A 63,968-nucleotide genomic window follows, 5' to 3' on the forward strand; every position below is an offset into this window, starting at 1 on the left:
TGTACAATTTCTAAACTAAGATTAAACTCATAGATTGATACATAAAACTTAGCTATTAATACTTCATTCTTAGACATCTACAAATTGTACACAATTAACTGTTGATATACATACGGAGTTATTATACAGGATGTATTTATTAATCATAAAGTACAACAAATAATTCACATATACATATATATATAAACATTAACAAAATCATTTAGCAAAAACTTTGGTAAATTAGCTTATTTCTGTTTTATTTCTTCAGTTTATATACAAAATGAGCAAGATATTTACTAAATATACTTGCAACTGTATAACCTCGTTTTAAAAAAAACATAGAAGATCAAGTATTTGTATTTTACATGTCTACTTAGTATATACGCCAACCACGCTCACAACCAAACCAGATGCACTCAAACAGACGCACACTCTCATACAACGAACTAGCTGCCACTAAATTTATGCTCAATGAAAATTATGCTTCCAAATCCTTTATTGAATTCACCTCCTCCTCATGCTGCACAACAGTCATTTCGAAATCTTTCACCTCTTCGTCGAAGATTTTTAGATCTTTTACATAATACCAAACACCCCAATCGAACAGGGCGCCAATAGCAACAAATACCGAAGCGGTTATATTGAGCGTGTATCTGGGAGAAACAAAAAGTTTTATGATTAAAAAATTACCTCAAATAACTTAATTAATTAATAATCAAAAAAGATGAGTACCTTAGCGATTCAGGATCATAAAGCCAGCAATTGCCTTTGTTCGTACACGTTTTACCCCACACCAAACAAAGACGATCGAGCACCCAACCGAAGAAGATTGGGCTGGGTATAAACGCCAACATCGACATCATCATCATGCCGAAACCCATGGCAGCCGTTTTATCCTTTTCAGATACACAGCGTACTGACACCAAGAAGTTCGAAGCGCGCCCCGTAGCGCCGACAAACTTCAGACAACACATCACCGATAGGAAGGTGACGAATTGAGCGAAACAGTTTACCGGACAGGCGCCGGTTATTGCTTGACCGCCGAGTTGAACCTAAGAGTATAATAAAGGATGTAAGCGTCAGTTTTTTAAGTCGATAGTGTTTTAGAAACGTCGAGTCTACTCACATCAGGATATGTCGTGCTCAACGTTGGGGCTAGAGTTGACGCTTCTGTTGTGGTGGGCCACTCTTCTGGCATTATCGTTGTAGTTAAATTCTCATCATCTACTAATTCCTCTGATTTTAAATCCATAACGGTGAGACGTTGAAATAGAGGCTTCGATGTCTTATTGCGGCTGTCATTAGGTATGCAAGAGCAGTCATGGTAAATCTGAAAATGGAAGAGAGAGTGAAAATGAGGTGCGATTATCCTTTGTAATTAATAATAGTTGAGAAACTATTAATGACTCTAAAAACAGAGAACAATTAATAAATTAACTCGTTTATTACCTTCCTTCCACTGGCAGTTTTGTATTGTTTCTTACAACCCGCATGGCATGGTGAGATATAAGTCATATTGTTCTCTCCACATACTGGTGAGTAGCGCACATAATCACAATGACATTCCGAATTGCAGGTGGGTGTGCTATTCAGAGCGCTTTGTTTTTAATAAAAAAAAATGTATAGCTTCACACATCAGTTATATATCTTATATAGCAGTTACCTGTCATGTATATTAACAATAACCGATTGTTCATTACCAGGGCAACCGATAAATGCATATGCCAGGATACCTGCTACTGTCAAGAAACCGACAATCACATTCCAGGCGGCCATATAGCGTGCTCGGGGCTTATAGTGCGATATCACAAAGCCCGATAGTAAAATACCTGCGGCGGAGAAAGCGAGCGCAACTGTACCAGTCACCAAACTGTGGAGAAATTGGAGGAATATAGAAGAAGAAGAATACAGAAGTAGTGTATAGTGTGTTGAGAAGATTTGCTTAATAATATTTTCATTGCGGAGATTTCAAAACTGGTTAAAAACACTTCCTTTGTTTGGTTAACCATTGAAACCAAACCATAAGTACAAAAACAATTTTTTACTTAATGTAAATGAGAGGTTTGAATGGAACTATTCTCTGTGGAGCAGTTGAATATCTATCTGAAGGGAAGTTAGGAAACAGTTTCCAAAATTGTTGATAGCGGCATCAGTTTTTATGAATAGTTTTTGAAGATGTGGCGTCTTTTTATACAGAAGACCTCTAAATAGTTAATTAGGTTTTTGTTTTCCTGACTTTCGAGGAAAATCTAAGAAATCTACTTTAGGGAAGATTATTTGGCCGATCAAAATAAAAGTTCTAAGTGGACAACTGAGGAAGAATAAAGCAAACTAGTAAATTCAAATTCCTCCAAAAATGTTTAAGACGTAAACTCTTTCAGAATAAAATTTAAGTTTAATTAAACCTAATGCAAATTCTTTCGCGGGGTTCAGACTTATTTCAACAACAACCACAATCTCACTTGCTCGTACTCACCTTGAAGTCGCTGCCGATTGCCGATATTGTATTTCAATATATTTCGGTGTGAATATCCAATACGGTGTATAACCGAAAAGGTAGAAAACCGATGAGAAATTATTACACATCAAGGTTTTATTTTTTAAAAGTCGTTTGAAAGTTGTCAACATATCCCAAAATGAAGCTTTGACATCCTCACTCGGTTTCTCCTCCATTTCTGCGGTCAATTTATGATTCTCCGTTTGTTCTTTGATGCCGTTCTCTTCATTTTCCTTCAATGCATTACGTTTACGACGCTCCTCTTCGACCATACGTCTTGCCATAGCGCGTGGCAGTTGTTTCGGAAACATTGTGAGAAAGATGCCCGAAACAAATATCATGCCACCAATCACCAGCCAACCCAACCACCAAGCGCCCAGCCAGCGTGGATCTTTGTTATTAATGACCGGACGCAAATTTGGCGCGATATAGAGACGCAGGCAGAAAGACGCGAGCGCATAACCGAATGCCGGTCCTAACATGCGTAGAAAGTAGGATAAGCCTGAAAGTTGGGGAAATCATAAGGAAGTTCATTAATATATATTTCTTTATGGAAAAGTATGCTTTAGTAACAATTATATTAATTTGTTCTACATTCTGACATTAGCTGTCAGAAATTTATCTTATTTGCTTAAATCTAATGCACTTCAATAGAAATGCAGACAGGCTAACCGTTGCAGTTTCAATATTTACATATTCTGTTTATCGTTTATAATAAAGTTGATATATTTTGATACATAGTCTCGTTATAAAAGGTGTTAGTGCAAATTTTACATTTTACACCTTTGCTCTAAATTTAGTTAAATAAACAACCGAGCAATAAAGATTAGAAGTCAAGCTACTTATTCCATAAATTTACGTTTGCAGAGTGCTTTTGTTTATCAAAAAATGTTTTTGTGATAATTCGTTATCAGCTTCTATATCTCAAATGTTATTTAACGCTAAACTGACTTGGGTTTTACTTGCAGCATCCAATTTAGCTGAGCAGAATACAAACCCCGCGATAAGGATTTCTAGAAGATAACACTTTCATGTTTACAGAACCAAACACTATAGTTTCTAATATATTAATTTAAGGCAGAAAACTTGAATTTCTACCACATACTTACTGAGCAAAACTGGTGTACGCGACTTCTTCGTATTATCGTCCATATATGAAACACCCAAGGTATAGTATAGAGAACCACCAATGCCTGAGATGAATTGTGCAACGAATAGCACCAGTTGTGGCGCTAAATTACCTTCACCTATCTCACATTCGGCACCACCGCCATTTAGGCGACATAATGTCTTTCGGCCTTGTTTTTCAATCGCTTCCAGTGTGGCATTCTCAGCGGGATGTGCCCCGAACTCTGCAGTTAACGCCAGCGCATCATCACCAGGTCCATAAAGTAGATGCGGCAAGGCAGTCATTAAACAGAAGACCACAATTGTTAAGAGACCTGAGAGAGAATGGTGTAAATAAAAAAATGTAACTGTTCAGCTAGATTCACTTACCAAATCCTATCCAACGCGGTCGATGTCCTTTACCCGCATAATAACTGAGCACCGCTGAGACCATCATTTGACTAATATCATTTCCCACCGATATGATGCCGGTATTTTTAGATGGTATTTTAAAGCGTTTCTCAATAGTTGTGATCGTGCCATTGAAGTATGCATATGTCATTGAGAAAACACAACCCACAATGCCATAGAGTAACACATAGGCGGTTTGATTCGCAAATCTATGAAAGAGTTTCAAAATTTTAACGATAATGAATATGCTTTTTGCTTAGTGGTGGTTTCGAAAAAGTAAAATTATGCCTATGAGTATATATTATGGACTTTTGGAAGGTCTAGTTGTTGTCTAAACAATTCAGACCTATGAAAATGCTTATTAAACTATGTTTTATCAATATTTAGTAATACATTTCGTACTGAATGTTAAAAAAAAAAGAAATTCTCTTACTGGGTATGGGTAACAGAAATTTTTTTCCAGAAATATTTTTGTAGAACATTTTTACTTGTCTCTTATCGTACCAAAAGGAAAATTTTTTTTATTTAAGTTAAATAATACGAAGAGGTTAAGTTAAAGTCTGCTAGAGAATTATTTGTTCTAGATTTGTATATTTCAGAAAAAAGTATTTGTATTTTTTTAAGTTGGTGGAGTATCAAGCATGAGCTATATTATTAGTGATGAGTATGATATCAGCATGGTGAACTGAGTCGATAAGCGATGCCTGTCTCCCCTTCCGTCTGTATGTTCACCACTCAACCCCTCAGTTTTTGAGATATCGGCCTGAAATTTTGGACATGTTCATTACTTCCGAAGGAGCTACTTGTTTTGGGTAACCGTCACTATACGATATAATTGTCATATAAACTGGTCGATCAAATCAAATTCTTGTATGGAAAACTGTTTTATCTGATAAGATATCTTCACGAAATTTGTCAGGAATTATTGCCCAAGAATAAGCACAATATCTTAATAAATTATTCACATGAGACAACTGGAGCATACATTGGCCATATAAACTGACTGATCAAATTCAAATCCATTTATGAAAACATTTTTTACTTGACATTCTTCAAAAAATTTGGCAAAAATTATTGTTATATCGAGTTTGTAGATAGGCGTAATCGGATCACTACGACGACCACAAAACCGAAAACGTATGACGTACAATGACTTAGCATTAAATTAAGATACAGAACTCTAACTTGGTACTGGGGGTAACAGTGGAAAGGGGCGTCTGAGAGGAAAAAAATTTTAAAAAGTTAGCATGGCACCGCCATCCAATATGTTCAATGTACATATCTTCCAAGCCACTAAAGCTGCAACAACCGAATTCGCTTAGCACAAATTATATGCGATGTTATATGATACCTACAGTGTGAAAATCAGATGATAACTCCGCTCACTTCCCATATAACGGTACTGGTCAATGTGTGAGATATACAATTAAAAGTCAGAGAGAATCCTTCTTTAGTAGTATGTCTGTGTGTTACAAACAGATTGAATGGGTTTAATTGTTCCCTGAGACCCCATATACCTAATATAAAGATTTTCGACCTTCTAGGTGACTTTATACTGCCTATATCGACCAATATTTTAGTTATTTCAATACAATTTTCTGTGTGCCTAAAATAGACAAAATTGGGCAAAAATTGACGTAGCCCTCATACAACCAATGTTAGGATTGAACCCGGCTGACTATATTCCATATACTTGGTGATTGTATGTGAGGAACCTTGATCAAATCTTGAGATCATTTTGTTAGCCTATGACCTTTACTCTACTTACGTTACTACTATCTCCTATATGCCTAATATAAGATCTTCAAAGTATCGTCAAAATTAATCGAACGTATAAAATTGGATATATTATAATTTAACGCCAAAAATATGTAAATTGGATTTATTACTTGGATTCTGATCCTCTGGTTGACGTTTTGTGCCTTAAGAGGCCATACCAATGTGACACTTTCAAAAAACTTTTTTTTTGTTTGCTTTTAGTTTATAGTTCAAAAATATCCTGTGAAATCGGCGAGGTCGTATCTTAAATAGTTTTTGAATGGCAGCGTTCTAAACAGCGACCGCTCAGAGGTGCAAACATACTCGTATATACTAAGTGAAACTTTAAACGCGTTTTTCTCGAAACAACATTTTTCAAAATTGCTGACATTATAACTCAACGAGAAATCGACCGATCGACTTCAAATTAAAACTAGATATAGTTGAATACATTTGCTGTACAATAGACAACGATCTTTTATTGGTTGAAAATTGTCAATTTGGCATTAAAAAAACGACCATTTTTTTTTGTAAAAAAACGATTTTTTTTCAAAATTACGCCATTTTTTTAATTTTTAATATTTTTCAAAGATCGTGGTTCATTGTATAGAAAATATATTTAAGTTTAATAAACATTATGAATTTTTTGTTTCAGCTACTCAATCGACCGGAATCATGCCAGAAGTTGAGGCACTTTTTTTCGGCACTTTTTGTAAAAGAAATTTTTTTTAATATAGCTAAAAATATACTTTATTACATCCATAGAACGTCGAAACATTCAATCTAGTACTTTCTTTTAAAAAAATTCACGAAAATCGCCTAATTTTTCATGCGTCACACTGGCATAGCCCCTTAAGGTATTTTCCTGGCTTTGTTTCTTGCAAGTTGCAAGAGTAGGAAATGTTCGGTTATATCCGAACATAGCCCTTCCTCCTTTTTCTTTACTGGCGTAGAAACCGCTTTACCGCGGTTATAGCCCTTCCCTACTTGTTTATATTTATTGTCATTTTCGATAGGAATTTTCCATTTTTGATATGTTCTTTCTGTTAAAATCTATGTATTTATCTTCACAAATGGATTTCATTTTAGTATTTTTTCGAACAAATTATATTTGGAAAATATTTCAACTTAACCCAAGACTTCCGAAAAAACATAATTTTTAACTTTTTTTGCTTACCTTTGAAAGAAGCGTCCCTTAAATATCCAAAAACCGCAGGTCAGATCATCCGTTAACGGCATATCTCTTAATAATTTATTAATTTCTTCGCTCATTGTTGGATCCGTATCCGGATCCTGTTTTTCTTTACTTTGTACACCATTTTTGTTTTCAATTGCTTTGACGTTGCCATTATCGAGTAAACGCGTAGCAACATCATTTTCACGATAAGTATCACCACCGTTGTCCTGTGCATCCTTCTCGAGCTCAACCATGGTTGCAAATGCACTTTTTATACACCAAAACTTGAAAGGAATTTCCGAATGCACCAACACACACACACACACTCAATGTTTCACATTTACCGCTATAAATATGATATTACTTCAGACACTTTTAATAATTTATTCGGACAATCTTGAACCCTTTCGTTACGCTCTTAAGCGTGTTTCTTTTTTCACAATCGTTGTGTAGGCGGCACTAGCGGCAAACTATGAAATGGCAACAGAGTGTGAAAACTCTTGCTATTTTATAAACTCTTCGCAATCGGTGTGAGATTCCACGGCACCTTCAATATGCTCGGAGATAAAGTGTCAGTAACATCCAAGCGCACAAACAAACACCGAGCAACAAATTTGCATTAGAGATGACGCCTTGGTGATGATTTTCAGCAGCAAATGTCAAGTAGATCGTCAAATTGTCGGCTGCCTATCTGAAGATTACATATTTGTTTCAAATATTATCTTTGGCACATATGTATGTATATGTGTGTGCACATATGTATGTTTGTGTGAGTAAACCAGTTTATACACATATAATAGTAAGACGGCGGATAACGGTGAGTTCGTTTATACACGAGCAATTGTATACACAGTTAATCTTGGCGTTTAGTTGTCGTTTAGTAATCTTTCAAATATTGTTGTTGCTTGTCACACTTATGTACCCATGTACAACACATTTAATTGCCTCAAACACTCTGTCAGTTACGAATGCAAAAAGTACTATGGAAATGTTGTTGGTGTTTTTACTATATAAGCGTGTTAATTTTTCTTAAATCTTAATCCGCGAAGAATTTATGTAAAAACAGACTCACAACTTTTGTGAATTATGGCTATAGGAATGACTGCACATTTTCTAAGTAATAGTGATGCATTTAGGAAATATTAGACAATATTGTATGTGTAATGGCTGTGTAGTAGATTTTCTTGATTTTTATACACTTCTGAGAACTTTTAATTTATTTATTAAATGAAAAATAATAATACAATTATTATCTTACAGAGTAAGAAGCACTAGCTGCCAGGGCTTACGGCTTAACTTTTAATTTATTTTTATTTTTCTCTATCAGATTTTAAACACTTTCAGACACAATTTATCGAAAATATGTTGGGAGCTTGGTAGAGTGGTGAAAAGTAAATTATAGTAAGTCTTCACTACAACACTAGACATGATCTCCACTATTCAAGTTATACATATGTTCTTTTATTCGCAGCGCCATATACTCAATCTTACTCCGAAGGCTTTCAGCAAATAATGATTTCATCAAAATTACGAAACTGAATTTGGCTAATAGATTGCTCATATATTGTATAAATGTAAAGTTTTATCTTATTCATGTGATGAGAGACGCACGAGATCGAAACTGCCTAAAGATAAATTAGTGTTCAGATCAAATTAATTGAGGGTTTCCACTAAATTAACTCTTTGATTTGAGCTAAAAATGATGCAAAAAGTGGAAAAGTTAATGAAGACACTTTATTTTGGCTTTATGAAATATAAAAACATCTTTTTTTGGTTGAAATTTTTTATTTTGGAAGCAAAGAACTGATAATATACATATTCTATTTTTTTAATATTTTATGAAGTTCCTTGATTTTCACAGTATTCATATATTTATTTTTTTTTTATATGGTAATCAGTGAAATAATTAGGATACAAGTTTTTCTGGAATATTTTCCTACAGGGCCATTGTCTTATGATTCTATTACATAGAGCTACTCGATAGCTACTATCAACAGTAGTCAAACAAATGTGAACCCATGTTTGTAAAATGGCTTATTACTGTAAAAATAATAGTCGTGATACACTTAATGGCTCCTGTCGGACATTTTGTAAACATTTAAAATCTTATCGACCGTTGACATATTTAAATTAATATACTATATATTTTTTTGATTTATGCACACAATGTGGCACATTGTACATATTGTGCTAATGTGATTACTACAAACGATCTTCTGGAACGTAGAAACCGACTCACTATTAAATATAAACGTAACACATGGAATGAGAGAACTTACTACCTACAAAAACACTGCCAACTTTTATGAAAAATCACATATTTCAGGACCTGTCCGAACGATTTGAACAAAATTCGATACATAACATTCTTTTAACATACTTATACCGAAGTGCAAAAATGGGCGAAATGGAATAGTAACCACTTTCCAGTGTACAAACCAAGGAGAAATAAATATATCGGGATAAAAGTTTGCCCGAATAATGCCTTTAGCGTATGCCACCTTATGACCATAAATTGTCAACATCCAACAAAAACTGTTCAAGCCCCTAGGTACGGAATATTTAGACTCTAGTATCCATAGTTGACTTTTGAAATTCACGGATAACTCATTCCTGATAATGGTATGTCTGTGTATCGAAAATGGGTTGAATTATGTAAATACTTCCGTTAGCTCCTATATACCAAATACAACGATTTTCGAACATCCAGGTGACTTTAGACCGCATATATCGGTCAACATGTGAGTTATCTCTATGAAAATGAGTGAGCGTGTTTTAATGATAACACCTTAATGAAAATTTCAGGTCAATGAAAACTCTATTAGTTTGTGGCATATTACTACTATGTAGCTTTAGCAAAAATAAACAAAATCGGTTCGATACAACCACAAACTCCTGATTTTCGTTTTCTAATAAACTTTTTGTCGGATGTGCCGATCAGTATGAGTATATGTATATACATATATAAATATTTATATAGTTCCTTGGATTTTGATCCTCTGGTTGACGTTTTACACCTTAAAGTATTTCCCTGGCTTTGATTCTGGCATGTTGCAAGCGTACGGAATGTTCGGTTACAGCTGAACTTAGCCCTTCCTTACTTGTTTTGATTTGTCTTTCTGTCTTCCAATTGAGGGAATAAATGTAATTTTATGAAATAATCTTTTATTTATTTATGTCTCGTTGCTCTATATAATAATTTGAAATGTGCTGTATTGATTAACAATAATTTTGAAAATCATTAAGTAAAGCTTTAAAAGAACAAAAATTAAATTGAAAGAGATTATGAAGTGTTGGTCTATGGAAATTTACTGAAGGAGTTTAAAAGTCAGTGATATAGTCAAAACTTATTAGCAGAAGTTTCCAATCTCTATGCTGACTTGTTTTAATATCAGGTATCAACAGCTGAATTAATCACGAAAGCAAAACCAGAATATGGTTAGATAGGGCGTATAAGTAATTTCATTTACTTTGTTTTATTTGTATATATTAGCATACTCTGAATGTGGTGTATCACGTTTATAAGACCCAGAAGAAATATAAATGATCTGCGTGACGAGCTGAATCGGCATCAAGCAAGTCCATCTGTCTGTCTGAATGAATATACGCGAACTATATCTCAAGTTTTTGACATATCCGTCAGAAGTGACATCGCACATCGTTCTTTTCTCTTCAAAAATATCATTTGTCGGAACGGCCAATATCGGACCACCATAGCATATAGCTGTCATACAAACTTGTCGATCAAATCAAGATACAATCTTATAACCCTTTCGGGATGAAGTTTCATTTAAAAATCCAAGTTAATTATAGCTGTTTTGTCGCACATTGTGAAAGGTGGTTAAAAAATGTATAATTGAAAATGCTAAAATCGCCCTATTATCCTGAGACAAGTCCCAATACATACTTTCTAAGGGATATATTATCCCATTAAATGTTAAAGTCATAAAAATTAATGTTAGAATCAAATAGTCGAAAAGCAATTTAGTTGAAGTTAGAGTAATGTTTATTTATTTATTGATTGAAATTAACTTGTAGAATGGTACGAAGCACCGAAATATCATTTTTGCTCGTTTTTTCTACCAAAGCGATGAACATGGCATGTAGCGCCTGAAGTAACAATGATTTACTGGAAAGTTGAAGACGTTTCTTCACCACTTTTGAAATTCCCCGCCGTAATTAGAGAACCCTGCCTTCAATACATTTATCAGACATGTCAAATAAAACTTTTATTGCATGTTTAATTGGAAATTGTACTTCGGTGGACATTTATTTTTACTCATTGTGATTCGTCGTGGTGTCTGTTATTATTGTCAGGGGAAACTTCTTCGTGGACGTCAGTTTTTGAAAAGAAATCTGTTTGTTCAGAACTATCACAAGCAAGTTTGCTTCAAAAATCTTACTCTGAGTCCAAGTCATCAATCCCACTACGCTCAACATTGTGTAGATTTATCCTTTTCGAAATCTAAAATTTCGATTGGAACTATATATCCCACAACAAAAATTTGAACTTTTAAGAATGCAGATGTTTGAGAATTGTTGGTACATATTGTTCTAGTAATCCCGAAAGGTTTAACACAATTTTATACTATAAGAAATGCACCGGTAAAAGATGTTATAGCTTCGAACCAATAGAACAAGCTTTTGCTTATTTCTCAACCCACTTATACACATAGCTCTTTTTGCAAAGACATAAGAATAGTATTTATTTCGTAGCCACCGTCCAAAATTCCAAGAAACAATTTCTTATAAACACACAAACATCTCCACATATGTACCAACTTATTTCTTCCTACATTCGTATAAATTAAGAGATAAAATAAGAAAAGTTTATTTAAATTTTAGTTGATTATAATATCCGGAGAAAGATGTGGCCTTGCGTATTTGTTGAGTAAGCTTTCTTAAGTCCAATTTAATTATTTAAATATGTACATATGTACATGTGCCTTAGTGTTAAACAAACATTTTTGTCGTTCAGCAAAGAGCGGTAGCTGAGCTTTTGTCACTTTTGCTTGCATATTTAATATATATTGAAGTATTTTTTGTTTTGTTGATTTCAATTAAGCATATAAATTTCAAAAAAGCAAATATAACAGTCAGAGATCTTACTGAATGTGTTGGAATATCAGAAAGATCACTGAAAACTATTTTAAAGGGTCATTTGGGCCTAAGAAACGTGAAAGCACGAAATCAATAATTTTTCTAAATACAGCATCGCGTTAACGTCAGTAAAACAATGCTTTCCCACTACCAGCATGTCATGAAACGTATTATTACTGGCGATTACTCTTGGATCTAAGCTTGCGACCCGAAAACCGATGAAACCACGTCAAAGCAGGTCAAAAATCAATTTGTTGACACTTTTCTTTGATTATAGAGTTTTTTCCGACCGGCTCAACTGTCAGCAAGGAATACTGTTTGAGTATTATACCTCACGAAGCTATTCCTTAAAAGAGGCCGGAATTATGGGCCGACAACCCTTGGTGTTTTTTACCACGATAATGCACCGTCGCATACTGCATTGATTCTTCGAGAGTTTTACGCCAAATTTTCAACCAATACCGTGCCGCAACATCGGTATTCGCCTGATTTAGCTCCGTGTGACTTCTGGATACTAAACGTGAAACGCGTATTGAACGCTGTTCCAGAAATTGACTTGAATTGACACGTTGGCAGATATATATTGGGGCCAAGAGGGATTACTTTGCGGAGGACGACATCGATTATGAACAATAAAAAGGAATTTTTAAATTATGAACAAAGTCTTACTATTTTTTGCTCATAGTAGTATATCTTCCTCTCCGCCTGACACATTTTACGAAGTTCCCTCAGGATAACGGCTATGGGGTGCAGGGAATTCAAAATTTCAAAATAATAATAATTTAAAGTACATACGTTTCATTCTGAAAGCGTTTATAATTATTATTATTTTGTTATAAAGTACCCCTTTAAAAAAATTTCGGGTAAAAATGTGATTTTTCTGACTTGCAGGTGGATGTAATCCCTTAGAGAGGTGGGACACTGAAGAATATTGTAATCTTAGGTGAGAAATTTTCGAATGTAAAATAATTGTTGATTTCATATTTTCTAAAAAAAAAACAAATTTGTGGTTATCGTTTTAAAAAATGTATTTTATAAAATTTTTCTGGACCACGCATACAATGATTTTCTATGTTTCATGCTTATAATCATATTTCTGTTGTTTTTGTTTTTACGCTTTGAATTCACACATATTTTATCCCATATTTCATATTTAGTTTGAAAAAAAAGCAGCCAAATTTTTTAACACAATGGTTTCATGAAATAACTCTGCTTTTCACTAAAATAAACACCAAGCTATGTTTTGCTCTTCACTGCAGCACTTATTTCATAACAATTTTCATATACATATGTATTTTTTTCTAGTTAATTTATAATTTTTTTTTTAATATCTATTTATTTCAATTTCACTTTGTAACATTTTAGTTGCTAATGAAATGTGAACACTGATCTCCATTTAGTTCTTCAATATTCACTTCATTTACTTCAACGCATTGGCTGCACTTTAGCAGTTATAAATCTTTGTGCTAGACACTGAATCGCCACAAGTTCACCAACAATAATTCACCGTCACAACTAAGCCGCGCTCAACGACTAACTTAACTGCTACTGATTCTTTTCAATTCAGACTAAAAATGTCGCAAACGACAATATACTTGTCTATGTATTTAGATATGTATGAATTTGTAACCATATGGATGGAAATACTATCAATCACTAAGTAAGTAAGGCATGCAAGAACACATAAACATGTACATATGTACATATATACTTGTATGTATATGGAATGCCTCCTAAAGGTAATATAAGCGTGTACACATTTCTTACTGTATTTCATAAAAATTTTATTTATAATTCAATTGCTTAAGTGCCCGGCGGGCAGCGACAATCACCCCCGCCTATGCAATCAAGCAACCCCCCACAAAGGTATTCACGTTGTCGCCGCAAAACCAAGTCACACTTTGTAAGTTGAGCCTTCAAAATTAATTCGTTCAACTTGCCGTAAACGATCTGTCTTAGATGATCTTCTAACTGCATATATGCTAGTATATAGATGTATATAATCATATGAATATGTGGGTGTGCAAGCATTTGTCTCGTTGCGTAGTCGCAGCTCAAGAAAGTAGCGAATGATATGATAAAAAGAAATTGCGATCAGTTGTGGAATTTACATGTGATGATTTTCGATAACTGTATTTATGGGTGTATGCGTACACAAACATAGTTATAAATATAATAAATATACATACATACAAACATATATGCATATGCCTTATAAATACATAGATCATAACTAATTTTATACTTTTGCATGCGCAGTGAAAAATGCATATGTACATACATATATACATATGTATATACATATATATACATATATTACATTTATGTATGTATAGTTACGCAGCTTATAGTTACTACTAAATGCACGGATCTGTTGCAATTCACAGCATGCAATCAGCTGTGCATAAATTTAAAGTTACTTAATGCTCTCTTAAAAAGAAAAACCATTTTGAGTAAACTGTTGACACTTTTTAATCACCGATTTTTGTTTTGTATTGCTGTTGGATATTGAGTTTAGAATGTGTAATCAAACTTGACTCGGACAGATAAGAAAAAAAATCATTTTGAAGTATTTTAATACGAATCGTTATTATCGCCTTGAAAATAGGCTCCTTTCGAGCCTATACAACTATTTCAAGCTTAATATCCGAAACTTTAACCAAAATGTGTTGAGTTGTTCTATAAGAGATGTTAAGATTCTCTGTTATCTCTCTGTTATCATAATTAACAGAGTTGTATCGACAAATTGCATGAGGCAAGTTCGATAACTTCACGAATTGCTTTGTGCAACTCAAATACTTGTGATTGTGATAAGGAAGATTGTTCAAAACACTTCTGCAACATTTTGAACGATTCTGATAAGTGTGTAGACAAAATTTCAAGCAAACACGCGCTAATGAAATCGTTCGGAGAACAAATGGGCCAGTCCAGATCAATTGAGCGATGTGTGGGTATAGATTTTATTTTAAACCTTATAGCACATATTTTTTGTTTTTGGTTTTTTTTTTATCTAGTAACTTGTTTGTAAGGCCACAGTAGACTTAAGGTCACGGTACAATCCTCATCTATTTATCTTATTATCTTTCTAATTTATAAATGCGCTTTCCGAAAAGGTGAAACACATACTTTGACAGATTTTAACATCTTCTTTCTTCAATTTATTCAAGAAATTACCTATAAAATTCAGGGTTGATTTCAGTGTGATATGTAAATTTGGAAGTTTGTCTTATAAAAAATGTTACAAGTTGAAGGAATAGAAATATTACTCAATAAAGATTATTGCCAAACTCAAGAAGCGCTCGCAGAATATTTTTCTCAAGCAGAAATTTAAAAAAACGTTTCAAAGCAGTCAAATATAATCGAAAGTAAGGAAAGAGCAAAGCTGAATATCCATGACGCCAATTATTTCTTTGCAGTGGTTGGGATTAGAAACGCTTACTTTATTATGAGCTTCTAAAACCCTGTGAAACCATTAATAAGGAAAGCTACCAACAACAACTCATCAAAGTAAACGATTATCGAAAAAACGCCCGGAATTTTCGAGCAGACTCAGGGCAGCATAACTTAGCTCGACCTCATGTTTCAAGACCGGATAAAAACCTGCCTTACTGGAACAGATCTTCCTTCTTTCACTTCCTCACTGGAATATGATTGGCATCAGAATAGGAAAAATTGGCTTGATTCATTCTTGGCCACCATGCCGACTGAGTTCTTTGCCAATGGAACAGACAAGTTGCCAAAAAGAAAGGAAAATGTTATAGCTTCAGATAGGCAATACTTTGAGTAATAATTTTGTATATATTTCTATTAAATAAAGGTTGAAATTACGAAATAAAGTGCACAAATATCATTGTAGGCAGAATAATAAAAATTGTGTATTTACGTATTAAATATTTTTTTATAAAAAGTTTTTTTTTTTCTTATTCAAAAAAAAAAGAAAATAAAATTTTTCAAATAAGCTTAGCATACAATTTTTCTACGTTTTATTTGCAGTTGTGCTATCACAGACTGATGGACTAGTAATAAAAAAGTATTTCCCGGCGAGCTGATGTATAGTATTGTTACTGTGCTTCTCTCTGAAATGAAAGTTACACTGAGTTACATTTAAATTGTAACCTTCAGAACGACTGTTAACGTTTTACTCATTCAAGCATGAGACAGTTGAGAGATATGGTGAGCAAAAGACAAAGATCATTATTTTAAATGATAAGCAAATGTAAAAGCACCTAACTAAAGCGAAGCAGCGCAAAAATAAAGAAAGTATATATTATATATATATCTATATATGTATATATACATATATGTATGTATGTATATATATTAAACAACTAAAAACACTAATTTACTTGTTTAAAAAAATTTAACATAGTGAGTAATGATGTACACTTACTTCCTTACACAAATATATACATATATGTAAATATATTATATATATGTGTATATGCATATGGTATATACATATGTATTTTTTACAGACTTTACAGAGCTCATGTAACCTGATGATTTTGTTTGAAGCGTATACGTCAGTGTATGTCTGCCAACAATTGTTCTTACGTTTGATTGAGTTTATTACGCTACACATCTGTAAGTATATTTGATTTAATATGCTCACATGAAAAACCGCAAGCCGCTAAATGCATATTGTCGCCTTAAGACAGCGCTCAGCTGCCGGATCGCATACAACATACCTATTAAGTTTGAAATATCGTAGCGTCAGTTATCTAAATCATTAATGCAGTATCTAGTATTTGCTTAAATTTAAGCAACAGACTGCTGCTTGGTGAATTCTAACACACATGTGCAAATGTACGTAAATTTATTTAAAAGCGTAATATACTACTGCAAGTAAAAAATAGTAAGACTTTGTTTATGATTATAAATTTTTCAAATTTATTCTTCAAAATCTATATCGTCCTCCTCAAAGGAATCCCCTTGGCTCAAATACACTTGAGGCAACGTTTTTTCCAATCCTCGAAACAGTTGTTAAAGTCGATTTCCGCAATAGCCTTCACTACGCATAGCGATTCGCGTTTCATGTCTTCAAAAGACTCAGAACGGTTTCCACGGAGCGGTCCTTTGAGTTTACAGAATAGCTAGAAGGCACAGAGAGCTAAATCAGGCGAATACCGTAGTTGAGGCACGATATTGGTTCAAAATTTGGAGAAAAAATCACAAAGAATCAGTGCAGTATGTAACGTTGCATTAGAGTCGAGTTGTCGGGCCATAATTTTGGCCTCTTTTTACGAATAGCTTCACGCAAACGACACATGACCCTCAAATAGTATTCCTTGTTGACATTTTGGACGGTCAGAAGGAGTTTGAAGTGCACCACACCTCCATAACCGAAAAACTGTCAACATAATCTAGATTTTGGACCTGCTTTGAAGTGTTTTTTCAGGTTCGGCTCACTTTTGCACGGATATTCGGCAGATTGATCGTCTGTTTCCGTAAGCATAGATCCAAACTCCTCGCCAGTAATAATATGTTTTATGACATTGAGTGTTTTTGGAACCAATCGTGCTTTTACCTTACTTTTCTTATGCCCAAATGATCTTTTAAAATGGTTTTCCTTGATACTTCCGATATTCCAACGATGCCAGTAAGATTTTTGACTGTTAATCGCCGAATTTCAAGCACCAATTCCTTCATATTATTGGCATCAGATGATGTTGATGATCCTCCTGGAATAATTTCTTCCATCTATCTGAATAATATCTTCCGAGTTTCTAGCGTTGCCTTGGACAATAATCGAAACAAAATTTGGTGAAAATATCTCGTCAAATAGAAAAGTTTTCCGTGCAAGAGCTGGATTTTGATCGATCAGCTGGTATGACAGCTATATATTATACTGATCCGATCTGAATATTTTTTTCAAAGACTGTAACGCTTTCTCGGCCTCGTTAGCTGTTCCACATTCCGTAACTATATACTTATGTATTTTCAAATAAAAAATTTATGCCTTAAAGAACTTGAACTTGAACGTTCAGTTTATATGGTAGCTACATCCTTGAGCGGTCCTACATCGATAGTTTCGCCTCTTGGAAAGAAATAGGCGATAAAAAATTTCAGCTGGATATCTCAAAAACTGAGAACTAAGCTCACTTATATAAAGACAGACATGTGGATATATGGACTTAGCGGAATCGACTCAGCTAGTCGCGCTGATCATTTATACTTATAATTAATAGAGTATCTGAAACCTTTTTTATTTAATTTTTTGTTACTAAACTATACATATATCACGTGCCTTGGTTTTTTCTAAAACAGTAAATATATTAATTAAACCCACAAGGTACACGTTGGCATAATAAATCTTATCAAAATGCCATTATTATATACGAAATAATTTCTTAAAATTTACTACTCTTCAATACATGTATGTACTTATGTACATATGTTGAATAATCCCGCACCATTCAAAATACACAAAACAAAAGCAACACCACCTACACTCGCTCTCCTACTCCACTGAAATCTGAAGACAAATCTCACACACGCCCTTTGTTTACAGAACCAACAACGCTACTTTTCAAGAAATAGCAATAATAATGGCGAGGCGGACATATGTGTACGACAATAAAAATCAAAGCGTAATTTTATGATCTACTTTCGAACATTTTCGTAGCTATACCCAGCAAAAGTCTTCACGAAGAGGGGGAAAGTAGCGAATAAGTACAAGCAAATAAATAAATGCGAACTTAAGTATATAATACCGAAAGGCAATTGTACAAGTATTTTGAATAGCTCATTGATTTTAAGTACTACACATGATACGCCTTTTAAGGGCACACAAATGTGCGCTTGGAGCGGTGGTGGTGGTGAATGGTGGGAGAAACGACAAGCATACAAATAGGCGGACAAGCAAGGCAGGCAAACAACTTCATTTGGTGACAACAAAATGCTTGCCAGCACACACATCCTCAAATATACATATGATGCACACACAACATGCGAACACATTCGTAGCATACTCAAAGGCGCGGGTGAGTTTCCTTAGATACATATGTACATTTGTTTGTTTGTGTGCTTTAAAAAGTGGTGAGCATAAATAAAATGTCGTAAAGACGCGCTCAGTTGCTAGCCAGACCACGAATTTGGCTGTGTGAAACATAAAAAACAACAAAAACCAAAATAGCAGAAGACATTCTTATCGCGTGCGCAGCGCTTATGAAGCGGTGTGTGAGCAAAAACAAAAAACAAAAACAAAAACAATTGGAAAACAAAAGCAACCAGTTCGGGGAACATATGCAAATTCGTCAGTGTATATGTGTGGTTGCTTCTAAGGCCAACGCGTGCAGCCTCAATAAAATTATGTTGGACCGCATTTGTTTGCGAAAATTTGATTTTCATATTCCCCCTGGCGATATGCTGGCTTTTGCACATTAGTGGTAGTAGATGAGTAGTGCTTAGGATGCTATATGTGTATGCAAATTCGCAATATTTTTCTGCTTCATTGGCATTACAAAATTTTTATCGCTCATGCCAACTCCGCTGCTCTTTTTGCGAACTCCTCCCCTAGTTTATGGACGCATTTCTTTTGTCGTTGGGTTTATATTCTTCACTTGCTTTGTGGATGAAGAAAGAGCACCCCAAATGGAAATTGAAATTTTTGGAGGAGTAAGAATTTCTTTAATATTAGAAGTCGGTATTCCAAGCTCGGATGTGCTCTTCCAGACACTTTGAGTGAAAATTTTATTGAGGAACTTTTATGCAACGCCTTCCTATGATTTTTTCGGCGGATAGGTTTTGGTGAATTTTGGAATATTTTATTTACAGGAAACACATACCTATTTAGATAACAATTTGTCACGATCTAAATTCGGACTACGGAGAATGAGCGAAGTATACTTTGACAAAGAGACAGTTCGAAAATATATTTAAAATGGATTTTCATTCCATGTTTCTTCTGTACAGTCAACATTCGACCTATAATAAAATGTATATATATATGTAGTACATATTTTAAATAATTTTTTTTTATTCCTAAAAAGTAGTTTTTTTTGTAAAATTTTCCTACTGAGACACTTAAACGCTTATGTATATAGTCTCTAATATAAATATATATTATTTTAAATAATTTCATTTAATCCCAAAAAAGTAATTTTATTTGCAAAATTTTCCTACCGGGTCCTACTTATACTGTATACAAATGTGTACTTAAATGACGATTTTCATTGTTTGTATACATTCGGTTTGCTGATTGCTAGGATTTTGCACTGCCAATTGGCATACGTCTCTCCTCCTCTCCTCCACTTCGCCTATCTTCTCACAATAATTCATATGCGGCTTACCCGCTCCATATCGACTCGTACATTGCTGCTTAGAATCACGAAAACAAAAAATCAGCCGCGTTTCGCTCATTTGCATGTGAATGTATGTCTGTGTGTAGCTGGGGTATAATATATGTCATTGATATGCCTAAAAGTAGGCAATGCGTTGACAATAAATAATATTCGCAAATCACATGCAATAAAATTGACAATGAATAATAAAAATCTGGCAGCGCGGCAGTGCGTCGCAGCTTTTATCTTCAGCGCTGAAAAAAAGCAAAAACAATTTATTTTCAATGAGACGAAGTCAAATACATACATAAATTTGCTGACTGAAAGAAATGTGTGTAATAATGACAGGAAATGCTGAGTGACGCGCTTATCAGCGTGAAATGTTTGGTTTTCCTAAACGCTTCATTAGCATTTACAAACTTTAGGGGTGAGTTGGTTAAACAGTGATTTCGTTTTTTTAAATGGGAAAGTGATTTTTTTATTCTTTTTCCAAATGAGTTAATTTTTGAAAATATTATATATGATTACGAAAAGTTTTGAATATTGTAATAATAAATTGAATTATGATATAAAGTTTTTGTAAAACTGGCATAAACTAGTTATTAGTAAGGAATCTTATGGGATAAGGCCATTCTAGTATAAAAAAATAGATTTTTTTGGTTTAACATACACCTAACGGACCTGAAATCTTTATTGAATTGGTGGAATACTGAAAATAAAATTTTCACTATCGAATTTGCTGAAGACTCAATTGGGATCAGTCGGTTAGAATCTATTAGTCTTTCCAGTCAGATCGTTCGAAAATTATATTTCCTTCTTTTGTTGTTATTTTACCTACCTTTTCCAATGGGGTTCTTCTTACTAATCTTTTTCACTTTTTACTGAAAACAGAAAAAATTTAATGCTTTTTCCTTACTATAAAAATAATTTTTTAACTAAGATGTTATAAACCTTAAACAAAACAAACCAGAATGAACTCAACTTTAAAATACTATTTTAATTAAAAATTTTACTACCTTACAGCAACTTCACACTGGAGTTAATTGAGCAATTAGCCGGCATTTGCACTACAAAAGTGCTAATTTAGATTATCTTACCATATAAAATAAAAATCGTATTTTCCTAAATTAAAGGTTTACATGGGTTTACGGATTTCAAAAAATCGAATATTTTTTTATTATCTTATTAAATTCTTCAACACTTCAACAATATTGTTCTAAATTTTTAAGCTGATCCGAGTAATAATTTCGGAGATACAATCGCGTTTTTCTCGAAACTGTGGTTTTGAAGTCGGTTGGCTAGATTTCTCGAGAACTACTTAACGGATCTTCATGCAATTTTACACAGGCCTTTGAGATACAATTTTAAAGATTTGGATAGAAGGTTTTTGTCGATTTAAACTATTGGGAAAAAATGTAGCAAAATTTTCATATTTATGTCTGCCAAAAATCCAATTTCAGTTTTTTTATTTTTCTTTCGTCTAAGTTTCAGTTAAAATTTTAACTAAGACACGTATTTTTTCATTTAATACGATTCTTCTGCCAACGCGGGCGCATCTTTTTTCTGAGGTGTCACTGGAAATAGCGTCGCGGTGTCCGATTTAAAAATAATTTTTTCCAAAAATTTCAGAATTTCTTTGTTAAGAGTGTATATTTGTAACAATAAATAATTGTAATCAAATATTTAATTTTCTATATGAGAAAAAATTGTAACAACTTAATTATTTATCGAATTAAAATCGAGCTGAAACTGGAAACGGGCTGTTGTCCAGGCCGTAAATTTGGTTGTGTGCGTTGATGAAACATGGATAAAATATGCTGATGAATTTTAATCATTAGAAAATATACAAAATAAAGATTACAAGCAAGTATAACAGCTGATCGTTAAGCGAGCCTACCCTTAATAGGCTGTGCAAAAGGAAAAATCTGGTTGCTCAATTATAATCTGAATGTACTAAATTAATTGTCTTTGCGTAAAAGCTATTATAGACTCGTTTGATGATTTTAGGCATGAGACTTCTTTAAATAAGACAACGTTGCCTATCTTTAGGAAAGTTATAATTAACTCAGATTTGGAAGGAACGCCAAAATAAAGTCTTTTATTTAAGATAGTAAGCTAAATTTATTAATAATTCCTTTAACATCTTAATTTATTAGAAACTCACGTCATTAGCCGGAGTAGTACGCAAAACATTGTCGCAGACTCATATAAGCTAACTGTTGACTGTGCTTAAAACACAGCCTAGAATACTATTTGTGTATAATAAATGCTTTTAAGAACACATGCCCTTATATCCTTGCTTAATTTTAGATTTCATGTATGTATGTATGTCTAACTTAATTCAATGATTCGGATAAATGAGTAGTTAAGTGAATTTCACGCCTAATATTATACTACAAACAGCTTATTGACACTATTAGCAGACAAGCAGTTGTTTAACACTTCATAAGTGTTCAAATATATGTATGTATTTGCATATAAGTTCACAACTGCATATGCTTTCACAAGTATATCAAACTGTAAGTATAGATATATGCGATTCTTAGACGCGTAAAATTTTGCGAATTGAAGCGGCCTCAGTCATTCAAGCAACTCCTAGTTACACACCTACCGACAAACAAACCTACAAACAAACATACATACTATACGCAAATGAACAATTGTAATTTGCATACGCAAAAGTACGGCAACCACAATTGAGCTGAAAATGCTTAGTAAGAAAACCGCTTGAGCTCACAAATTGCTGGCGAAACTTAAGCCACTAAAACACCTCATATGCTAAGAGAATGTGTGCGCGTGTGACTGTGAGTTTGTAGCTGTCAGTCTACACATAATAAATAAAAGCTCACTCACACACATAACTTTTCACGTGCTTGTCATCACTTTGTAGTGATTTCCGTTTCCGGTGACGCGTCGTTTGTGTTTCCGTTTCGCTAAGCAAATTCCATGCCATATAAACGCTACCGCGCACACAGCCCTTTTCGCACGCTAATGTGTAAAGATGTGGGATTTTTGTTTGGATTCGGAGATAACTTCATTCTAATGCGGCGGGGTGCGCAAAATATCCGACAACTCATACATACAAATGTTTGAATTGACATACATATGTATGTACATTTGAAGCATTGATATGTCTACATTATTCGATGGGAGTTGGCATATGTGAAAGCCAATAAAGAGTTCCTTCGCGTTTTTTTCCTAACAACTACACAACTGTTAACCTTGTAACCCTCACACAAAGGCGCTGCCATGTGTGGCATGTGTGCGTGCGCATGGAAATTGGGGTTAATTTTCCGTTTATTGCCCCATGACATTTGCCGGCACCCTTTCACTTTCGTTGCTGCGTGTTTTTTTTCCTTCAAAGGAAGTAATCACTTTTAAATAACCGCAAACACACGCTGAGTTTTCTTTTGCTGCGCGCATTTTTTGTGGACTTATTTTATTAGCAAACTTTGCTTTACATATGTGTGTGTGTGGGTATGTGTGTTTAACTGACATGCATACTTAAGTCGCTTTCACGCTCTCATCGCTTTGGTGCGAAGCTTTATATTAGACTTTTCACTTGCTTTTGTTTTACGCTTTACGCTTAAGCCTATTCGGTGCTTATTTATTTACACTTCGTCTGGTTTTCCGACATCTTCATGCCGACATTTATCTCCTTATACCATAGAGTTAAGTACATTTTAAAAATCCTTCGCGCTTGAAGTATACAACAGCAACAACATTGGGTTAACATAATGATGAATCTTTTCAAGAAATTATTGCTGAGTAGGATGAGGTTAGTTAGTTCCTTTTAACTTTACTGCTTGTGGAAAAAAGAAAAAGTATTTCAGAGACCATTTTCGTAGAGTTTTATATTCTAAATAAAGTTTAGTAAAGTTTAGGAGGAAAATTATAACCCGTGGAATGCAATAAAATACAATATGGAATATGAAAATGGGAAAAGAAAGATACTCAAGCCCTTCGGATTTGGTAAAGGTTACATGATTACTTCTTTTTTAAAACACTCAAAAGAGAAAAAGATTAAAAATTAAAAAAATATGGATCACAGGACCTTTATTTATCGATAATCCTCTGTGAAGCAAAAAAAAAAAATAAGAGCCTAGCCGATTCCCCTTAGAAGATATGACTACAAAGATATTTCAACCGCTGTCTAGCGAAAGCTGGACGTACATCCGTCAAGAGCCTGGCGGAATTTCACCGCATGAATACGTTTTGGACAGTATCTGGTTAAAAACCCTTAAACTGCGTCAAGGGAAACTTTGATAAGAGCGAGTAATTTAGTAAGTCTCTTGGCCTTCTGGAGCAAACAAAACTCATATATGTTGAAGTGCGCACCGTTGACGAAGTTCGTCTTAAGTTCAATGCTAGAACACAAGAGGACAAAGGAGCAGCGACTCGTTTCCAATCCGATGAAATTGTTTTCCTGTTTCCTTGAATGACAAGCAAGTGAAGTTTGAACGTTTTCATGTTTTTAAATATAAATCTTCACTTTCGCCTACAAAATAGGTTACTGCGCCAATACAAGCAACGCTTAATCCATACACTTGGTATAAGGTTCTGGGTTCGCCTTCTGTGAATTTTCGAGTTGGACAGTTACGACATCATATTCATTAACTAAGCACTGTTTCCTTAACTTTTTCCCCCCACCTCTAAGTGACAACTTTAGTCGGCTTTAGAGCGGAGCAATAATGCGTTTATTTGAAGTGGCATGTGGCTTAAGTGTTCAGTGACTTCAATTAATCACGGATAATGTTCTCAGCTATGTCACTAAGGTACTTCGGAATTTAGATATATCGTCTTTGGATTTTGAAAGATCAATATGATGTAAATGATCCATTAACATTCCAGACTCTTAAGAAATACTAATACAAATGAGATTGGTGAGCTCCTACAAATAGTACAATACCTTGAAAAATATCTGCAAGTTGTCTTATAACACTGGGTGAACCACTTAAAAGTATATGCTACTCAAAACACTAAAAATAAATACCTCAAGATCCTCCATACCATATGTCTCAGTATCCAATTGAGTTCACTCCAGCGCTAATACTCCATCAAAGTTCACAGGGCAAAATCTCAGCTCTCCTTAAGAACTTACGCCAGAAGGAGCGTGTCAAAACGCTGAAAAATATGCTCATGAATATATTAAAATCATAGCGATTTAATGGAACAAAAACGGGACATAAAAAGCGGAAAATAGCACCAACACGATATCTGCTATGGATGCTAAGCGTAAAGTGGAAAAATTAAAAGGGTCACTTTGCCAAGGACTTAAGGCAATGCCTGCAAACAAAACAAAGCGGTAGACAGCGTGTAAAGGCGAGTGTTGAAAAGTAGGCGGCAAAATAAACCATATTTCACATAATAAAAACAGTGGAATATTATACAACAGACAACAAAAACAAGGTAAAAGGCAAAATATGAAAGCATAATATTGTGAGTGTGTGTGTGTGCAGCTATAATTCAAGGAATAATAAGTGCTTGGCTGTTTGCAAACATAATCGCTGAAAAATTAAGTTTTTAAAATTGCTTTTTAAATTAGCTGCTTATAAGGATATGCGCGTACCGAACACAGCCACAGAAGAACCAACAACAGGACGGCCGGACGGACAGGCTGGCATAGTTGGTGATAGACAGACAGACGCGGACGTTAAAATAGAACGCGTGCGGGTTCTAATATTACAACAAGCGTTTATATATATGTATGTGCGTGTGTGTGAGTGTGAAATATTGTTCTAGTTGGTAGATGTTTGGTTTTGTTTTTCGGTGAAGTTGTACACGAAACTTCGCTCCAAAAAACGGGATGAAATTCTTGAGGGGAAAATGCTTATTTTCCAACGTTTATTCACATTATTTTTCCGCACAATCGAAAAACAACAACACAATTACCACCACCAAAATACTGAGTTGTACAACAACACAGCTAACTGAGTAGTAGGATTAAGTGGTGAGCTTAGAATATTTAAGTGGGCGCGAGTTGCCACAATAAAATAGCCCCGGACCACACGCAAGTTTAACGAAAAGAAAAGAGACTGCGAATTGTGGCATAACAAACCGATTGTAATTGAGCTGCAGAATTATGAAATGATAGCAAAAATAACGGAATTAAGTCGAAACGGAAACGTGACCCATGGCGGTTGGAGGACCAACCCACAGCCGAACAACTAAATCCAGCTAAATTAAAATGCAAACAAGTAATGGGAAATAAAGCGGTTAAGAAAGGAGTTAAAATAAAATGCAAAATAAAAAAAAAAAAAACTAAAAAATAAAAATAAAATAAATAATGTGCCTTAACCCTGCAACACAATAGCTACTCGTGTCGTGCACAATGGAATTTCGAGCAAATCTCGTGTATTTACGCACAGAAATTGCAGCGTTGCTTAGGTGATTCACGCTGAAATTTGAACTTACGCACCTAAACACATACACACACAAACATACTCCTTCTATTTTACAGCGAAAAAGAACTTGAAATCACCATTGCTTCAAATCTATTTTATTTTTTCCAAAACAAACAAAAGAATTATACATTTTTGCGCTGAAGAAATGCGTTATAAAGCAGTTATGTTACGCTAAAGCTCCAAAATACACCAAAACACTTACTACAATAACAGCAATGGCAGCCTTCTGAGCTTAAGCCATCGTGAAATTCTTTTAATGGCAAGCAAGGAAAGGTTTATATTTTTTCTATTGTAATATTTACTTTCTCTTGTTGTTGTGGCATTTTTGTGAATTTCCAGTTGCCTATTTATTCTGCAATGGGACACACAACCCTCTAAAATGTACGCACTTGAGAAGGGAACTCATTAAGATGCGTATTTTTTGGCTTTTGCTTTTTCCCCTCCACTAATGATGCCTCAATGCCCATGCAACGCTTGTAGGATAATGATTAATTGTGTACGGTAATGAGTTTTGACTGATGGAAAAAAATACAGCCAAAAATCAAGTAGCTCTTGTCAAGCATGTAATCCTGGTATTGTCTGTGAACCCGCTTTTAGATTTTTTCTTCAACCCAAAAATGCTCTATGGTCTTATAATGAGGCAGCGAGTATTGTTTGCATTCGATAATGCAGTCATTTAGTTGGAAGAGTCTAGCACTGACGACAAATAATAAAAAAAGTAATGCAATGGGTTCTGTTACAGAAAAAATATTATTAAAATTGTTCCAATTTCAATTTATTGAAGATAGATTAAAGAATTTTCGTGGAACAGAAGGGTCGCTAGAACTAAACATTCTACAAGTTATTTTATTTAGTCACCTTTAACTGGGCATAATAAGTAAGTATGAAACTGCTATCGAAACTGCTCGATCTTAAACCAAATCCTTGGGGTTTTCAATAGAAACGCTACAAAAGTAGATCAGCAGGGACAATAAACGATGCTATATTTTTTCCCGTTCTTTTGACATTTTTCTTTAGTAAGATTCGCCATTTCATCATTAAAAGACATACGATTCAACAACGAGGCGAAATTATTAAAATTTACTACCGATATTCGGAGTCAGTGGCCTTAATTTTAAGAGCATGACGTCCAAGTTCTGGTTGTCATAATCGTCCTTAAAGCTCAACAATTAAGCGTTTCGTGAAAAAATTAAATCCGAGTCGAGAATATTGCTGCCACTGGCGCATTAATTAAAGAAGACTCAAATCAGTCTCTCACTTTTCTTTCTCAAGCATTGGGCATCTCTGTGACGATGTTGTTTCGTAGTTTGCGAAAAGATCTCGGCCTATATCTTTACAAGATCAAAATCTCGCAAGAACTGAAGCCGCTAGACCACCAAAAACGTTGTATAGTATGTTCGTGAGTTGGGCTGAGAAACAACTTGAAAATGATCCGGACATTCATCGATAAATCATCTTCAGCAATGAAAAATATGTGTTGTTGATCAGACAGCAAGCCACACGTACTCCATGAATCACCACTGCATCCCGAAAAAATTACGGTTTGGTGTGGTTTATGGGCTGGCCGCGTCATTGGGCCGTAATTCCTCCATGATGACCAAGACCGGCACGTTATTGTGAACGGGAATCGCTACCGCTCAATGATAACCGAATATTTTTGATCCGAATTGGATGATATGGACTTGGACAATATGTGACTCCAACAGGAAATACAAGTTTGGCGAACGTGTTATCTCACGAAATGACGCAGTCAATTGGCCGCCTCGGTCGTGCGATTAGACGCCGTTAGATTTTTTCCTGTGGTGCTACTCAAGTCTAGATCAAGACTATGTTTACAAGCCAGCGACGATTAATGAACTTCGTACGAATATCGAAAGTGAAGTTGCAGCAGTATCGGTCGATTTATGCTTGAAAACCGTCGAAAATTGGGTTCAAGGTCTGTACTTCTGCAGTGCTCATAAAACACTTATTAATCCACTCCATTTATTGAAAATACATACCTAACTTCAAAAGGTATATTTCTTTGACTAATTGTCCGAAAATTGCCTAACAAATATGTCCATTAAATGCTTCAAGTGATTTTGTAAACAAAATCTTAAATCTCAATTAAAGCAGATTCACCAAATTAAGAACCTATTAACCCGTAAATACAACCCGACACTAGTTCATAAACTAAATGATGTAATTCCAAGCATGAAAAAATATTTCTATATTTATATATATAAACTCCATTTTTTGCTATAATTCGTACTTACCTCATCCAGGTTACACGCTCTCTTCCTTTGGTACATCGCTTGGCATTTCCAATTTAAACGCTTAATTTATCAAGCGCCTTAATGAGCGTACGTGCATTGCATGCATCCCATATTCCAAGTACCAAGTCTACGTGAACCTTACATACACACCTTCATCAACCACACACAAAAATAGGAAAGACTAGTACATATAATGGAGCGCCTAAAATGCAAGCGATAAACGATTTACCGAAATTTTACCGCATCACTTGGCGATAGTGGAGAAATCTAAAAGCCTTCATTGTCCGTTTCACCAAATTACCATGATTTTATTTTTTAATTTCAAGCAGCCTTTTTACCATTTTGCCATTGGTGTAAGCTGGACGTTAATTACATTGTTAAATTGACAGCGAAATTGGGTAGCCAGTTACAAGAAAAATGTGGCTTATGACCAATGTGTGCACGGAATTTTAATAAAAAATGTGTGGTCTCATTGTCTAGCTCATAAATATAAAAGGAGGTAAGAAAGAAGTGCTGAAAATAGTATAATGATTATATCTTAATAAGGTTTACTATAAACGAGTGTTATTATTTAAGGAGTTTTTATTCATTAAGATAGAAGTGGTTATAAGTGGAAAGCAGAGGAACCTCCACTCCGTTGGAAGGACCAGGTGGAGAAGTACCTGGCTACGCTTGGAATATCCAATTGGCGCCACGTAGCGAAAAGAATTAACGACTGGCGCGCTGTTGTTAACTCGGTTATAATCGCATAAGCGGTGTCTACGCCAATTAAGAAGAAGAAGAAGGTTATAAAGATTTGGTTAAATCCTACGCCGAACCTTCTTTGATTGTTCCGACTGGTAATAGATACTCATTATCTCGACGTAGGCAAAAAAGAGCTGGTAACAGTTGGCCCCTTTCGTAGTTTTGTGGTATCTAGCTAAGATCAGACACCTTATCTGGATGTTTGTTACTAGTCAATAGCACAGCAGCCCGATAGGTAGTCTTTCCGGCAGCCTAACTTTGAAGTCCAAGAACCAGCGAAGGCAAGCTATTCGGAGAAGCGACGTGATGCTTACCTGCTGAGAAGTGTGCAGCTGCAACTGTCAACCAATGAGAAACTAAAGAAAAAGTTCAATAATGCATTGATTGTGCGAAAGCAGTCCCGGAATCGCTTTATCATTAGTGTGCTCGATGAGAGAGATCCCGAAGGAAAAATTGCCTGAGACAAATGCAAGAGCTATTACGTAATCTCGTTTCGCTATTACCATTCCCGGATGTCGGATGTTATCACGACCAAATAAAGATGATTGTTTAAGGTTGGAGAGGTGTACCCCGGAGATAGGCTGGTAGCGGTAGATAGAAAGGAGATCCCGTCACAACCAAAGGTAAGGGTTTGGAACCCAGCTACACCATTGCAGTCGGTTCAGATAATAGAGCTCATTAGGGCGTGAAACTAGAATCTGCCAACTGAATAATGGAAATTCTTCAAGGTCTTCAAAAACGACGTAGCAGAATCTGCCGTGGACACCAAACGAGCCCGAATATAGATTCCGTTGTCCTTAACAAGAGAATCCATAAGATATAATTATGGATTCACGAAGAAGAACGTCATAACCTACAATGGACGCCGATTCTATAAACCACTCGGGTTCGTAAAATGATATGAGATATGTGAAGCCACGAAAGATCTCGTGAACTCCTCGAGTGGCGTAAAAAACACGGAACAAGGTGAGTGTTCTGCGGAGTCTGAGCTTGCTGGCAAACTCTCTTAATTATATACAGAGAGAGAACTTTTGAGCGACTTTCAAGAAGACGTAGGTAAGACAATAGTTAATGCGTCTGCTTCATATTGAACTCCACCACAACAAATTAGCTTCTCTAACTCTAATTAACCGCATGGCGACAGAATAGCCAGAGACTTCGTCCTCATTTTGGAGCAGTCAATCAGAATCGAATTTGTCAATAGATTGTTGGATAGTTTCGACGTCATATTCATAAAATCACATCTCGTCACTAGTAGTGATGCGGTAGTCAGCTACGCCGGCAAGCGTCGTTTTTGCAAAAGTTGCATGCCTTTTGGTACGAGTCTAGCGTTAACATGTTTCATAGCCAAAACATTAACCAAAATATGTTGAGCCGATCTATCTATAAGAGATCTTGACTTCCTCTGCAATCTCTCTCCTGCCAATGAGACGAATTTCAAGTACTCTTTTAAATGTTTCAATGTTAACATCGTTAGTAGAGGTAAAGGTTTGATTGCAAGCCATTCTCCTAAAAAATCCAATATAATAATGAGTCAGTTTTATTTACTAACTGGGTATTAGCTATAACTCCCCTGGAGTGATTTTTTGACATTTTTCCTAAATACTTTGTTAAACCAAATTTTCTTATTTTCCTTATAATGAAACCGATAAATTTATAAACCAATTTAATATTCATTCGAGTCAATGTTTTTGCTTCTACAACGACGTACATTTCTTTTCAAGCATTCAATAAATAATTTAAAAATATTTTTTTCCCAATATGAATGCTTGCTTTTTGCGTCCATGTATTAAAAACAAAAATCTTTTGAATTTTTCTTTTCAAAAAAATTATTTTGGCTATGCATTGAACATCACAGACATCCCATATTCTAATTAAGAAATTGAAGACGAACTGTTTGAATATCGCTCATTCAAAGAAATAGACTGTGGAGAACTAACTTACAGTTACTAAATTATATTAATTAATATACAAGTGCATTCTTTCTATACACTTATGTACATATGTACATATGTATAAACATATTAATATCTTTATATTTAAATATAGCTCCACATATGCGTTGAGAACAATTTTTGTTGAGTAGCAACTTTGATGAAAGTTTTTTAGAAGTTCAAAATAGTTATGCTTCCGGATGTAAAAGGGTGGTTGAATAGAGGTAATTATTAAAATTAGTGATGACTTCATAAAAATGTAATATTTTCCACTTTTTCCAAATATCTTGGGTGATACTAGAACTTTTGAAAATCCAACAAACAATTAAAAAATAATTTCCCTCAGAGCTTCCGTTACTTACAAAACTGTGTGCTTACAAACTAATACGCTATGATAAGGCACAGCACCGTCCGACGTTAATGGCTAATTTGACAGCATAACGATTTCGACGATATTGCATGCCATCAATATGAAGTTTCTTTTGATTTTGCTTACCACTACGAGTCGCAATTATTTGAATGAGAACTTCAAACTAATACCCAAGTTAATGAAAGAAAGTGCAGAAAAGGAGTAAAAAGTGAAAAGCGAAATTACAACACGAAGTAAAGTGCAGTGCGGTGCAGTGTTGGGAAGAAACTAAAAATTATATAAAAGCTTCTAGCGATTTTCCGCTCTTTGACTTGAGTCAATTTGTGCGGCATGTAGCTAACGTTATACAAGTTTTGAACGGATTCAATGAAGAAACTATAATGGATCCTTTTTCATTTTCAGTTCAACTTTTCGTTTTCTCTCTTTCCGCCCTTTTTCTGTGTCGGCCAATAGCCGTTAGCATTGGGTGACTGGGATTGGTAATTGACAGCAGAGTAGTAGTTTTAATGCAGTTATTACAAAGTATCGAACGTCACAAGTTAAACATTTGGTACTCCTATCCCTAAGGGTTTTTGCGGGGCACTAATAAAAAAATGACTTCTACAGTAAACTCCGGTTAATTGAGCTTGGAAATTGGTTTCAGATTTCGATGAGTAATCACCAAATTTAAGTATGTAGAGAGGATGATTCTATTAAAAATGTATTTGTATAATTTTATTTATCGAATTTTATGTAATCTTTTAATTTTAAATTATACAATATTAAGGACAAACTAAAATTTGCTCTTCAGTTTTTACGCAAGATATTGTTCTTAAAATTAGTCGGCCCTTTAAAAAATATATTTATTATTTAGAATGTTACGGTGATATATATTCACTAATGGTAAGGCAATTAATTGTTAGTAGTGAAATCAGTTAAGTCCACTCTCAACGAAGAAAGTTCAAACTCTAAAAAAGGAGTTCTCTTTTCCTGTCCTGCTTTAGGTGGGCATGGACAATGACGTCACCCAATGAGTCGGTCTTAGGAGTGTTCGAAAGAAAGATTCATGGTCCTTTGCGCATTGGTAACGGCGACTACCCCAGTCGATGGATGAGCTATACGAGATATACATACATATGTACATATGAGAATAAAAACATGCCAAGAGAGCTCGTCCTCTTTCGTGAGTTCGTTCGAATGATTTTGGTGAACATTTTAAGTATAAAACGCGTATTTGCTCGACCTTCTAGATAAAGCTGTTTTTTTTTAAAGAGTACAAGTCTCTTTAGATATGCTTTATCTTGTGAATTCCGATCCCTTATTCATGCAGGACATTATAACTGCCGAGTTAGTTTACGAGTTTGAAATGCAAACAAGTCAACAATCTACGGAGTGGAGGGGAAAATCGAGCCGAAACCAAAGACAATCACTCCAAAGTCGTTCTAAAATCAAGGTGGTGCTCATTGTTTTCTTCGATATTCGTGATTTGGTGGAACATAATTTTTTTCCGGACGGACAAACGATCAACAAGGATTTCTATTTGACCAATTTGAGGCGTTTGCGTGAGAACATCAGTCGAAATGATAATAAATAGTGCATTTCATCGAGCCACGATTGTGACCGAATTCAAAGCCAAAAACGCATTGAATACCTGGATCAACATTTAGCTCAGTGTGATTTTTTCCTGTTCTTCGAACTGAAATTGCTGCTCCGTGAAACCCGTTTTCAGCCGATAAAAAGATAAAAAATAAAATTCGCTGAAGCAGCTGAAGGCCATCTTAAATTATTGTCACAACATAAGTTTAGCGAATCAAGAGACAACTGCTGAGCTGGCTAGGTCATACTGTTCGGATGGAAGAGAAAACTCCAGCTTTGAAGGTTTTCGATGCAGTACCCACCGGTGGATGCAGAGGAAGATGAAGACCTCCACTCCGTTGGCGTCAAATAGTGAAAGGAAGAAACGACTTTCTTGCTGTTGTTTACTCGACTATAATGAAATAAGCAATTTCTAGACCAGTAAAGAAAAAGAAACGATTTGGTAAAACTGAATTAAATTTAAGCGCATTTAACAGAAGATTACTGTAAATATGCATGCATTGCTTCTTATATGTGTACCGACTTAAAATCCCTAAAAAAAAGAATAATCGACTTGAAAGTTTTATACTTCATGTCAAATTCACTTCCGATGATCAAAAATATTCCTGTACGACCGGTGTAAGCCATAGCTCCGGTAAACTAGAAATAAAAAAAAATGGAAATTGGCAAGGAACGGAACCAAAAATCTATCAAATATTTTGAAAAATTAGCTCGATATAACAGCTAAAATCTTGATTACAGCAACCAGCTACGCGTTTCGTAACATGGGTTTTCCAATTGAATAGATTTTCATTAAAGTAGACGTCTAAATTTTGAGACCAGGACAGTATTTAATGGGTTTTCAAATAGTTTTTCAGATTATTCTTGCAGCGTTTGAGCGGTCGAGTTCTTATATTCCAAGTCCATATTTAAAAAAAAAGGATTGATGTCTTCTATTTTCTTATTCGAAATCAAGAATCATACAGAAACAAATTCCGCAACCAACTTTTCTAATTAAACATAAATTTGTTATGCATTTTCTGCGGCTTTCTTCAACTGATCCTTGCATATCTGTACGTTCCATTAAGTATGGTATACCAGTTCTTTCGTCTTACCCATACCACTTTCTCAACGGTTCAATAGTAATTTACCCCCGTTTCATGAAGCCACCAGCAAACAGCAATAATTCCATTATTTCTGCTGAAGCATGAAAAGCGAATTCATACTTGGAGTAACGACTTAAGACCATTATTGAAATGACCGGCATCGCGAATATCCGCAAGAGCTTTCAACCCAAAACACTCACGCCAAGGGTAAAGGGGTGAACTGGCAAAACGGGTGTTAAATGAGAAACTGACACACAGTGACAATTTCAGTGTTCGATGAGAGCAAAAAAAAAGTACAACGAAGTATAGTAAAATAAAATAAAAGCGAAGCAAAGCGAAGAGCAGAGCATGGCATTGAAGCGATTTCACGAGCTTTTAACAAGAAGGCTACTGCTGTCGTGAGCTGCGCGGTTGTCGGAAGTAATGGAAGGAGAAAATAGCGTAAAATTGAAAAACATATAAATTTTCGTAAACGATTACGCGACTATTAAGTGCAGCCAATGGGAAAACGCAAGTCGCGGCAGCATAGCAAATGGAGCAAAAAGGATTGCCGCGTAGCGCAAAAGGATGGGCTCAATCGTGTCGCATTTATAAGTAGGTGGGTATTTTTTCAACAATTCTAAGATGGTCGAAATATTTTTGGTGACTTACAAGAACATGTTCTTACACGCGCCCCACTAATTAAACGCCTTGACTTATGTATGCCTTTGCATGGGTCACAAATATATGCGAATCTCGGGTTTGCTATTAATACTTCTGTTGCCGTTGTTGTTGCTGTTCGAAATTTGCTTCTAAACACCGAAACGTATTGAAAGCGTAGCGAGATTTTTAGAAATCCTTTTTTTTAAATACACAGATTTTATGTAAGACCAACTGAGTGGGTTTCTGCCTTCGCGTTCCTCCTTCTCCTCTCGCTACTTAACTGTGGATTAAAATGTACGCCGCATTCTGTGCACTGAGCGTTTTGTTTGCCCAACGTTGCGCTACATTTAATGAGTGGTTTAAAAGCGGCCAAGGATTCTTTTTGTGCATCTTTACGCCGAACTTTGCTTCTGCTTTGTACATTTACGATTTTAGCTGGGAAACTTCTGTGAAATTAGTGCCATGAAAAAAATGGGATTAATCGTGCATTCGAAAAAATATGGAGAGTTTTCTTTCACTTTTTGTCTTTATTTGTATTTGTATATCGTGCGCGGCTTCCCACTCCTCCAACACTTCAAACAGCTTATACTTTCGGCTGTCTCGCTTTCTGTCTGCTTCTTAATTTTTCGTTTATTTAATTATGCTTTTTTTACGCTTGACATTTTTTCTCCTCATTTCTTTATTTCTTAATCTGTCTATTTAATTTTGATTATTTATGGGAAATTTCTCTTTGATCTTTGCATGTTTTCTTTGACCAACTTAATTTCTTCTAGCCGACTTTTTATTTGTTTAATGAACTTTTATGTGCGCTTCATGCTTAGTAAAGATATTGCAAGCTGGCTCATATACTTACTTATTTACTTGCTTAAAAGTATCGAACTAATGAGACGTCCTCATTTATTTAATTAAAAAATCTGGGTTTGCTCAGATGCGAAAAAGTTTTTAATTCTTTCTAATGAATAAACAATATTCGAGCAGTTAATTTTTACTTTGTCATCTACAGAGCACAACAGCTTACAGATTTTTATGAATATCATTGATAATTTGCTAATTGATAAGAAAAATATGTAATTAATGAGCATATAAGTTTTCTGTTTCTTAGAACAGCACCAAGTGGAGGTGGACTTAATGCAAGAGACTACGCACACAGCTGCTCTTTCTTACGAAGCTTCACAAGTTCCACTTCTCGTTACATAGGTCGCCTGTTATATATGTATGTATGTATTTCGGCATTTTTCAACACAAGTGTTGAAAAATTTGGAAACTCAAAATCTTAACGCAAAGTTTGAAAATTATGTTGGTATACATACTCAGAACTTTTTGACATATGAGAGCTATTTGTGTAATTCACAGTAACTTAAAATATTCTTCTTGACCAAATGACTTAAATTACGAAAATCTTCGCCCGATTATTTATTACAACATTCGACGTGGATTAACTCATCAAGAGTGCATAGATGAACTTAATTCAGTTTTTGACGATGAAGCTCCATAAAGGAGCAAATTGCAAGATCATCACGTGACCTATCGTGAGTTTGAGGCAACTACTATGGGTATTAGTGGTACTAGCATGCATTCAAGATTGCATGAACAATTGACTATAAAAAAGATTTGTTCACGTTGAATCACACACAAATTGCCAATTGCACAAAAACAGGATCGTGTCGATTGATCGAGAGAAATGTGAACAAAATACGATAGCGGTTTTTCAAAACGCGTCTATGACATCGTGACAAATTATGAATAGTGTATTGAATAGCGTATCAACCCGAAAGTAAACCGCAGTCGAGTCGACTGCATGGGTATATCAAGATGATGTGAATCCAACAAAAGTTCTTCGCGCACGAAGCACTTTCAAGCAAATGGTTGCATGTTGAAACATGAAGATTATTATATTAAATATAGTAATCTTTATATAGTTTAATATCATGGTAGAAAAAATTCAAATCGACCTTATAACATCAAATCCTACTAAATTGAAAAAACACAATATAAATCGTAGACGTGCGGTTGACATACTTTATAGCAATGTATAATACTGTACAGGGAATCATTTTCTTCCGCCGCGACTGTACTTCACGCACCAAGTGGTGCGAACGAGCGACTTGTCAGTTGTCTCCGAGCACCTGGAGAATCAGGATAAACATTTTCGCGCGGCGTATTCTTGCGAGTGCCGCAAGCCGAAAATGAAACGTTCTTTGGTCCCAAAAGTGCTCGCTCACGACCAGAAATGGCGGCGAGTGGAAGTGTGCAAGAAAATTTGAACATGTGTGAAAGTGAGCCCCAATTTTTGAATAACGTAATCACAGGTGACAAGACATAGATCTTTGAGTATGAACCAGAGACAAAGAGGCAATCATCCGAGTGGCAAACGCCGTCGTCTTATCAGCCAAAAAAAGGAAGAATGAGTAATTCCAAAGTGTAAACAAAAGGCTATCACGAATTCGCTCCTCCTGGACAAACCGTCAATGCCAAGTTTTACGTGGAAGTCCTCAAGAGGCTCAAACGAAGGGTCAATCGGGTCCGACAAGACGCAGCAGCCCATTGAAAATTGCACCACGATACAGGAAAGGCGGTGTGAGCCGGGGACACCGCCTTTCTTGTGAACAGCTACCTAACCCAGGCCGGCATCCCAATGCTTCCGCAGCCACCCTACACCCCAGATGTGGCCTCCCCAATGAAAGGCAAGCTTATTGAGACGACAGAGGGAGTTCAAGCACATGCACCTCGGCTCTCAAGGTTATTCCGGAGAAGGCCTTCCGTGACGCCTTTAACGCTTGGAGCCATGTTATCAAGCGCCGATTTATCCAAAAAGAGCGTTCAGAATACAAAATATGTTCGCATTCATCACAGGAAGTGTGCAAAACTATGAATTATGGGGTATAAGTTTAAATCGCAGTTCTTAAACATTTTCAATACAGTAGTCGGTAACTTGTTGTCTTTTGACTTTTGATCCCCATTGACACTGCCAGTAATCAAGTTCACCTTTGAACTACAATCATCGCATGATGTTGTCATTATCCAAAAGTCCTTTGGGTCTACCTATCAAGCAATCAATATAAGTAGGTTTCCAGTTTGCCAAAACTTCTCAAGAATAGCGCGTTTTCAAATCTATGCCGATTGTATCCAACAGAGGAATCTACACTGAGACCCTGTAGTATTCTTCGCAAGTTCTCAAGAAAAAATGTTAGCGTTTTATTTGTTGGCTACAGATTCTTAGTATTTCTTCGTCAACTTTCAGTTCTGACGTCATTTTTTGTGTCTGAATAAATGGATCGAAACTGTTACTCCTATTTTTGTTTTCGATTTCGGAACGTTACAAGCAGACTAACTATCATATTTGATGCCTTTGACAGATCGTTTGATTCGTTCTGAAGAATCACGCTGAGTGAATGAGTTAAAGATAGAATATCACATAGACAAAAAAACCTAATTATAAGTTAAAATTTGCACACGGCTGCGATGAGTATCGTTGCTTCTCCCGCTGTTTCCTTATTTTTCTAGTTACTTATTGTTGTTTCTTCAAAGTAAGTTGCCACAGCAAAAAAATACGCCGCAAAAGGGCAGAATGCTCGATCCACAATGGTTTTAGCTGTTAGCTGTTGGCTTTCTCCCATTTCCCTCTCTGAAGTCGCCACTGAAAAAATACGATGAATTTTGGTAAAGGTTTCCTTCATGTTGAATTAATGAAGAAGAAGTCTCCGCAAAAACACGTCTTCGGTATACTGGAGAAATGGAATAATAATTAACTTGCATCTGTTGGTATTATAAAAAACTATGAACTGTGACCCGGATAAAGTCTTCTACTAGAGACGACCTATCAGTGTTTGATATGTTTTAATATATTTGTAATGATTCCTAAAATTGCCGAGACAAAACTCCTTGCTCTGGCATTTAGAATAAACATCCATCTTCCTCTGTTACCATACTTCTTTCAGACCTTGGTTTCTACGTATCCTATGTAACATATCCGCTGTGTTTAGATTCTCATCGCTCTATCTTATACGATATACAACTTTCCGATATTCCAGCTCAGTCAGTGCGTAGAAATCAACCTCCACCGCAACTAGCATATCGCCATTCTTAGCGACAGTCAAGCAGCACTAAAAGCGATCTCAGTATATGAGGTCAAAACGCTTTTAGTAGAGGTAAATGAAGGCTTAAACCACCTATCTTTGTACAACCAGGCACACCTAATCTGGGTGACGTGGCATAAAGGGTAGCAGGAAATGAGCTTGCCGACGAACCAGCCCGCTTCCTCGTCGCGCTTTACAGAAGGCACTGCAGGCTCAGGAAGTACTTGTCCAACATGGGCATAATCGCTTGCGCTAACTGCCGGTTCTGCGACTTGGACCAGGAAACACCAGCACACCTAATTCTGGATGATCCAGCGATTTGCAGAAGAAGGCTTAAGGCCCTGGGTTCCATCTACATAGACAGGGATCACATCACCTCAGTAGCGCCCAGCAAGCTCCTGGAATTATTCAGGTTGCTGAACATTTGTGATATAGGAGAGGGCATAATGGACCCTCAGTAACAAATATCGGTCTATATTCCAGCTTCGAAATTCCTCATGAAATGTTAATCTTTTGCACAATTTTTTTTTGCAGTTAACTCCCTATTACGAAGAAAAAATCGCGAAAAAGTGATCTTCTTTTTCTAGCTTTTCAAAAAACTTTTCATGACATTTTTGAAGAATGAAAGTTAGTAAAGGCTCGACCATTTGCAAGTAGCATAAGATAGCAAAATACCTCGTGTTGTTGTCGGTGAGAATCGCACAAGACCAGCAACACATAATTGTATGTAATAACCAGCAGTAAGGCTGCTTTGACTGTTGACTAAGAATGTGTCTATTGTTGTTGGTATGTGGCATTAAAATTCACCATCGCGCCCTTTTTCTGTTTTCCTCTTTGTTGTTTTTTTTATGTGCTTGGCATTTGACTTCTTTATTTGTGAAAGTCGCATTTGGTAGTTGTTAGACGATAAAGTCAACATGTAGACCAGCTGATGGATGATAAATCATAGCATAAAAATATAATCGAATTTATATTGATACAAGCGGCTTATGTTGTATTTGTAATGCTGGGCAAATGCTTGGCACAGGACCACCCCCTTCAAGTACGCAAAAAGGATGGTCAGTTGTGTACAAATCGAAAATTCGTAATACAAAGTTATAGTGAAATCCGTCTTGATAGGACTTGACTGCGCCAACCCTGCTACACACATACACTTAAGTACTTATATACAGCACCCAAATAAAAAACCGACTCTAAGACGGCATAAATAAAATATGGAGATAAGAATATGACAGTAACAATTGTGAAAAAATAAGCAATTGAAATCAATTGGCCAAACGGTCAAGTAGGATATATGGACTATGCTCACAAAGGACGCATACTAGAGTCCTATGCGAGTATGTAGAGTGGGCAAACGCTTACTTAGCATACGTAAATAGCCAAACGACCAGGCGCTGACTTCAAGGAGCCCATTTAGCTTTTTCGTTGTTGTTGTATCATATATGTACATACAAGTATATCTGCCATCATATGGGAATATGTGTGACTTTATCGCTGCAGTTGTTATGGTCAATTGACGTTGCGCCGAGATAATAACCAGCATATGAGTACGTTTAGCATTTATTTGCTTGCTGTTACACATTTTTAATACATTATTGTTGTTTGCATGACGCATAAGTCGCTTTTAATGGCATACATTTATTTCCAGCTTTGAGCAAATGAATATTAGATAAAAGAGGCAGAGTAAAGTGCTCTTATAGCTTCTTTTTTATTTTTGTGGCAAATAAAAATAAATAGATAAGCTACTTGCTGGACATTTGCCGTCGTAACATAACTGTTAAATTGAGTAGCAATTGATTTATAAATATGTTTCAGTGGCAATAAACTTACATGCGTTTGAAATTTAAATGGGGGTTCAAATCATGGATCGGCACTTAAAAGCATAAATTTTTAGTGTTTTTAAGTATATGTAAATAATTTGTTTGAAAAGAAAGCTTGTTACATTTATATAGAATCCGTAGCATTAATGTAAAATGGCGCAAATTCCATTGATCTGTGCTATATAAGCGATTTAAAAGAAATGATATATAAAACAAAATACTTATACAATAATCTTTCTACATAAAACATAACTTTGAGAAAATAAGAGTGCATACATATTTTATTGGGTAGTCGAAAAAGTCTTTTCGTATTTTGGCAATAGATGCCGTTGCAGTCGCATATCTCCAGTGCTCCAAATTACATTATGTCATACCATGTAGTGTTGAAAAGATGAGATTTTAGGCTTCGTTTAGCCAAAAATTTCAATTGAAAAAAGTTGCAGCTCTTCAGAAATGAGTGAAAATAATTCGACATATTGTGATGTTTACGGAGACGATGCTGTATCAGTTCGCGTAGCACAACAATGGTTCGCACAACAATGGTGAAACAAAATGAAATCGAACCACTTCTGAAGCGAATGCTAACTGGAGACGAAAAGTGGATCAAATACGACAATAATGTGCCTAGTTGAACGATTGGACTCTATATTTCACTGTCAACAACTGATGAGATTGAAGCAAGCAATCAAAAAAGCGACCAGAATTGATCAACAGAAAGAGCTTCGTCTTCCACCAGGACAACGCTAAACCACACACATCTTTGATGACTCAGCAAAAACTGGGAGAGCTTAGCTGGGAAGTTTTGATGCATCCACCATATGGCCTTGACCTTGCACCATCGGACTACCATTTATGTATTTCGGTCAATGCAAAACTCCCTTAATGAAGTGAAGTTGGCTTGGTTTCAAGAGAAGTCTGTAAAAATTACTTGTCACAGTTTTCGACGAGAAACCTGAAAAGTTTTACACTGATGGAATAATGTCTCTAGCGGAAAAATGGCAAAAAGTGGTCAAATGAAATGGTACATAATAAATAAAGAAATATATTTTAATTCAGAAATTCTAATTCATATATATTCTCAAGTAACTGCTGGAACCTGGTCAACAATAGTTTTTAAATTAAATATCATAACGTCTATTTGTTTTGCTATTACTCTACTTTTGTCGAGTCTCGCGTCTCGATACAGCAGGTCAATAACGCTGAAACAATTGGAGGGCTTCTGTGCTGCTCTCCGGGGTTCGGATGAATGCGGCAAACACTATTATGCGAAATCACATATTATTTTTACTTTTATGACTTTACTTTCAAGCAATTTTACATAGTTTTCTATGGATAAAAAGTGATAGTTTTTTAAACCGGCAGCGAAGTGAAATTTTGAAATCATCCTTTCATTTCAGAGTGTTCGGATTAATCACTTTCAGTACACAAAATTTTAAAACATGAAATTGCAGTTTCCCAGTACCATTGCTCAGTCCAGAGTTAGGCATAAGACAGTCTTTTAACCTGCCGGATCAATGACATATATTTCAACGTCTTTTTTGTTGGGAAAGCCGCTGAGTCTCTAATGTATCAGCAGGCAGCTCCAAAGTTAACATGTACATAGGCAGCCAAGCAGCAATCAAGCCTGTAACTACGTATCGCATGTCGGCCAGAAGAGTCTTGGGGTGCAAGAAGTTAGGAACAAAAAACTTTCCTTCTACTGGGTGCCAGACCACAAAAGCTTCGATGAGATAAGTAGTAAACAATATTGACAAAACTGATGTACGGTTGTCATCCGTTAACGTGACCGACATTAGTACGCCCTTTCAATATTTTTACGACAATCTGGACAAAATCATGGTCTAATTTCGATGAAATTATCTATCATTATCCCAACAGCAAATGGCATATGCAAAGCAGTAGATCAACACAAACAAGGGAGATATCTGCTGGAAATGTCAGGAACAAGGCATCAAATAAACAATGGAGTAACTCATCTTTTGACACGAAAAATATCGATCAATTGAATAGCGGTTGAAAATCAATTGAAGTCAAAACTCAAACTCCCCACATATATAATATTTTGAACAACTCTTAACGTCTTTGGTTTTCAAAATGCTCGCTAAACCGTGCACATCCAGCATTAAATCGCCCCTTCCCCTCCAAAAATTTCTTCATTATGCCCGTGACACACACTGCTTGTATATCTTAACTCTTTCTAATTATTCCTTATGATTTTATTAGACTTTGAAACAACCTTTTAACTTTCTCGCACACCAACATATAGTTATAACGCTTGCTTTAACATAGCTACACACACACATACACATTTATATTACTGCTCGTAATTATATTTAAATCCTTTCAACACGCCAAATATCTAAGTGTCCCGCTTCTTTTTGCTACTTTCAGTTGCTTTGTTGAAAATTTTATGGAAATTTGATTAATCTTATCAAGATGGAGCTGATGATGCCACTGACAAGCCGAAGCCTGTCATCATTTGAGCTAGTAACGGCTGTATACCGAGGGGTGCACCGAGTATTTACAATTTATATTTTGCCACTTAAAGCTTCCACGCTGGAGCTGTTAATATGTCAACATATCTTATGCTTATGTAAATGTATTTGTGTGTCTATAACGAAAAATCGCGAAAGGGTTGCTGTTGTCACACAGTCAAGTCAAGCAATCGATGGATTGTTTCCGTGCCGTCACACATACCTACAGATACACTTATCTGCATACTATGTACGCGTGTAATTCCTTATGTTACGTCTTGTGTCGCTCCCGTGTCATTGTTGTGGCACGAACTTGAGGCATTTGCGCGAAAACTAAGTTATCCGCATGCATACATATTTACAGTTCCTTTTGTTTACTTCCTCTTAAATACCAAGGTTTGTAGTTGTTATTGTTGCTGGTGCCATAAGAATTTTATTAATAGGTGGGCGTATATCTTGGCGCATCTCAAGCGATGGGTGGCCACTGGCACAAAAAGTGCTGTAGATGGTTTACTAGATAAAGTCATGAAGAGGCTGGGTTTTGATTTCAGTGAATAATTTTACATTAACGCCTTGTGGCATATGATACTAAGTTATCAGTAGTACATGCGATTTTCCTCTACATAAATTGTGCTAATTAAATAATGTTATTATTAATAAATGGCAGGAGAGGGAAAGTGTTGCTTGGAAGGAAGATTCAAATTGTTTAAAGTAACTTTAATCAATATTGGAGGAAAAGGTTGGAAAGTAGATTGTATTATTTAAAAAAAATATGGAAAAGCTTAATTGGCAACATAGGACCAAAAATTATTTCCAAGATATTTTGGACACATGTTTTCCTTAAAGATCATACCTAGTGTGGTAGTCTGGAAAAAAGACGATTTTTTGGGGAAAAAACTTTTTTTTCATTTTAAGAGCATACATACATTTATTAAGGGGTCACAAGGGATAACGGGTTTCAATCAATTTTTTTATTATCTTATTAAATTCTACAACACTTTGGAAAAATTTCCTAAATTTTAAAGCTGATCCGAGTAATAGTTTCGGAAATACATACATTCTTGAGAACTTGTGCGCTCGAGGCTAGCTAGGCTAAGCTATTTTTTTTTCCAAAAATGTCTGAATTTAAAAAAACAAAAACTTCTAATAAAATATTACATTTTTTATATGATAAATTTTTTTTTTTCAAAAATACTGTTTTTATCCGTGAATACCTCTTAAGTAACCGACGGCGCTAGAAAACGGTCCTCGCCTGCTGTAATGATGATAATTAGTTAATTACTTTAACCAGCTTACTTTATAACGAATATAGTTGATCAAAAATATTTACAATTATTTTTCTTGTTCTAGTATAGTTCCACCCCGAAACATCAAACAAGGAAAAGTAATAATCGAAAAACAGGAACTTTGCGACTGCCTTAGTTTTGTGTGAAGATCTCTTCAATATATACAATCAGTCGTCAATTACTGCATACTTTTAGGCAGTCTCGATCTTACTATGTTCATATACTTATGTATGTATGTACATAAACGCTCATACAAGCAGTACACGAATTCAGTGAAGAGTTCAAAGTAAGAAAATTTCTAAGCTTTTAATTAGTGTACTTTTAGAGTTCACTCCAACTCTTTTCCATTTCGATTTTTCCTTCTATGCATACGTAAATAGTTTGCGATTTTCGGTTTGAGTATTCCTGTTCTTTCCATTATTTTCTTAAGTAACGTACCTTTTTAAATGGAAAGCACTTCATATTACACATAATGCCTTAGAAATATCAGAATACACTTTATTTTCTATTCTTATGTTTGTGGCCATGTACACTTAACGTCATGAATTACATATGCTTTTGTTAACATCATACATATGTACACGTATATGGTATAATAATTATTTGTAACGAAAGTGTGCTTACCAAGCTTTTAAGGGAAGTTTTGTCAATGCACAAAAGAGTTAAAACCACAAAATAAATCCTTTCCATTTTCTAGTTTCTATTGTTCTTATTAAATATACATGTATGCATGAGGTTGTAATATTTTACATAACAAAATATTTGAAGAAAGAATTTTTAAAATTTAATAGAAGAAGTAAGGCACAGGCAATATGTGTACTTAGTTTCATTAAGATATTGTTCTTTATGTCACAAGTATATAGCGAAAAGTCAAGCAGATTCATCTTTTGCGGCCTTCGGGTAGAAGTATGGAAAGAAGTGGATTAATAAACAATAGTTTTGTGTACCAGACGTTCTCATTTCATTTGTAGATTACTCTCAACACAACTACAACATTTATTGCAAATAAAATTCAGAAAAAGTAATGGTTTTCTTTCAGTTCTATTTTATATGAATGTGATTCTGTTACCAAAAGGTCATAGCGATAAGGTTATCATCTTGAGAGGGGAAACTACGAAATATTTATTCAACCGATGTTAGAAACTTAAATGAAAGCTTCGAAGATCATTTTTTTTTTTTTGTGATTACCAAACGTTATTCCGGTGAAAGTCTTTGTATGGTGATTTGCCAAAGTATATCAGCGTAGATGTATATCTCCTCCTGTCATTGCTAATGACGTACCTGGCGGTATTTATAAACCGATAAAGGTAGAGGTTTCTTCAAAATATGAGAAAAGTTCAAGAATGAACAAATACGCTCTGGGATATCAACAAAAACGTAGGTGGAAAAAGTCACTGCTACCATCGGTGGGGACAGTATAACACCGCTCTGAAGGAAGTGACTTACAGCGGTTATACTTGCTTTATAACGTAGAGTTCGAAGTCCATGAAGACTAAGAGCTCGAATTTGTTGAAGCGTTAACACAATAGGAAAGGAAGTTTTTCTGCGTTTTCCGGGAAATGGCAGGTTCTACGGCACTAACTATGCTCCAAGTGAAACCCAGTAAGGGAGGGCTAAAGGCAAATGCTATATACAAAGCATCAGGACCAGCTCAACGACCGCAACGAAATGAGGACGCTGTAAGGCCAAATAATAGTAGAAGAATATATGGGGACGCCTGTGCCAACTTTTGATGGCGAAGGCTTGTGGAACGGAGTACTAAAATGTTATGACAACACATTCACTGCACACGAAAAAGTAGAGGTAGTGAATCTTCAAGGCATATAGGAGAGGGTTATCCGAAAGATAGTGAATCGTAGCTGCATCCCGACATTCCGAAAGCAAAGATACTCATATCTCGCACATAAAAATCGAAGGATGTACGGTGTTCCTTTCAAAGACACAACTCTGAATTGCCTACGGAAGATTGGGGGAGTTAAATATCACCAACTACGGAAGGGAAATGACAGTCGACAGTACATCCTTTAAACAAACATGTCATGTGAAGTTAAGGGCATGGCAAGTAGTTAGCATGCATGTACCTTTGCCGGAAGAGCGAGAGGTGGAGACGGATCTGAGAGAGATCTTAGAGCTTCTCTTAAAGTTCTAAGACACAAAGATGGGTGGGCCGGATATTCAACCGGACTTCCAAAAGAAACCTGAAACATACCATGAAGGTTCTTTAAGGAAATGTTGCTTAAGAGCAAGGTCCCTTTTGCCAAGCTCCTCCTTAACATAGAAAGGAAAGAAATCAGAAATTTTCTTTTTACATATTTGCTATATGTATATGTTTTGTATATCCTCACCTATTGATGCAAGAACTGAAGTTTGACTACCAAAATCGTCGTATGTTCGTGAATTAGGCTGAGCAACAAGATAAAAATGATCCGAATTTTCATCGAAAAATCATCTTCAGCGATGAGGCTCATTTCTGGCTGAATGGCTATGTCAATAAGCAAAATATGCCTTATTGGTCAGTCAGCAACCCACACGTACTCCATTAGTCATCATTGCAACCCGAAAAAAATACGGTTTGGTGCGGTTTACCGGCGGCGTCATTGGACCGCACTTCTTCCATGATGATCACGACCGGCATGTTACTGTGAATGGGTAGCGATGCTCAATGATAACCGAATATTTTTGACCCGATTTGGATGATAAGGACTTGGACAGTATGTGGTTCCAACAGGACGGCGCAACAAGCCACACAGCGAATGTCACAACCGATTCATTGAAAACCAAGTTTGGTGAACGTGCTATCTCACGAAATGACGCAGTCAATTGGCCGCCTCGGTCGTGCGATTTGACGCCGTTAGGCTATTTCCTGTGGGACTACGTAAAGTCTATGGTCTATGCCAACAAGCCAACGATGATTGATGAACTTCGCACGAATATCGAACGTGAAATTGCAGCAGTATCGGTCGATTTATGCTTGAAAACCGTTTGGATTCAGTGTATGGACTTCTGCAAGCATGCTTGTGGTGGCCATGTAGAAGAAATCGAGTTCCATACATAATGTCATCGAATGTGCGTTCACAGGAATAAATAATTGCATTGATATTCCAAACCGTTTTTGTTTTATTAAAAAAAAATTGTAGCGCTCTTATTGAAAACCCCTATATATAACATTCTAGATAAAAATGATATAATCATCTGATAACAAATAATGAACACTATTTCTGATATTGACTGTCTGAAATTTTCTTTAAATTCAACTTTCATCATGAAGTTTTTGGAACTGGTACTTAAATCGTTTTTTTTTTTTTTGTTTTTTGAAGGAGTACTTTGCCAAGAAAGGAAACACTTCTTGCTACTTTCATGTCAGACAGCTAACGGCAAACATGTTACTCACAAAATTCCCATTTGGGGCAACAACAAACACTAAAAATCAACTCGCAGGTGTAGCACACACTGTGACCGCAAAGACAGTTAACACTCCAACACATTCATGCACACACACGACTATAGCGCAACAAATTAAATGATGCTGTTGTGACAAGCTTGATAAATCTTCGAATGAATGTGAGACAACAACAAAAGTGAAATAAATTCATAGGTGAGTGCATTTTTAATAGACTACTTAAATTTATAGACACACATACATACATATATGCTGCATTAAAAAGCACAGTAAATAAATAAACTGGCAAGGAAAAGGATAGACGTAGGGAAAAAAGAAGAAAAATAAGCACAGCAATGAGAAGGATTCAACCGAAATACACAAAAAGTGACATGGAACGGAAACTAACTTTATATCAAGCTTGCTACTGTTTGCTTGACTTGACTTGCTTTCACGCCCTCCCCCAACACCGAACACTTCAACAACTATTGCAGCAACAACAACGACAATGAAATTGACAATTCACTAGCACAAAGCGACAGACAGACAGACAAACCGGCAGGCAGGCAGGCAGGCAGGTAGTCTTGATACATTCGGTTGAGTAGAAGATAGTTAAGTCGATATCTCTGCCATGGTATCCGGACGAAAGTAGAAATTTCCTTGACATTTTCATTAGCAGCACTACGCCGAACCAACATGCATGTGGCGACGGCGCTGCCATGTGTGTGGGGTGGGCGTTCGAGCTGCCTACTCGTGGCATTTGCACAAAGACGTGTATCCCGCAACAAGAAAGACTCCGCACACACCCCACCACCAATGTGTACTACATCTTGTGGCGACAAAATGTGCGCCATAAGTTGCTGTTGTTGTTGCCTCTTATTTTTCCCTTATTGTTTTTGTTGTTGTTGGTGGTTGGGCAAATGTGCGAAAACCGCCCCAAGGGCCAAGTTGTTTATGCGCATCGTTTAGTGGAGTTTACTTTAGCTGGTTCTGGGCTGTCTGGGTGAGAAATGTGATTGTCGCAATGACTCAAGGCGACCGTGCGTCTATGAGCTCTGCGCCGCCGTGTGCGCGCGTGTATGTGCGTATGTTTGTTTACTTAAGTGCCAGTGATGATTTGTCCCACTACCCATTCGCTCAGGCTAAAGCTGCTCAGTCTTAAACTCACTCGCTTTCCCTTCAAGGCGGTTGAAGCGCAGCTTTCGCATGTATGTGTGTATGTGTGTATGTGCTTACCCTCGCTCTTTGTTTGAATGCCACACACAATATTTGCAAGAACGCATCTTGATTTTTAGCCGCTTAGTTGGAGCGCTCATAAAGACAATTGTATGTGTGTGTGTGTATTTCTGTATGTTTGTACGCACTCGCTGTGCCTAATGTTGTGGGAAATTGCATTAATTATTCTATTAGCAGTATAATTCGTTCTTAATTGTATGATAAAGTTTATTGCCTTGAGTTGGAAGTCGGGCGTTCCACATACATACATACATAGATATTTACACAATCATTCGTATGCACACGCATATAATAGCAAATGAAAGGATATTAAGCGTGGATATTATGTAGTGGTCATTTATTTGAGTTTATTGCGCAATTCTGTTTGCTTAACTGAACAGCATTTGATGAGTACTTTGATTCAATGGAAGATAGACATAATTTTTATTACACCAATAACAAATGATTTTGTGTGCAGCAATATTATATGTACCTCTGTTTGACTTGGGGGTATAAATTTGTGGGGAGAGCAGGTGGAAAGAAATTATGCAAGCAAATTGCTGCTGAAAAATGTTTTTTGTGAAGAACTGTTTTGATTTACCATTATTTTTTGTGCAAGTTGGTAAATATTATATACCATCTCATAAAATTTAACTCGGACCAGTTCACTTAAACTGAGAGCTCTTTTTCCTAGGTTGGTATAACATAATGTAATTTGTGAGTATTTAATTGAAAAGGTTACAGAAACTGCGCTTTTGTCGTATTGGCATTATAGGGATAGCAGAGGATCTCAACATCTCTTACGGATCGACGAAGCCTATTTCGGTTATTGTTTCGAGTATGAAACGTGTCAATGCCAGAATCGTAATAAATTCCTGAATTTTTTGACGTCAAGTTAAGGTTCTTGACAAAGTAGCTAAGGACCTTGCATAAGCATCATTACTGGTGACACATATACATACAAGTATGTAATTCTTTTTCCGAATATACATATGTCCTAATTGAGGTATTTCTATTCAGTTGTTATATTGGATGAGAGCCTATGCGTCATAGTGGAGGAGCACTTATTTCTTCGCCCAATGGGATTGTTCTTACTCCATTTCGACATCGAGAATGTCCAGTAATTCGGCTAGTGAAAACTGGTGTAGTCGATCTAGATCACACGATCCCAGAAATTGCAATTATAGGAAACGAGGACCATCGTTTTTCCGGGCAATAATACAGTCTTCCTCTTCTTCGGAGAAATTTGGCAGAGTGAAGTCCATTGTTTGTACTAATCCTTGATCTCTGGTATATAGTAGTGGATCCAAGCTTCACCAGCGGTCGTCAAACGACTCAGAACTTCCTTCAGATCCGGCAATAAATTGATTTCACGGTTGCACCCGTAATCCTTTGCCTAGTATTTCATGTAGAATAAAACTTGTGTGTTCTTTTGGAATGAATAGTATGTTGGCTTTCCCAGCGGTCTGCTAAGATGAGGTAATTTTTCATGTTTTCCTTCGTGGTAGCCGTTATTGGTTTATCTGGGTATTGACACTTTAAATGTCCTAAAACAAATTTCTATAATGGCAGCATCAGAAAAGTATTACGGTTAAAAAAAATAGTAAAAATAACACTAGAATAAGTCATTTTGTGACTGTGATGGCTTTTTCTTGCGAATTTGGATTGACACGTCTAAAAAGAGAACATAACACATCAAATCAATGCTCAAGCATACACGACGCAACCATCACCCTCCCGTATATTGATGGATCGACGCGATTGAGAAACTTCGAAAAGAATACCAGCCTGGCCTAGGGGTTCGTATCAAAGGTCACGTCTGAGCATATGTTCCACCATAAAGTGTTCAACGACAAGAGGAAACTATTAACGTAGTCTATTAAGAAAAGCAAACCAGAATGCTTTCTGAAACTCTGCGATGACGCTGAAGACAATGCCTGGGGGCCAGTATACATGATGGTAAAGGAATAACTCCGTTCTCGCGAACAAATGCTAACTTCCCCCTCCTAGACAGAATAGTTTCGTTACTCTTTCCAATCCAACCACAACTTTATGAAGAAGTTATGGAACTAGCTCAAGATATACCGACCGTTTCCAAGGAAAAGGTTCGGAAATCATGTGGTCGGATAAACCCATCTAAAGCTCTGGGTCCAGCTTGAATTCCTAATATAGCACTGAAAACAGAGAATATTAAGAACATAAGCCCTTATATTGCTGCCAAAACCAAACAAGTCTTTGAAATCAAATTGTTCTTGATGCAAGAATGTCCTTTAAAGAACAATTAGTCTACACCTGCGAAAAGGCTTAAAAATATGTAGAGCATTAGCCTGAATGATGCTTAATTCTCGTGGACCAAAGCAAAATAGGAGAGGACTCTTGGCTGGAGTACTGAAGTCTGCCGCTGGTTTGTGGGAAAATGCACTCGAAACAAAATCATACCGACGTGGCCTTTTTTCGATTTATGCCACTATGTCACTCAGAGTATGTTCCGCATTTTGTACAGTGTCGGATGACGCTACCCTTGTAATCGTGGGCTTACACCCTTTAGATATTTTAGCAAAAGAGACTAAAAACGTACTTACCACCCAGAACCGTAAAGGAAAAAGCTCGAGCAGACGGCGAAGAGTTGGCAAAGGCGATATCAAGGCTATCGAAATGGACGTTGGACATTCCAACTGATTCTCAACACTGAACCATAGCTAAAAAAAATCACTTTGTGAGGTAGATTTTCATTTAACTCAAATTCTCTCAGGACATGGCTGCTTCAAAGCATTATTGAAACATGAAAATAATGATATATGTGATAATTACGGTGGCGAGACAATTAAGAACGTAGAGAATACTTTTTTCATTGTCCTCAATATAAATAAGGCGATACCTCAAGAATGTATTCGGTATGCACCCAATCTCAGAAGACCTAGAAGTACGAAATAGCCGCCAAAATTATAAAAACCCAAAGAGCCCGAAAGCAGGAGTAGAGAATAGAGCTCTAAAACTAAACGGACCACCAGAACGCGGACCAAAAAAACGCACACCAAACCAATTAAATCATAAGAGAATGGTTAGGCGACGGGGGCGAGAGCAGAGATCAACAGAGATGGGGTCAAGTAAATGCAAATTGTAACTGAATGCATTGGGACTATGACAAACGTACGGTCAAAATTCCTCACTAACATTGGGTTTAGGCCTTCGATGCTTCCTCATCGTAAAACAAAAAAAAAATATAATGCATACATATACATATAAAATATATAGAATGCACATCGTGAAGAGAAAACTTCGAAAACTCTCAAAACCGTATGAATAATATAATTTTCACATGAGCAAGACCTATTTCAAACGAAAATATGCACGATATTATCATTTTGAATATTATCTCGGTCGCTGCCGCTGCCGCTCAAACACTTATGTACATGGTTTCCGTATGTTGAATGAAAATCACTTTATGTAATTAATGAAAATTCCACTTAAAAGTATAATTGATTTATCTGATATTTACTAGAAAAAAGAGTAATAATTGAACAAACTAGCGGAAACACGCGCAAATCAATAACAGCCGACACAGAGTATGATGTTTACTATACATGTACATATGTATAATGTATGTATGTATATGTGTATTATTTTTGTTATATAGGCGAACTTATATCAAATATGTGATGCCGACGGCGTGTCTACAAAAATTTACTCCTGCTACATACATACATACACTACGTAAGTATATAGATTTCTAGCGGAATAACTTAATATCCGTATGAACTGCACACACACACTTACATGCATACGAATCTCTACTTGATGAATGTCAAGACGAATGTTGACAATACCTATCGCATATCGCTTTGGTGGTGATTGTTGTTGTTAGCACAGCACAAAACACAAGCCAATCTAAGAAATCATCATCTTCATATTATATACCAAAAAACCGCCACACACCATCTTAACAATCGAACCAATCATTATGTTCATCATCGTTATCACCATCATTTGCTATCACAAGTAACGGCGCTGCGCTGCCAGCGACTAAGTTGTGAGTAAAAATAGATGAAACATATTTTCGAACATGATATCGATTTGTAAATTTCAACGATAAGGCCACCACAAGACACACAACAAACACACTTGATTCGCCTTATTGTTATTGCTATTGTTGGCGGTTCACAGGTGAAGTGTCTGTCGCGTTGGTGGAAGCAGGCTCAAAGCAAACCAAGCGTAACTGCAGCTATTCGACAGCTAGAGAAAAGTGGAAGAGGAAAACTTCAACGCCACTTTCAGTGCAAACGGTAAGGTGATGGGTCTGCGACGACGTCGCCGTTGTTGACATTGTTTGTGATAAGCAATTGATTTTGAAAATAGAAATAAGCGGAGTTTTTCTTGTAGCTACATACACCGGAAAGTAGAAATGAGCTAAATAGCAACTCGTGCATGCCTTTGGTGTTGCCGCCAAACCTTGTTGACGAAAACTTGTCTCTTAGATAAATACCGCTCGTGGCTTTCATACAGACATGTGTAACTGACAACAGTTTTAATTTCATCTATTTGAAGTATTCGCTTATGTTTGAGGCTATATGACTTAGTTAGTGATGCATTCATCTAATTGATATTTTTCCTCGAATTAATCTGCTGCGAAAGGCCGAAAGTAAAGTGACTCCACAATCTGCGCCAATTACCGTGGGTTGAGCCTCCTTAAAATCGCATATAAGGTCTTACCGAGCGTCTGAAAGACTGCAGCCCATCGTCAACAAACTGATTGGATCTTATTAGTGTGGCCTTAGTCGTGGAAAATCTACTATCGACCAGATTTTCACCATGCCGTGAAAGCAAGATCGACACAGCCCACCTTTTCGTCGATTTTTAAACCGCCTTCGACAGCACGAAAAGGAACAGCCTCTATCCCATTATGTCTGAACTTAGAATCCCCGCGGAACTAATACGACTGTGTAAGCTGACGTTGGCCAACAACAAAAGCTCCAACATGTCGGTAAGGACCTCTCCTAGCCGTTCAATATCAAACGAGGTATCAGTGTGACTTCTCCTATCTATTGCTACAGAAAATAATACGAGCTGCAGAGCTAAATAGAGAGAATACAATCTTATATAAGAGTATACAGCCTCTGGTTGAAAAGTAAAGTCCTCATTCGACGAACAAAGATTACCGTCCTGCTATATGGTGCGGAGGCATGGATAATAACATCATCTGATTAGTCGATATTAAGTTAGAGAAAAAGGTTTTGCAGGAGATTAATAGTCCTTTGCGCATAGGCAACAGTGAATAAAGGAGTCTATGAAATGATGAGGTGTACGAGATATTCGGCGACATTGACATAGTTCAGAAAACCAATAGGCAGCGACTCTGCTGGCTAGGTCATGTTGTCCGTATGGATGAAAATACTTCAGGAAAGCAGAGGAAGAAGATGACCTCCACTCCGTGGAAAGGATCAGGTGTAGAAGGATTTGGCTGCACTTGGTATCGCGAATTGACGCCAAGTAGCGAAAAGAAGAAGTAGCTGGTGCGTTTTTGTAAAGAAGAAGAAGAAGATTCTTCAACTGTTTCGAAGTTATCGTCATTAATGGATGACTCGCATGAAACCAGTTCCATATAATATAATCATTTCCAAAACCTTTCTATTTTCTCTAACTTAAATATAACGCAATAAAAATTTCGGTAATCTAAATTTTTGTTGCTAAAAAAGTCCTTGCTCTTTATAACGCTTAGTTTCATTCAAAGCGCCCAAACGATATTATCCATTTCTATCTCCGGGATGATCACAGAATGCTTGAATCCGAATTCTTTAAAAATAAATATTTGTTGAGGTTAAGAAAGATCACTTTGATATTTGACGTCAAAGGTAAACTCTTCGTTGGTTTATGAAATGAAATACAAAAGCCAAACAAACAAAACAAATATGTGAGTATTTTTGTGAGAAGCAGCAGCGATGGGAATATCAGTCTCATGTAACGCGCTCTGAAGGTGAAGTACGGTTGCGAAATGAACAACCAGCATTTGAAAATCACAAAACAAAAACGTGAAACCATTAAATCTATTTGCACTACTTTTGTGATAAATCGAACTGAATTCACACACGCACACATCCACACTTACACCTGTGTCGCATATCGGTTAAGTGGCATTTGATTTAGCTTCAACTGGAAAGCAAATTCATCAAATTAATTACGGCAGTGAAGTGTTGAATAAACTTTAAAACGCACTTGGACTTGCCAACTTAATCAAAGCAATAATCAAATCAAAGTAAATCGCGCGCTTTGGGCATGGTGAAGATTTGCGGGGCGGTATGTGCATTACCAAGCGGCGCCAGGTACATATATACATACAAATGAACTTAAATACATATGTACACACTCATGGCACATATGTATGTATGTATATGCACGACTCATTTTGCTGAACGAAAATGAGGAAAACAACAAAAAAAGCGTTCTACGCCATTGATGAGCATCGTTGGCGGCCGTTGTGACCCACTTGACGTTGTTGACACAATCATTGACCAACGTTGTTGTTTATCTACCCGGAACTGGTTAACGCTGTGGTTGAACTGTGACCAAAAAGGACAATTTTGTGACACACTGTTTGATGTGCCCTCTTTGTTAAAGCAATCTTTTTGTGCCGTTGTTGTTATTGTATTTAAGTATGCAACAAACACAAACGTCACAGTTTTTAAAACCAATACAAACAGCATGGAAAATGTGAAAATCGCATGTACGAGCATAGCGCGGCGTTATCGGAGCACTGTGGTGGAGAAAGGCTAATAAGGACATGGCTGGCATGAGAGCGTATTTTGCATGATTTAGCAATTACCATACAAGCTAACTATTCATATCTACATAAGTATAAACGTATGTATGTACTTCGTCATGGGTTGAAGAGAGACATACCTAAAAAGTTCTGACTATCAGAATGAGATTATATTATCTGTAGGTTGTGATCTAACGATCTGGACCGAAAGTTCCTGACATCACTAATGAAGAATGCTAGGATAAGATGAGACATTCAACTGGTTTAAGTAAAAGTTCACATTACAAATGAGTCCACAAGTTTCTGTGAAAACCGTAGTTAAAAAAACTCAATCTTTCTCTTGTCAGACGTCTCTGTCTCTGACGAATATACATGTTTTGTCCGGAAAGTAATAGGACTGATTTTCATCCGCCGCGACTGTACTTCGGAGCGTGCTCACACCGACTGGATTCGGTGGAGCGTGTTCCTAGCTAACGAACTAGCGGCTGGTCAGTTGTCTCCGAACACCTGGATAGTCAGGACAAATATTTTCGCGCGAAAGAATGAGCAAATCCAAAGTGAAAGTGGAAGCCCTCAAGATCCTCAAACGAAGGGTCAATCGTGTCCGAGAAGGCATCGCAGCCGATTGAAAGTTGCACTACGCCAACGCCTCGGCTCCCAACGCATTTTTTGAGAATTCATAGCCCAGATGTGCTTCAGACCTTTTTTTTGTTGCCTTGCCTGAAAAGGCCGATGAAAGGCAAGCATTTTGAGACGTCAGAGGTGATCCAAGCAGCATGCACCTCCGCTCTCAAGTTTATTGGCGAGAATGCCTTCCGTGACGCCTTAAATACTTGGAAATCGCACTGGCAGCGCTGTATCGACGCAGAAGGAGTCTATTTGGAAAGTTTTTAAAGAGTTGTAACGATTGGTTCAATAATTTTTGTTTAAATCGACTCAGTCCTAGGACAAACCCTGTATACTATCGCTGAAGATTTATGAACTTCGCGTATTCAAAAAATATGTGTTATACATAAATAAAAAATCTCACCATCCTTCACAAAAATCTAAAGATAAAATTTTAGTCCAGAGAAACGAGAATAGCGTAAGGGTTTGGCTTGAAGCACCTATCAAGGACTGAAGTGAAAGTTTTTTTCCATTAACTATATTTCCACTAGGAAACTCGGGGTGTATTGTGTTGATATACACAATAAATAAACAATGCTTCAAATTACCGACGATCAGTCGCTCGTGATCAACTCGCAATCTGTCGGCAAGTAGCGAGGGGGGCTTTATAAAACTGGCGGTGATTTTACTTTGAGATCGCTCGGTGATTACACAATCGCTAACAAAAACGATTGTGACTTGTAGCTCGCCTCAGTGTTGTTGTTGTTGTTGCCGTTATAGTTATTTAATTGTTAGCTGGTTGATTTTCGATAAGATTTCGATTTACTTTTACGCTGATTACTGTTGACTTTAAATCACTTTTATTTGCGTAGCTATTGTGTTCACCTGTTTGCGGCGCTGCCAAGCGATGATAAAGAAGAATAATTAGAAAATTCTAATGCCTGCATGCAAACATGTATATCCATATCTCCAACAAATACATACATACTTATATGTGGGTAAATAAATGCTGAAGTGTAGGTGTTTATCTGTGTGTAAATACAAATATATTTACAATATTCTAGATACATACAAATGCACTTAAACTTAAATGCAATTAGATTCAGCTAGAGATAAACACCATTAGCAATCTGCAGCGCCAAGTGTTGACCAAGAATGTGATAATGAACTAAACGTTGATCTTGAGATATAATTAAATGCTAATATATGTTCGTGAATAACACTTAGGAATATGAGAATACAAATATGAGTTATATAATTTAAGGATTGCTAATAATTGCAGTTCTCTTAATATTAATTTGATTGCTTTGCTTATGAAACAAATGTGTGCTCTTGAAATTGTTCGTTGCATAAAAAAAAATAAATAAATTCCCAATCGTATTATATATTTTCCACTATAGATAGTATGTTTACTGATTTCAGTGCTTCCTAAGTAACTCTCCATGGATCAGTGATGTAGACTTTACATTTTTCTTAATCGAGCAATGAAGCATTGTTGCTCTCATACCCTGGCTTTAGTCCATATTCTAAGGATTTTTCACCTCATACTGAAAGCTTTTATAAAACAAGCTGTTAAACCTTAAGTCGCTCTCAAACTCAGTTGAAGATGTTTTTAGCTAGTTTTTGATTTAAATTAACGGTTTTACCAATTAAATGTCCTATAAATAATCATCCCAAGACGGAAATAAAAAAATATAAGTCCCCCATACTTTATCACAGTCGACAAACAAATATTTTTGCCTGTGTACTTCCGAAGCAACTGAGAAAATTTTAGTTAATTTGAGATCTAAGCCTTACTCATATACTAACAGACACATAAGGTTTTGTTAGAAAAACGAAAATATGTATATAGTGTATGGGAGTTGGGATAGTATCGATACGATTTAATCTATTTTTCCAACTGTTAACATGCCACATACTAAAAGACTAATCATATAAAGTAAAGTCAACAGGATGTTGGTATGGTCTCGATATATGGGATTTCACCAAAAAGCGGGCGTTGCCCATCGTCCGTCAGTTCCCATAAAGCTTTCTCATGTCATCTCGGTGATAAAATTTAATGTCTCTGGAGTATTTAGTACCGTTATTTATTTATTTAGTATTTAGTAACAATACCGTTAAATGGGGAGTGAACGGGGTTATCTTTTGATTTGATTCATTTTCATACCGCCGATAGGAGTTCTTATAATAATCGCACCGATCAAATTTGGTTGTTGTAGCTCTATTGGTTTAGGAGATATATTCATTAAACTTATTAGAGGGCGGGGCCACGCCTACTTTTTCAAAAGTTTTTTGCCCACAGGTGCCTCTTGCTACTGCAATCCCTGTGCCGAATTAGAGTTTTATATCACATTTTCTTGCTTAGTTATGACACTTCATTGGTTTTGGGTTAATGGCGTATTGTAGGCATGGCAGTAGTCCAATTACGCCCATCTACAAACTTGTAACTTTTTATACTCTCGCAACAAAGTTGCTAAGGAGAGTATTATAGTTTTGTTCACATAACGGTTTTTGTAAGTCCTAAAACTAAAAGAGTCAGATATAGGGTTATATATACCAAAGTGATCATGGTGACGAGTAGAGTTGAAATCCGGATGTCTGTCTGTCCGTCCGTGCAAGCCATAGCTTGAGTAAAAATTGAGATATCATGGTGAAACTTGGTACACGTATTTCCTGGCTTCTTAAGAAGGTTAAGTTCGAAGATGGGCAAAATCGGCCCACTGCCACGCGCCAAATGGCGAAAACTTATAAAGTGTCATAACTAAGCCACAAATAAAGATATTAAAGTGAAATTTGGCACAAAGGATCGCATTTGGGGTATTAGGGAGGGGCATATTTAGACGTAATTTTTGTGGAAAAGTGGGCGTGGCCCCGCCCCCTACTAAGTTTTTTGTACATATCTCGGAAACTACTATAGCTATGTCAACCAAACTCTATAGAGTCGTTTCCTTCAGGCATTTCCATATACAGTTCAAAAATGGAAGAAATCGGATAATAACCACGCCCACCTCCTATACAAAGGTTATGTTGAAAATAACTAAAAGTGCGTTAATCGACTAGCAAAAAACTTCAGAAACACTAAATTTTACGGAAGAAATGGCAGAAGGAAGCTGCACCCACGCTTTTTTTTTTTAATTTAAAATGGACGTGGCGTCGCCCACTTATGGACCAAAAACCATATCTCAGGAACTACTCGAGCGATTTCAATGAAATTCGGTATAAATATTTTCTTAACACCCTGATGACATGTACGAAATATGGGTGAACTCGGTTCACAACCACGCCTTCTTCCAATATAACGCTATTTTGAATTCCATCTGATGCCTTCTCTGTATAATATATACATTAGGAACCAATGATGATAGTGGAATAAAACTTTACACAAATACGGTATTTGAAAAATATGTAAATGACGGATAATGAAATCTCGATTATCACTTTATCATGCGAGAGTATAAAATGTTCGGTGACTCCCGAACTTAGCCCTTCTTTACTTGTTTTACTAAGGATCGCGTATACCATGTTTCATCAAGATATCCCAATTTTTACTCAAGTTACAGCTTGCAGCGACAAACGGACGGACGGACGGACAGACAGACAGTCACCCGAATTTCAGCTTGCTTCGTCATCTCAATAATTTGTATATGGCACTTCATTTTAGGTGATGCAACCGTTAGAGGAACAAAACTATTATACTATGTAGCAACATGTTGACATATGTGTAAATATTGAAACATTACATTTTTACTTATAGTATTTTGGGCTAAAATTTAACTTTTTTTAAAGCTTCCACTTTGTCTTTTTCCATTTCTTTCGACCGTAGATCATTGCACGGAAATTAAATTTTAGTCGATAATTTTGTTGTTGGTTTCGTCCAAGGAGGAGGTCGGAATCACTGCCGTAGTTAAGGACTATTTTTATGATTCCGTCGGGGATCTCGAACTCGAAAAACATTAATTTCTTTCGTCAGAATTTTTACTATGTAATCTTAAAATACATACATACATATATGACAATGTGTCCTCAAAAATTTTAAATAATTGATTTAGTTTAATTATCAAATTAATATCAATAGTTAATTATCAAATTTGGGAAACATATGTATGTAGTTAACAATGTTAGAGCAGAGGGATTATACTTTAGCTTATTTAGTATTAATACAGTGATGATAAAAGAAGGATGTTAAAACATTTATATTTTTTATATAATTTTCAACCAAGTTTTTTCTAAATCCTGTATAAAACATGTATTTCATAATCACACTCACATGTCGACACACATATGTATACATTAATGTAGATATTTGTAGGTGTAAACGCTAAGGAGCAAATTGCCAAAGCAAATTCAGCGCAAGCGCTCTCAAGTACATGGATAAATTTTCTTACGCTTTGTTTTTGCATTAGGCACTCCCTACGCAACCACACGCCCAACGCAACCAACACATTGAGTGCCACAGCCAACGGGATACCAAGCTGAGTGGGTATTCGCAAATACACATTAAACCCACAAACACCTTCCTGGGCCTTCTAACAGTTTAACTGTTTGTCATTGTGTGAGTTCATATGTATGGTATATAGAAGCATGTATGTAAATGTGGTTTCTTATATACTAATGCCCTTTTACATGTATTTGCACTCGTTTTTAATTGCTGTGTACATTTTTTATTAATACACATACATACGTACATACATATATTATTAATATACAATACTTTTAAGAGTGTGTTGGAATTTTTAGCTAGTTATTCGTACATATTCGTTTAATAAAATTTTTCCTTTGCGTAACGTGAACAAATTTCGCTGTTGCTTGGAAGTTTTGGCATTGGAATTGCTATTCATAAAAGATTTGCTGTACAACCAAGAGCACTTCTTATTTACTAGTGGGTGAATCCTAAGTCCTGGTTCATACACATGTAAATGCAAATGCACAGTGTTGAGTTGTTTAATTTTGCGTTTCTTTGACTCTGTCTTCCCAATGCAATATATTTGTATGTACAATATATGTATACCACAGCACCAATTAATTCGAGCGATACCATGTTATTATTCGATTTTTGAAACTGCGACTAAACTTTAAACGATATACATGTACTCGTATATTTGGGATATCAATGAAGTTCTTTATGGTCCACATCAAAATATTTCAATTCAATCCGTAAAAGGTCATTAATCATGGTTTTATAGCATTCAAAATTGTCTAACGGCTTCATTTTTGAATGAATATGGACCAAAGATTCTCTTGGCCCATATTGCACAACATAGTACAGTGATAATGTAAATATTAATGCCGTCTCAATAATGACTTGTGGATTATCATCACTCCAAACACGACAATTTTTGTATTAACGTACTGCTTCAACCAAAAGTGAGCTTCAGTACTAAACATAAGTAGTTTTCTTTTGAAAATCTGGATCTGTGACTATTTCGTTTTAAACCCATTCACCGAATATGTGACGCGCTTGATGGTCGTTCGGCTTGAATTCTTGCAAGAGTTGGATTTTGTAAAAGCAAGCCACTCCGAAGGAGGATGACTTGAGGAGCTGAAGATATAGGCCGCACCGCCGCTTGCGTTCTATTGTCGACCTCTTAGTGAACGAAACTTTAACCTGAATCCAAACGTCACACAAATACGTCACAATCTAATGCAGTTCCCCTAGATGGGAGACAGACATTAAAGAAAAGAGAGCTTGCCAGGACTTTGTAGGTGCGCTTAACAGTGTTGACCCCCGACGTTAAGTGATACTCATTCAAAAGACTCGAAAAGAATGTGCCATCCGGACAAGGATTACTTGGAAAGTGAGCGACTGGGAGCAGATTAAGGATGCTCACACTGATCATAGCTGGTCCAACGAACATTTGCATTAAAGTTAAATAGTAAGGAAAAAAAAAATTTTACGACGATTTTTATCGTGAATTTGATCGCTCAGTTCATTCTGCCACCATTCGCTTAGTAGTGGGGTCGGAATAATATTTCCGGGGGTTTGTGTTTTCCTTTCGATAATAATTTATGTCGAAATTTGTTGAGATTCGTATATTGTCAGAAAAAACAAAGACTATATTTTGATCGATCAGTTTGTATGACAGCAATTTGCTGTAGTAATCCGATATCGACATTCCAACAAATGAATAGCATCATGGAGAGCAAACAAAGGACGTATGCAAAACTTCGGATCGGTATCTCAATAAACTGAGGAATTCGTATATAAAGTCAGACGGACAAGTGAACATGACTAAATACACTTAGATCGTCACGCAGGTCATTTATATATACACCTAATATATTATTCAAAACCTTGCATTCTATAATACCTGGAAGGCAATCAGAAGTCAGCTGATCAAAGCGATCATACAAAAATAGTTTTAATCGACAGAAAAAGATTTTTTGTATCTTAGCCGACTATTTTGTTAATTTTCTGCGGAAGTAGGCATATACAAGTAGTACAAGATTAATAAAAATTCCTTAGTATTACTAGATTACTCCTCGAACTAGAATTCACTTTCTTGTGGGGTACAACATGTTTTGTAATATCTTGAAGATGTTTGACACTCTCATAATTATTTTTTCGTTATGAATTTTAAGTGTATGTAATGTGAAGCATCACCTACTAATCAGAGTGAATCACCCGGCCATACAGCTAAGGCACTCCCTTGTGTTGATGTCACTTGAAATTCTCAAAAATAAAGAGATTATTTCATAACAACAGAACCACACGACTATTACGAATCGAATGATTTGACCCACCCTCTTTGCTCTTTAGTCGAAGTACGCATTCCTTTAATGAAACGCTTTTCAACAAAACCGGAAACATCAACTTGACATTTTCGAGCGGAAGTACGACAATCGCTGCTCATCACCACAACCTGGTCTGGCTAAACACATAATGCCCACATACTCGTAACGGCGCGTCAACGCTAACGTCCCAACTGCGAATTGGTACAGGAGCACAGCGTATTATACCGTTACGCAGCTAATCAACAATGAAAATCAGAAATCAAAAACTTAATGAATGTCCTTTTGTGCCGTTGAAGCACAAGT

At 36.1% G+C, this 63,968-nt stretch overlaps 1 protein-coding gene across 6 annotated transcripts; it reads right to left on the reverse strand.

Annotated features, from left to right (window-relative positions):
- Positions 1-218: 218 nt before the first annotated feature.
- LOC120771094 (solute carrier organic anion transporter family member 4A1-like) lies at positions 219-13,567 on the reverse strand. 6 transcript variants are annotated; one of them, XM_040098927.1, is made up of 10 exons: positions 13,457-13,567; positions 6,933-7,623; positions 3,977-4,206; positions 3,589-3,921; positions 2,459-2,981; positions 1,646-1,852; positions 1,432-1,579; positions 1,109-1,312; positions 715-1,034; positions 219-635 (listed from the first exon to the last, which is right to left on the reverse strand). In XM_040098927.1, the coding sequence occupies exons 2-10, from the start codon at positions 7,184-7,186 to the stop codon at positions 461-463; spliced, it is 2,394 nt and encodes a 797-aa protein (XP_039954861.1). In that variant the 5' UTR covers positions 7,187-7,623; positions 13,457-13,567; the 3' UTR covers positions 219-460. The 6 variants fall into 6 exon arrangements, with proteins under 6 accessions (XP_039954861.1, XP_039954859.1, XP_039954858.1 ...); XM_040098925.1 differs by having other exon boundaries at positions 6,933-7,817; XM_040098924.1 differs by having other exon boundaries at positions 6,933-7,887.
- Positions 13,568-63,968: the final 50,401 nt, after the last annotated feature.

The sequence above is a fragment of the Bactrocera tryoni genome, chromosome 3 (assembly GCF_016617805.1).
Source record: "Bactrocera tryoni isolate S06 chromosome 3, CSIRO_BtryS06_freeze2, whole genome shotgun sequence".
NCBI classification, from domain to species: Eukaryota; Metazoa; Arthropoda; class Insecta; order Diptera; family Tephritidae; genus Bactrocera; species Bactrocera tryoni.

Excerpts from the sequence above, each read along its gene's own strand:
- LOC120771094 (XM_040098927.1), bottom strand. The coding sequence starts at position 7,186 with ATGGTTGAGCTCGAGAAGGATGCACAGGACAACGGTGGTGATACTTAT. Across the intron at positions 3,922-3,976 it reads ACCGCGTTGGATAGGATTTG|GTCTCTTAACAATTGTGGTC; the intron begins GTAAGTGAATCT and ends ATTCTCTCTCAG. Across the intron at positions 1,313-1,431 it reads AAACTGCCAGTGGAAGGAAG|ATTTACCATGACTGCTCTTG; the intron begins GTAATAAACGAG and ends TTCCATTTTCAG.